The sequence below is a fragment of the Triticum urartu genome, chromosome 2, assembly GCF_003073215.2.
Source record: "Triticum urartu cultivar G1812 chromosome 2, Tu2.1, whole genome shotgun sequence".
In the NCBI taxonomy this organism is placed as follows: domain Eukaryota; kingdom Viridiplantae; phylum Streptophyta; class Magnoliopsida; order Poales; family Poaceae; genus Triticum; species Triticum urartu.
The window spans coordinates 552,822,542-552,894,630 of record NC_053023.1 but is presented as its reverse complement, the minus strand read 5'-3'; the positions used below and the strand labels follow the sequence as shown (position 1 = coordinate 552,894,630).

The window sequence follows — 72,089 nt, the reverse complement described above, 5'->3', positions numbered from 1 at the left end:
CCTTGGCCGAACCATGTTCGGCTAGAATGGGATGCGGACGACGAAGAAATTCGCTGCCCACCCACCACCCACTTGGTAGCCACTGTCGACGACTTAACCGACATGCTTAACTTCGACTCCGAAGACATCGACGGCATGAACGAAGATGCAGGAGACGAACAGGAATCAGCGCCCATAGGGCGCCGGACAGCCACTTCATCACATGACATATACATGGTGGATACACCCAAAGAGGGCAATGGCGAAGAGACAGTGGAGGATGCCCCCTCCAAGCAACCCAAGCGCCGACGTCAGCGGCGCCGCTCTAAGTCCCGCCATAGCAAAAACAATGATAACAGCGCAAGAGGAAATAACAGTCCAGTCAACTCTAGAAGAAACGATGACTGCACCGCCCCGGCGGCAGGGCGCGATCAACATGCAAACGGCGAACATAGTGCGGATCCGGCATCCGAACACGGCGACGCCAAGGATAAACCTCATCAAACCCCGTCTGGGGAAGAAAACAGTCTGGACGAAGATGCACACATCATCCCGGAAATGCACTTGGAGCAAGAGAACCTCTGCAGAAGGCTTATTGCCACAGCGAGGATCCTAAAGAAGCATAAGCAAAGGCTTAAGGCCGCACAAGATACGCTCAAAAGCAGGTGGAACAAAGTGCTCGACAACGAAACAAAGTATGGTGGAAGTTACCACACAAATAGCTATCCAAAGCGCAGGCTATTACCTGAATTCGACGATGAGGCCTTAGAGCCCACACAGCCGAAAAATGATACGGCCAACCGGCCGGATCCACCACCTTGTGATCGCGATAGAGCGGCTAACAAAGTCACACATAAGTCAACGCACGATCTATGTGAGAACTTGCGCCAAAAATCCGGCGCGACCAGATCCATCTATGGATCTAGGAAGCGCGCTCCGGCACAAAATCAAAACCGAATACTACAACCATCCGAACACCATGGCATATCCCAATACAGGGGTGCCGCACACCCCCTATGTTTCACCGATGAGGTGCTGGATCATGAATTCCCAGAAGGATTCAAACTAGTGAATATAGAGGCGTACGACGGGACATCAGACCCTAGAGTCTGGATCGAGGACTTTATCCTCCATATTCATATGGCTCGCGGAGACGATATCCATGCCATTAAATACTTGCCCCTCAAGCTTAAAGGGCCAGCTCAGCACTGGCTGAAAAGCCTCCCTGAAAACTCAATTGGAAGTTGGGAGGAGCTCGAGGACACTTTTCGGGCTAATTTTCAAGGGACTTATGTCCGACCTCCGGATGCAGACAATTTAAGTCATATAATCCAACAGTCCGGAGAGTCTGCCCGAAAGCTTTGGAACAGGTTCCTCACCAAGAAGAACCAAATCATCGACTGTTCGGACACCGAAGCCTTAGCAGCTTTTAAACACAGTGTCCGAGACGAATGGCTCGCCAGACACCTCGGCCAAGAAAAATTGAGAACAATGGCAGCCCTAACAAGCCTCATGACCCGCTTTTGCGCGGGCGAAGACAGCTGGTTGGCCCATAGCAGCACCAGCGACCCAAGCACATCCGAAGTCAGGGATGGCAATGGAAAACCACGACGCAACAAAAACAAGCGTCGAAATAAATAAGGTAGCCCAGATAATATGGCAGTAAACGCCGGATTCAGGGGCTCTCGACCAGGTCAGCGGAAAAAGCCTTTCAAAGGCAGCAGAGAAGGACCATCTCGCCTAAACAAGATTCTTGACAAGCTCTGTCAGATTCACAGCACCCCCGACAAACCTGCAAATCACACCCACAGAGAATGTTGGGTCTTCAAGCAGGCCAGTAAGTTAAAAGCCGAACAGAAAGGGGAAGAGACACCAAGCAAAGACGAGGATGAACCTCGCCAGTAAAGCACCGGAGGCTAGAAAAAGTTCCCACCAGAGGTTAAAACAGTAAATGTGATCCATGTGACAAAGAGGAGAAGCAAGCATGCACTCCGGGACACACGGGCCATAGAGCCCGTCACCCCTAGGTTCAACCCCTGGTTGGCCTTCCCGATCACTTTTGATCGTAGGGTTCACGCAACAAGTATCCGGCACGAAGGACTGGCGGCCTTGGTGTTAGACCCAATAATAAACGGGTACCATTTCACACAAGTCCTCATGGACGGCGGCAGTGATCTAAATCTGATATATCAGGACACAGTCCGCAAAATGGGGATAGACCCGACACAAATAAGCCACAGTAATACTACCTTCAAGGGAGTAATACCAGGCCAAGAGGCCCGTTGTACGGGCTCTCTACTGCTAGAGGTTGTATTCGGTTCTCCCGATAACTTCCGAAGCGAAAGGTTAACATTCCACGTCGCTCCATTCCGAAGTGGTTATCAAGCACTACCCGGAAGAACGGATTTCGCTCGTTTTAATGCAATACCGCATTATGCTTTTCTCAAGCTTAAGATGCCTGGTCCACATGGCATCATCACAGTTAGCAGAAATACCGGATGTTTTTTACGTGCGGAAGAGGATGCGGCGGCTTTAACAGCCGCGAACTAGATGGCCTCACCAACCAAAAAAAATGACAGGTCATCAAGACCACGGACACAGTTAGACGAGTCCGGCGCTCCACCACATATACATGAGATTGGTTTGATGATCAAACCCTCATAGACAATACCAGGGGCTTCCTGCGTGTAATCAGGGCCAGCCCGGTTCAACTTGACTTCTCTTGAATTTTGATAGTTCATTGATAATAACCAATTCCTTTTTTTGGCACGGCAACTTTCACCTAAGTTCTTTCCTTTTACAGATGACAATCGTGCTACACCCGTCCAGGACACGGCACAACGGAGACACAGGCGCAAACGTGCAGCAGGGACCCGCCCAAAGGTTTCTTTTTAGATTAAGACCCTACATCAACCTTTTTTACTATCTCTTGTTGCTCACATCCTCCGGATACTCCACACAACTGAGAAGGATGCTGATGTTATTGGCATGTGGCCACGTCAGGATATTGCACGTACCTGGACACATGGGGTTTATTATTAAGGGCATTGTTTAGCCAGGTATATGTTATAAAGACCGAACACCTTAGGGAGTGTTCGGCGTCGCGAGTTTGGCCCTATATGCATCAGCTCTGAATCATGTCTTTGGTAAAATGTTGGGTTTGCCCGGCTCCCACGTTTTGGTACATTATGTTCCGTTATATCGGCTAAGGTAGCACTGGGAGAACTACTTGGATTGTGCCCTGGTTCATCCGGATGAGCACCTCAGTAGAGAAAGCCGAAAACTGACTGTCATGATATAGCGAGAGACTAGTCAACCACTCAATGACTCAGCAGAATCTTCGGGATTCCTCCGCATTAACGAAGGATCGTTTCCCGGTCATGTACGTACGTGCCCCGTATTCAGACGAGCGCAGAAGTACCAGGGGCTATATAGTAGCCCCACCATCAAACTCCTATGGCTAAGTAAAAGTGTTAAAGCAATATAGTCTGATTGCCTCATTCGCCGCGCTACCACCTCCTTAATGGACCAAGACGTTGGATCAAGTGTGGATTCGCATTTTCTGCAAACACCCCTGCATTATATGCGTGGGGGCGGAAGCCGACGACTGCAAACTTTCAGGTTATATACATATATACATAAACGGCCGCACAGGAGGCATCATAATACTTTCGGGCAAAAGTATAAATACAGCCTTGATAACTCAATAAAACATTGTTTTTATAATGGAAGTACATGTCACTAGAACATAATATTCTTCGAGCACTGAGCCTCTATCGAACGAGCGCCTTCAAGAACTTCTTCAAAGTAGTGCTCGGTAGCCACTCGGCCTACGGCCGAACCCTATGTCGCAACAGTGGTGGCCTCCATCTCCGCCCAGTATGTCTTGACACGGGCGAAGGCCATCCGCGCACCCTCTATGCACGCCGATCTCTTCATAGCATCGATGTGCGGCACAGCATCAAGGAATTGTTGCACTAAACTAAAATAGCTATTCGGCCTTGGCCCTCCCGGCCACAGATGATCCACAAAAGACCTCATGGCAAGTCCGGACAACCTATGGAGCTCGGCCCACTCGGCCATTCGCTCATTCAACAGCAGCGGACGGACTGGAGCATGAAACTGTGACCAGAACAGCTTTTCCACTTCGTGATCTTTCTGATCCTTGAAGTACTCGGCCGCATCAGCAGCACTTGCATCCAAATCCACGTAGGCGTCCACAGAACTCCATAGTCGGTCAAGAGGAGCATACTTCGGATCTCCGAATTTAGTCCATAACAAGAAGGGCTTCCCAGACACGATATCTGCAGCTTGATGCAGCTCCTCCTTCGTCGCTCTAATTTTGGAGCGGGCTTCCTTGGCAGCTACCAGGGCCTTCTCCAGGTCCGTCGCCCTCGCTCGGCTTTCTTCTTCAAGAAGCTGGTAACGGTCAGCGGCATCTTTTAACTCTACAGCCATTTTGGCCATTCTTTCCTTGCTCTCGCAATGTGCGGCCTGTTCGGCCCTCAACTCTTCGGCCGCCTTTAGAGTGGCCGCATTACTACTCCTTGCTTGTTCCTTGGCTCGGGCAAGCTCCGCCCGAAGGGTCTCCACGGTGGCAGCTCCATCTGCAGTCACAACATATTAAAGATATTGGCATCATGCTCCTCTTATTATGTGATGATCACCAGAGAAATCACTTACCCTGTGCCTCGTCAAGCCGCTGGTTGACAAGCACGATATCGGCATCGGCCGCATCAAGTTGCCGCTTTAGCTCGGTAAACCCATCAGTTCGGCTAGCCACCGAAGCCTCAGCCGCCTGCACATAAAGGCAGTCGGGTTATTACCTGGGAATATGATCCTCGGGTTGCCACCGTTCTCGACGACAACCAGAGTCTCAGGGGCTACTATCTGCATAGGGCACACCTAATGTGTGCGGTACTATCAAAAACATACACTATTTCACGTAGCTCAAAGCCTTTCAGCAAGCTCATAAAGGCTTCATGCAATCCTCTTTCAGCAGATGAAATCCTTTCAATTACCGTACCCATCAGCGTACGATGCGCTTCCGAGACGGCCGCTTGCCCCAGAAGATCCTTCAGTGCCTCCGACCGCACACTGTATGGTTCCGGACTCTTGTTGCCGCTCTCCTTAGGAGCCGGATACTGGGGATTCCGGGTAGCCAAAGGGTTATCCTCTGGCCTCGGTAGATCCGGAGATACCCTCTGCGATGACACTTCTGGGTCGCCCACCTCATGAGGCAGGGTGTCAGGGGGAGGCGTTTCGCTCTCCATCATCTACGAAAGAAGATCCCCCGAAGACAAACTCTATCGAGAAGGGCTACAATCCGGACTATAATTTATAAGCATCGGTTATTGTCTTCGGAAGTAAGGTAGGATATTTTCACTATTAAGTACTTTTTGATTACTTACAGCTCGGTAGAGGGTTGATCCCCGCGCGGACATTGTGCGGCAAGAATACCTTCCGAGGTAGGACCCTCTGGCGAAGATTTCTTCTACCGTTTGGAAACCTTAGTTTCCGGATCTTCAGAGGTAATCCTCTTCCCTTCCCCGGGGAGAGAGAATGTCAGATTCTTCCCCCTAGTTATCCTCCCTCGCGGAGGCGCTCATTCCCCCGGTTGGAATAAGTAGTGAGTGAGGCTCGCTTTCGCCCTCTTTATTCCCCCCTTCATCTTCCTTTGAGGGCACTAGATAAGGCACCGGCTCGAGCATCTTGTCCAGTGCCGGATTGTCCAAGCCCTCAGGAAGGGGGGCCGAACACCTGATCATCTTCGCCTTTGTTATCCAGTCCTGGTCAAAGAGCGACTCTTTAGAATGATGCCATGATAAACAAAAGGACAGCGGGTTCAGCCATGGGATCACTTACTCGGGTAGCAGGGCAGTTGCAGCTCAAACCCACATCCTCAGTGGTGTCCGGGCACTCTATTTGGGGTCCGAAGGATGATTTGTACATCTCTTCAAGCGTCATGCCGAGGAAATGCTGAATATCTCACGGTCCTTCTGGTTGAATTCCCACATACGGAGGGGCCGACGTTTGCAAGGCTGGACTCGACGAACTAGCATAACTTGCGTTACCATAACCAGACTGAGATCTCTCTCAAAGAGATCTCGGATACGGCTCTGCAATATTGGCACGTCCTTTGCTGGACCCCAGCTCAGCCCCCTGCTGATCCATGACATTAGTTGCGATGGGGGCCCGGGCGAAAGGTGGGGGCGGCTACCCACTTGGCACTTCGGGGAGCTGTGATGTCAAACCACTGCCGCTGCCACAATCTGGACACCTCTGGGAAGGAACCCTCTGGCCATGGAGCATCAGCGATTTTGCTTATTAAGGCACCTCTGCACTCTACGTGCCGCCCCTCGATCATCTTCGGCTTCACATCGAAGGTCTTGAGCCACAGGCCGAAGTGAGGGGTAATCCAGAGGAAGGTCTCACATACGACAATAAATGACGAGATGTGAAGAAGGGAATCTGGGGCCAGATCATGGAAATCCAGCCCATAATATAACATAAGACCCCTAACAAAGGGATCCAGAGCGAGGCCTAGTCCTCTGAGGAAGTGGGAGATGAACACGACACTCTCGGTGGGTTTGAGAGTAGGGATGACCTGCCCTCGGGCAGGCAGCCTATGCAAAGTTTCGGCGGTCAGATATATGGCCTCTCTCAGCTTCTTGATGTCCTCCTCTGTGACAGAGGAAGGCATCCACCGTCCTTGAAGGTTGGATCCGGACATAGTTGAAGGTTCGAAGCGCCTGACCTGAGCTTTGGGTGTTAGAACTCGAGGCGGGGGAAGGATTCGATTGAGCACGAGAGGGAAAAAATGACAGGTCTCGCCCTCTTTATAAAAGAGGTGAATACCAAGCATCCTCCTTGTGGCCATTTAGGACTTACTTAAGATCTAGGAGTCATACCAACAGCCACAATTGGATTACCCACGTCCGTATTGATGAGAATCCCGTAATAAGGGGGACACGGTCTCTGCTTTGACGAGACGTGTCAGAAAAACCGCCTCACAATATGCGTAGCGCTGGTTGAGAAAAAATGGTTCAGATAAAGACCAGGCCCTGACATGATGTTGTGCTGTCAAAATGTGACAACAGATTAGATTTATGGAAATATTATTCTCTCTGTGGTGGGGTGTGGAACTTGTTTTGCAGAGCCAGACGCTATCCTTGAGTTCAAAATTTTCTATGGAGTATTCGGAGGAGGAACCCGCCTTGCAATGCCGAAGACAATACTGTGTGCCGGACTCGTCGTCATTGAAGCCTGGTTCAGGGAATACTGAGGGAGTCCTGGATTAGGGGGTCTCCGGACAGCCGGACTGTTGGACTATGAATATACAAGATTGAAGACTTCGTCCCGTGTTCGTATGGGACTCTACTTGGCGCGGAAGGCAAGCTAGGCAATACAGATATGTATATCTCCTCCCTTGTAACCGACCTTGTGTAACCCTAGCCCCCTTCGGTGTCTATATAAACCGGAGGGTTTAGTCCATAGGACAACATACAATCATACCATAGGCTAGCTTCTAGGGTTTAGCCTCTACGATCTCGTGGTAGATCAACTCTTGTAATACTCATATCATCAAGAACAATCAAGCAGGACGTAGGGTATTACCTCCATCAAGAGGGCCCGAACCTGGGTAAAACTGCTTCCTGTTACCATCCGCCTTAGACGCACAGTTCGGGACCCCTTACCCGAGATCCACCGGTTTTGACACCGACAATGCCAATCCACTTTGTTTCACATAAGTGTGGTTAGGATAAGCATAAGAGTAGGCAGAGAAATTCTTCGAGGACTTATGGACATAATGATTTGATGAATAATGCACATATCCATAATCCTTAGATCTTCCCTGCGAAACAGACGGGTTAGCACGATGATGTTCATTTGAGGACTTTTATCCTTGAGAGGAATTTGATCCATGAGAGGAGTTTGGTCCGAATGAGGACTTGGGTCCATATGAAGAATTTGGTCCATATGAAGAATTTGGTCCATATAAAGAATTTGATCTAGGGTTCCTATTCTTCATAGGTGGTGTCATGATGACATTCACCTGAAGATTTTCAAGGCACCTTTTGGGAACCCAGAATTTCTTCATAGGAGGACCGTTCCTGCAGTTAGTGCCAACATATCTAGCAAATACTTCACCATTCTGATTTTTGAACAGTTTATAGTTAGGTTTCCTGTTGAGGATCTGCTTTTTAAGCATGTCACAAAGAGCCTGATTCCCTTTGAGGCTTTTGTACATTCCTGTCATATAAAATTCCTTCAGCCATGCATCATCAGTGATACTAGCAATGTCCTCAGATGAGGAATTAGTGATAGCAGAGGTAGTTGAAGAATTTGCAGCAATAGAAGCATTTGAGCATTCAGGTGAAGAATTAGCAGTTTCACGTTCAATGCACTTCAAACATGGAGGAACAAATTCATCCTGAGTAGCGCTGATCTGTTGAGCAAGTAATGAATCACGCTCCTTCTGAAGATCTTCATAACTCACTCTTAGCTTCTCAAGATCTTGCTTTCTTTGAAGAAATTCATAAGAAAGCTTCTCATGGTCAGATAGGAGAGTGTTATGATGAGCTTGAAGATTGTCAAACTTGGACTGAAGTCTCTGAAGATTTTCAGTCAAGATTTTAGTGCGATCCATTTCCTCGCCCAACATATCATCGCTTTTATCTAGCATATTTTGAACCTTTTCAAGAGCCTTTTGTAGTTTCACAGCAATCTTAGCAAGTTTAGAATAGCTGGGTTTGAGGTTTTCATCAGATTCATCCTCACTAGATTCAGAGGATGCATATTTGAGTACCTTTGAGCCTTCTGCCATGAAGCAATAGGTGGGAGCATAGTCCTCATCGCCGTCATCAGTAGTGTTGGGGAGGTCCTTTTCTTCAGAGTTGAAGATGGACTTGCTGACGAACGTGGTAGCAAGGGCTAGGCTCGCCACACCAGAGTCTGGCTCCTCAAATTCCTCCTCTTCCTCATTTTCCTCAGATTCAGCCTCAGAATCCATTTCCTTGCCAATGAATGCTCGAGCCTTCTTGGAGTTGCTCTTCTTGTGAGATGAGGACCTTGAGGGTCTTGATGACGAGGAATTTGAAGATTTATTCTTCTTCTTTGAATCATCAGAACTGTAATCCTTGTACTTCTTCTTCTTCTCCAATTCCTTTTCCCACTGAGGACAATCTTGAATGTAGTGTCCAGGTTTTTTGCATTTATGGCAGAGTCTCTTCTTGTAATCATGGGATGAGGAATCTGATCTCAAGTCACCACCTCTTGAGGATTTACCAAAACGGCCACGTCTTGAGAACTTTTGAAACTTCCTCACGAGCATTGCTAGCTCCTGGCTCAGTTCTTCAGGGTCACCAAGGCTGCTGTCAGAATCTTCACCATCAGATTCGGATACTGCCTTGGCCTTCAGAGCCCGTGATCTACCATAACTTGGTCCATAGAGATCTCTCTTCTCAGCAAGCTGGAACTCATGAGTGTTTAGTCTCTCGAGGATATCAGTGGGATCAAGTGACTTATAGTCTCCACGTTCTTGTATCATCAATGCCAAGGTATCAAATGAGGAATCAAGAGATATCAGCAATTTCTTCACCACCTCATGGTCGGTGATGTCAGCGGCACCAAGTGCTTGAAGCTCATTTGAGATGTCAGTGAGGTGATCGAAGGTTTGCTGAACATTTTCATTGTCGAGCCTTTTGAAGTGGTTGAAGAGATTTCGAAGAACGTCAACTCGAGATTCACGCTGTGTTGAGACTCCCTCATTGACCTTGGACAGCCTATCCCAAATAAGCTTAGCTATCTCCAGAGCACTCACTGCCATACTGCCCTTTGCTCAGATGGCCACATATGATATTCTTCGCTTGAGAGTCGAGTTGCTTGAATATCTTCACATCAGCAGCATTGATGGTGGGAGTAACAGAGGGAACACCATTCTCCACAATGTACCAGAGATCGTTATCAATTGCCTCAAGATGCATGCGCATCTTATTCTTCCAGTAGGGGTAGTCTGTCCCATCGAAGGTAGGACACCCAGCAGAAACCTTGATCATACCTACGGTCGATAACTAAAACTCCAGGTGGTTAAACCAAAATCACACATAACAAGGGAGTACCTTGCTCTGATACCAATTGAAAGTGTGTTATATCGACTAGAGGGGGGTGAATAGGCAATTTTTATGAATTCTTCACTGAGGAATTTGCGAGGAAATTCCGGAGTGAAGAACTACTTGCAGCGGAATAAGTACTCAGAAGTAAACATAGCAGTGCATGAGCATGGTCTCCATGATGAAATGAAAACAAGTACAGAATACAGAAAGCGTAAACACAGGATAACACAGGATAAGACAAACAGATTGAAGAAATTGAACTTAGGAAATAGAGGAAGTCTTCAGTCAAAATATTCAAATAGATATGAACAAGCACTCAACACATAAAAGAGGAAATGAATGAGTTGAGGAAATGGAACCACGTAGCTTGGTGAAGACAATGATTTGGTAGACAAGTTCCAACTGTTGTGACAGTTGTACGTCTGGTTAGGGCGGCTAGGTATTTAAACCTGAGGACACACAGTCCCGGACACCCAGTCCTGAACACGCAGCTCAGGACACTTAGTCCTCACCGTATTCCCCTTGAGCTAAGGTCACACAGACCTCACCCAATCACTCGTGGTAAGTATTCAGGTGACTTCCAAAACTTCACAGACTTGGTCACTCAGCGATCCACAATTTCCTCTTGGATGCTCTAGACCATGACGCCTAACCGTCTGGAAGATGCACGGTCTTCAAAGGTAACAAGCATCGGATCCATGCAGGATCAATCTCTTCAGTGATGCTCAATCAGTTGGGGTTTGTAGGTGTTTGGGTTTGGGTTTTCCTCACTTGATGATTTTCACTCAAAGTCCTCGGAGGATGGGATGCTCTCAAATGACAAGTGTCAGTTTCTCTCGGAGCACCCAACTAGCTAGTGGTTGTAGGGGGCGGCTATTTATAGCCAAGGGAGCAGCCCGACATGATAAGACATAAATGCCCTTCAATGATATGACCGTTAGGTGGGTAGATATTTTGGGATAGCTGGCGCATAGCACAGCAACGGTCGGAATTTTGGGTAGCAAAATCATCAGGGCTATCATGTTCCTCACTATGTAGGCAATCCGCACTGGCGAATTCCTAACTCCTCAGTCAGAACAAATTCCTCAGAGACCAGAAGAACTTCGTCTCTATCACTGAAGAAATTGACTGAGCTGTATGAGATTTCCAATAGCTTCACTCGAAGGGATTGGTAGGTGTAGGATTTGAGTTGAGCATCACTTGGAAATTTTTCCTTAGTATTTCCTCGACCCCCTTTAACAGTATGGTGTTTCCTATGACTCAAGAAAGAGAAAATGAAACTACGAAAACAAAAGTTTTCATGCTTCATGTTCCTCGAATGAATACCAAGTCTTCAGGATTGCACCAATTTCTTCACTTTCAAAGTCTTCAGAAATCCAAAGTCTTCAGTCGAAGAACTTCATTTTTAGGGGTCAACTTTCTCTGTAAATATCAAACTCTTGATAGACTTATAGACATGTGTACACTCATAAACACATTAGTCCCTTAACCTATAAGTCTTCAATACACCAAAATCACTAAGGGGCACTAGATGCACTTACACTTATATACTCCTCCGGGGTTACGGTTTCAATAACATTAGTTTCAACATTTATAGGATTACCTGAGATATAATGTTTGATTCTTTGACCGTTCACCACCCTCGGATTTGTGCCTTTGAAGTTGTTGATTTTTATGGCACCAGAACGATAAACCTCCTCGATAACGTAAGGACCTTCCCATTTAGAGAGAAGTTTTCCTGCAAAAAATCTCAAATGAGAGTTGTATAGCAATACATAATCACCTACATTAAACTCACATTTTTGTATCCTTTTGTCATGCCATCTTTTAAATTTTTATTTAAATGGTTTGGCATTCTCATAGGCCCGGGTTCTCCATTCATCAAGTGAGCTAATGTCAAATAGTCTCTTCTCACCGGCAAGTTTGAAGTCATAGTTGAGCTCTTTAATGGCCCAATATGCCTTATGTTCTAGTTCGAGAGGTAAGTTACATGTTTTTCCATAAACCATTTTATACGGAGACATACCCATAGGATTTTTATATGCAGTTCTATAGGCCCACAATGCATCATCAAGTTTCTTTGACCAATTCTTTCTAGATCTATTAACAGTCTTTTGCAAAATTAATTTAAGCTCTCTATTACTTAGTTCTACTTGACCACTAGACTGTGGGTGATATGGAGATGCAATTCTATGATTAACATCATACTTAGCAAGCATTTTACGAAAAGCACCATGAATAAAATGTGAACCACCATCAGTCATTAAGTATCTAGGGACTCCAAACCTCGGAAAAATAACTTCTTTAAGAATCTTAATAGAGGTGTTATGATCAGCACTACTAGTTGGAATAGCTTCTACCCACTTAGTAACGTAATCAACAACACCTAAAATATGTGTATACCCATTAGAGGAAGGAAACGGTCCCATATAATCAAAGCCCCAAACATCAAATGGTTCAATAACAAGTGAATAATTCATAGGCATTTCTTGATGTCTACTAATATTACCAATTCTTTGACATTCATGACAAGACAAGACAAACTTACGGGCATCTTTGAAGAGAATAGGCCAATAAAAACCAGATTGCAATACCTTGTGTGCAGTTCTATCTCCAGCATGGTGTCCTCCATAAGCCTCGGAGTGACACTTGTGTAGGATCTGTTCCTGATCATGCTCAGGTACACAATGTCTAATAACACCATCTACTCCTTCTTTATAAAGGTGTGGGTCATCCCAGAAGTAATGTCTTAAATCATAGAAAAACTTTTTCTTTTGTTGGTATGTGAAATTAGGTGGTATAAATTTAGCAACAATATAATTGGCATAATCAACATACCATGGAGCAGTACGAGAAGCATTTATGACAGGTAATTGTTCGTCAGGAAAGCTATCGTCTATAGGTAGTGGGTCATCAAGAAAATTCTCTAACCTAGACAAGTTATCTGCGACGGGGTTCTCAGCTCCTTTTCTATCAATAATATGCAAATCAAATTCTTGTAGTAGGAGAACCCATCTAATAAGTCTAGGTTTAGCATCTTTCTTTTCCATAAGATATTTAATAGCAACATGATCAGTGTGAACAGTTACTTTAGAATCAACAATATAAGGTGTGAACTTATCACAAGCAAACACACCTGCTAAAAATTATTTTTCAGTAGTAGCATAATTTCCTTGGGCATTGTATAGAGTGTTACTAGCATATTGGATAACATTTAATTTCTTATCAACTCTTTGTCCTAAAACAGCACCTACAACATAATCACTAGCATCACACATAATTTCAAAGGGTAAATTCCAATCAGGAGGCTGAACAATAGGTGTAGAAATCAACGCTTTCTTAAGTATTTCAAATGTTTCTACACAATCATCATCAAAGACAAAAGGAACATCTTTTTTGTAAGAGATTAGTCAGAGGCCTGGGAATTTTTGAGAAGTCCTTAATGAACCTCCTATAAAAACCGGCATGACCAAGGAAACTTCTTATACCTTTAGTGTCCTTTGGACATCGCATCTTTTCAATAGCATCAACTTTAGCTTTATCAACGTCAATACCTCTTTCAGAAACTTTATGCCCCAAGACAATGCATTAATTAACCATAAAGTGGCACTTCTCCCAATTCAAGACAAGATTAGTTTCTTCACATCTCTGCAAAACTCGATCAAGGTTGCTTAAGCAATCATCAAAAGAAGTTCCATATACGGAGAAATCATCCATGACAACCTCAACAATATTTTCACAAAAGTCAGAGAATATCGCAGTCATACATCTTTGAAAGGTAGCAGGTGCATTACATGAACCAAAAGGCATATGGCTATAAGCAAAGGTACCAAAAGGGCAAGTAAAAGTGGTCTTTTCCTGATCCTCTTTCGACACAGGTATTTGAGAGAAACCAGAATAACGATCTAGAAAGCAAAAATGTGTATGTTTAGATAATCTTTCTAGCATTTTGATCAATGAAAGGTAGAGGGTAATGATCCTTTTAGTAGCTTTATTTTATTTGCGGAAGTCAATTGCCATTCTATAACTTGTAACAATTCTTTGTGGGATCAATTCATCCTTATCATTAGGAACAACAGTAATACCTCCCTTCTTAGGGACACAATGGACATGACTTACCCACTGACTATCAGCAACGGGATAAATCATACCTGCCTCCAGAAGCTTTAGTATTTCTTTTCTTACCACTTCTTTCATCTTAGGATTTAACCGTCGTTGGTGATCGACAACCGGTTTAGCGTCTTTCTCCAATTTTATTTTGTGCTGGCATAGAGTGGGACTAGTTCCCTTAAGATCATCAAGATTATATCCAATAGCAGCAAGGTGCTTCTTCAGAGTTTTCAATAATTTCTCTTCTTCCTGCTCTGAAAGGTTAGCACTAATAATAACAGGATATATCTTCTTTTCATCAAGATAAGCATATTTAAGAGTATCAAGTAATGGTTTAAGCTCAAACACGGGATCACCCTTGGGTGGAGGAGGATCCCCTAGAATTTCAACAGGCAAGTTGTGTTTCAAAATAGGTCCCTGTTTAAAGAATACTTCATCTATTTCCCTTCTTTCATTCATAAACATATCATTTTCATGGTCTAGCAAATATTGTTCTAAAGGATCATTAGGAGGCACGGCAATAGAAGCAAGACCAATAATTTCATCTTTACTAGGAAATTCTTTATCATGGGGTTGTCTATGAAATTTAGCAAAATTAAAATCATGAGACATATCCCCTAAACCAACAGAAACAATATCATTTTGCAGTCTATCTTAGCATTAACAGTATTCAAGAAGGGTCTACCAAATATAATGGGACAAAAGTCATCTTGTGGGGAACCAAGAACAAGAAAACCAGCAAGATATTTAACTTTCCCACACAAGACTTCAACATCTCTAACAATCCCAATCGGTGAAATAGTATCTCTATGGCAAGCTTAATTGTAACATCAATACCTTCTAACTCGGCAAGTGCAATATCATGCATAATTTCTTCATATAAAGAATGGGGTATTGCACTCGCACTAGCACCCATATCACATAAGACATGATAGCAATGCTCTCCTATTTTAATAGAAATAACAGGCATGCCTACAACAAGTCTATGCTTATTTTTAGTATCGGGTCTAGCAATTCTAGCAGCTTCATCACAAAAGTAAATAACATGCTCATCAATATTATTGGCCAAGAGATCTTTAACCATAGCAACACTAGGTTCAACTTTAATTTGCTTAGAGGGTTTGGGTGTCCTAATGTTACTTTTGTTGACCACAGTTGAAGCTTTAGGATGATCCTTTATTCTAGTAGGGAAAGGTGGTTTCTCAATATAAGCGGTAGGAAGAATAGGATCAACATTATAAGTGATAGTCTTTTCTTCAACTTTAATAGGTTCAACTACTTTTACTTCAATGGGAGGATGATATTTAATCCACTTCTCCTTAGGGAGAGCAACATGAGTAGCAAATGATTCACCGAAAGAAGCTACTATCTCATAGTCAAGTCCATATTTATTGCTAAATTCACGAAAAGTATCGATATACATAAAAGATTCAACACAATCAAACTTAGGTGTTATACCTGACTCCTTACCTTCGTCGAGTTCCCAATCTTCAGAGTTGCATTTAATTCTTTCCAATAAATCCCATCAGAATTCAATAGTCTTCATCATAAAAGAACCAGTACAAGACGTATCGAGCATGGAGCGATTATTGAGAGAAAGCCAAGCATAAATTTTTTGAATAATAATTTCTCTTGAGAGATCATGATTGGGGCATGAATATAACATTGACTTAAGCCTCCCCCAAGCTTGAGCGATTCTTTCTCCTTCGCGAGGCCAAAAGTTATATATATAATTACGATCACGATGAACTAGATGCATAGGATAAAACTTCTAATGAAATTCCAATTTCAATTGATTGTAGTTCCATGATCCAATATCATCACATAGCCTAAACCATGTCAATGCCTTTCCCTTCAAAGATAAAGGGAAGACCTTCTTCTTGATAACATCCTCGGGCATACCTGCAAGCTTAAATAATCCACAAACTTCATCCACATAGATTAGGTGCAAATCGGGATGCAATGTTCCATCTCCTGTAAATGGATTAGCTAGCAGTTTATCTATCATACCCGAAGTAATTTCAATGTAACCATTTTTAGTAGGTTGAGGAGCAACTCTTTGCTCTACTGGTCGGGGTGAAGATACCCCGAACAAGCCCCTCAAAGGATTATGTTCCATAGTAACAAGTGACAGTAAATTTCAGCACACTATATAAATTTTTCCTTACCAAATTCCTCTTACCAAAGGCACTTCACTCCCCGGCAACGACGCCAGAAAAGAGTCTTGGTGGCTCACAAGTATAGGGGATCTATCGTAGTCCTTTCGATAAGTAAGAGTGTCGAACCCAACGAGGAGCAGAAGGAAATGATAAGCAGTTTTCAGTAAGGTATTCTTTGCAAGCACTGAAATTATCGGTAACAGATAGTTTTGTGATAAGGTAATTTGTAACGGGTAACAAGTAATAAAAGTAAATAAGGTGCAGCAAGATGTCCCAATACTTTTTGTAGCAAAGGACAAGCCTGGACAAACTCTTATATAAAGGAAAGTGCTCCCGAGGACACATGGGAATTATCGTCAAGCTAGTTTTCATCACGCTCATATGAGTCGCGTTCGGTACTTTGATAATTTGATATGTGGGTGGACCGGTGCTTGGGTACTGCCCTTCCTTGTACAAGCATCCCACTTATGATTAACCCCTCTTGCAAGCATCCGCAACTACAAAAGAATATTAAGGTAAACCTAACCATAGCATGAAACATATGGATCCAAATCAGCCCCTTACGAAGCAACACATAAACTAGGGTTTAAGCTTCTGTCACTCTAGCAACCCATCATCTACTTATTACTTCCCAATGCCTTCCCCCTAGGCCCAAACAATGGTGAAGTGTCAAGTAGTCGACGTTCGCATGACACCACTAGAGGAAAGACAACATACATCTCATCAAAATATCGAACGAATACCAAATTCAGGAACAAACGTAACTACTCACAAATCATATTCATGTTCATAATCATAGGGGTATTAATATGCATAAAGGATCTGAACATATGATCTTCCACCAAGTAAACCAACTAGCATCAACTACAAGGAGTAATCAACACTACTAGCAACCCACAGGTACCAATCTGAGGTTCTGGGACAAAGATTGGATACAAGAGATGAACTAGGGTTTGAGATGAGATGGTGATGGTGAAGATGTTGACGGAGATTGACCCCCTCCCAATGAGAGGGTCGATGGTGATGACGGTGATGATGATTTCCCCTTCCCGGAGGGATGTTTCCCCGGCAGAACAGCTCTGCCGGAGCCCTAGATTGGTTCCGCCTCGTGGCGGTGGAGTTTCGTCCCGAGAGCTTGCTTATGATTTTTTCCAGGGCGAAAGACTTTATATAGCCAAAGATGGGCATCGGAGGCCTGCTATGGGCCCCACGAGGCAGGGGGCGCGCCCAGGGGGTAGGCGCGCCCCCCACCCTCGTGGATGGTGGGTGGCCCCCTCTGGTGCTTTCTTCGCCCAATATTTTTTATATATTCCAAAACTGACTTCCGTGGTGTTTCAAGACTTTTGGAGTTGTGCAAAATAGGTCTCTAATATTTGCTCCTTTTCCAGCCCAGAATTCCAGCTGCCGGCATTCTCCCTCTTCATGTAAGCCTTGTAAAATAAGAGAGAATAGGCATAAGTATTGTGACATAATGTGTAATAACAACCCATAATGCAATAAATATCGATATAAAAGCATGATGCAAAATGGACGTATCAGCATGCAACATGGACTGAGACCTGGGAGAAGGGCTGATTTTGGAAGGAAAACATGGCAATTATCCTTGATCCTACACAAATCTCGCCGATGCTTGTTCTTGATGTTTTGGGGATCCACTATTCCCCTACTGAGAATTTTCAGAACAGAAGTGCACGCCGGGCTCTATTTGATCACAAAATTCAGAAGCTTGAAGGAAATGATATTGGTGCTAGTACAGAGAAGCTACTGCAGCTGTTGGAAATATGCCCTAGAGGAAATACTATTTGTATTATTTATTTCCAAGTTTATAGTTAATGTTTATATTCTATGCTATAACTGCTATGGTTCTTGAATATGTGGTTCAGGGGAAGACTAATAAGCACGTGTAGAAGAATATGTTGGGGAACGCAGTATTTCAAAAAATTTACCTACGATCACGCAAGATCTATTTAGGAGATGCATAGCAACGAGCGGGGAGAGTGTGTCCATGTACCCTCGTAGACCGAAAGCGAAAGCATTTAGTAACACAGTTGATGTATTCGAACGTCTTCTTGATCCAACCGATCCAAGTACTGAACGTACGGCACCTCTGCGATCAGCACACGTTCAGCTCGGTAACGTCCCTCGAACTCTTGATCCAATTGAGACCGAGGGAGAGTTTCGTCAGCACGACGGCGTGGCGACGGTGATGATGAAGCTTACTGGTGCAGGGCTTCGCCTAAGCACTACGACGATATGACCGAGGTGTGTAACTGTGGAGGGGGCACCGCACATGGCTAAGAGAAACTTTGGTGTACCTTTGGGATGCCCCCCTCCCACATAGATAAAGGAGGGGGTAGGAGGAGGCCGGCCAAGGTGTGGCGCGCCAAGGGGGGAGTCCTACTTGGACTCCCGGTCCAAGTAGGATTCCCCCCTTTCCTATTCCAAGAAGAAGAAGGGGGGAAGAGAGGGAGGAGAAGAAGGAAAGGTCCCCCCAACCCTATTCCAATTCGGATTGGGCTTGGGGGGGCGCGCGCCTCCACCTGGCCGCCGCCTCCTCTCTTCACTAGGGCCCATGAAGGCCCATTAACCCCCCGGGGGGTTCTTATAACTCCCCGGTACTCCAAAAAATGTCTGAACCTATCCGAAACCATTCCGGTGTCCAAACATAACCTTCCAATATATAAATCTTTATGTCTCGACCATTTCGAGACTCCTCATCATGTCCGCGATCTCATTTGGGACTCCGAACAAACTTCGGTTCATCAAAACACATAACTCATAATACAAATCGTCATCGAACGTTAAGCGTGCGGACCCTACGGGTTCGAGAACTATGTAGACATGACCGAGACACATCTCTGGTCAATAACCAATAGCGGAACCTGGATGCTCATATTGGCTCCTACATATTCTACGAAGATCTTTATCGGTCAAACCGCATAACAACATACGTTGTTCCCTTTGTCATCGGTATGTTACTTGCCCGAGATTCGATCGTCGATATCATCATACCTAGTTCAATCTCGTCACTGGCAAGTCTCTTTACTCATTCCATAATGCATAATCTCATGACTAACTTATTAGTCACATTGCTTGCAAGGCTTATAGTGATGTGCATTACCGAGAGGGCCCAGAGATACCTCTCCGATACATGTAGTGACAAATCCTAATCTCGATCTATGTCAACTCAACAAACACCATTGGAGACACCTGTAAAGCATCTTTATAATCACCCAGTTACGTTGTGACGTTTGATAGCACACAAAGTGCTCCTCCGGTATTCGGGAGTTGCATAATCTCATAGTCTGAGGAACATGTATAAGTCATGAAGAAAGCAATAGCAGAAAAACTAAACGATCATTATGCTAAGCTAACTGATGGGTCTTGTCCATCACATCATTCTCTAATGATGTGATCCCATTCATCAAATGACAACACATGTCTATGGCTAGGAAACTTAACCTTCTTTAATTAACGAGCTAGTCAAGTAGAGGCATAATAGGGACACTATGTTTGTCTATGTATCCACACATGTACTAAGTTTCCGGTTAATACAATTCTAGCATGAATAATAAACATTTATCATGATATAGGGAAATATAAATAACAACTTTATTATTGCCTCTAGGGCATATTTCCTTCAGTCTTCCACTTGCACCAGAGTCAATAATCTAGATTACATAGTAACGATTCTAACACCCATGGAGTCTTGGTGTTGATCATGTTTTTCTCGTCAGAGAGGCTTAGTCAAAGGGTCTGCAACATTCAGATCCATATGTATCTTGCAAATCTCTATGTCTCCCTCCTTGACTTGATCGCAGATGGAATTGAAGCATCTCTTGATGTGCTTGGTTCTCTTGTGAAATCTGAATTCCTTTGCCAAGGCAATTGCACCAGTATTGTCACAAAAGATTTTCATTGGACCCGATGCACTAGGTATGACACCTAGATCGGATATGAAATCCTTCATCCAGACTCCTTCATTTGCTGCTTCCGAAGCAGCTATATACTCCGCTTCACACATAGATCCTGCCACGACGCTCTGCTTGGAACTGCACCAACTGACAGCTCCACCATTCAATATAAATACGTGTCCAGTTTGCGACTTAGAGTCATCCGGATCAGTGTCAAAGCTTGCATCGACGTAACCGTTTACGTCGAGCTCTTTGTCACCTCCATAAATGAGAAACATATCCTTAGTCCTTTTCGGGTATTTCAGGATGTTGTTGACCGTTGTCTAGTGATCCACTCCTGGATTACTTTGGTACCTCCCTGCTAAACTAATACCAAGGCACACATCAGGTCTGGTACACAACATTGCATACATGATAGAACCTATGGCTGAGGCATAAGGAATGACTTTCATTTTCTCTCTATCTTTTGCGGTGGTCGGGCATTGTGTCTGACTCAACTTCACACCTGGTAACACAGGCAAGAACCCTTTCTTTGACTGATCCATTTTGAACTTCTTCAAAACTTTATCAAGGTATGTGCTTTGTGAAAGTCCAATTAAGCGTCTTGATCTATCTCTATAGATCTTGATGCCCAATATATAAGAAGCTTCACCGAGCTCTTTCATTGAAAAATTCTTATTCAAGTATCCTTTATGCTATTCAGAAATTCAGTATCATTTCCGATCAATAATATGTCATCCACATATAATATCAGAAATGCTACAAAGCCCCCACTCACTTTCTTGTAAATACAGGCTTCTCCAAAAGTCTGTATAAAACCATATGCTTTGATCACACTATCAAAGCGTATATTCCAACCCTCAGAGGCTTGCATCAGTCCATAAATGGATCGCTGGAGCTTGCACACTTTGTTAGCACCTTTTGGATAGACAAAACCTTCTGGTTGCATCATATACAACTCTTCTTTAAGATATCCATTAAGAAATGCAGTTTTGACATCCATTTGCCAAATTTCATAATCATAAAATGTGGGAATTGCTAACATGAATCGGACAGACTTAAGCATTGCTACGGGTGAGAAAGTCTCATCGTAGTCAACTCCTTGAACTTGTCAAAAACCTTTTGCAACAAGTCGAGCTTTGTAGACAGTAACATTACCGTCAGCGTCAGTCTTCTTCTTGAAGATCCGTTTATTCTCTATGGCTTGCCGATCATTGGGCAAGTCAACCAAAGTCCACACTTTGTTCCCATACATGGATCCCATCTCACATTTCATGGCCTCAAGCCATTTCGCGAAATCTGGGCTCATCATCGCTTCCTCATAGTTCATAGGTTCGTCATGGTCAAGTAACATGATTTCCAGAATAGGATTACTATACCACTCTGGTGCGGATCTTACTCTGGTTGACCTACGAGGTTTAGTAGTAACTTGATCCGAAGTTTCATGATCATCATCATTAGATTCCTCACTAATTGGTGTAGGAATCACTAGAACTAATTTCTGTGATGGACTACTTTCCAATTCGGGAGAAGGTACAATTACCTCATCAAGTTCTACTTTCCTCCCGCTCACTTCTTTCGAGAGAAACTCCTTCTCTAGAAAGGATCCATTCTTAGCAACGAATATATTGCCTTCAGATCTGTGATAGAAGGTGTACCCAAAAGTTTCCTTTGGGTATCCTATGAAGACACATTTCTCCGATTTGGGTTCGAGCTTATCAGGTTGAAGCTTTTTTACATAAGCATCGCAGCCCCAAACTTTAAGGAACGACAACTTGGGTTTCTTGCCAAACCACAGTTCATATGGTGTCGTCTCAACGGATTTAGATGGTTCCCTATTTAACGTGAATGCAGCCATCTCTGAAGCATAACCCCAAAACGATTGCGGTAAATCAGTAAGAGACACCATAGATCGCACCATATCTAATAAAGTGCGGTTACGACATTCGGACACACCATTACGCTGTGGTGTTCCAGGTGGCGTGAGTTGCGAAACTATTCCGCATTGTTTCAAATGAAGACCAAACTCATAACTCAAATATTCACCTCCACGATCAGATCGTAGAAACTTTATTTTCTTGTTATGATGATTTTCCACTTCACTCTGAAATTATCTGAACTTTTCAAATGTTTCAGACTTATATTTCATAGGGTAGATATACCCATATCGGCTCAAATCATCTGTAAAGGTTAGAAAATAATGATACCTTCCGCGAGCATCAACACTCATTGGACCACATACATCAGTATGTATTATTTCCAATAAGTATGTTGCTCACTCCATTGTTCCGGAGAACGGAATCTTAGTCATCTTGCCCATGAGGCATGGTCTGCAAGCATCAAGTGATTCCAAAAGCCCATCAGCATGGAGTTTCTTCATGCGGTTCACACCAATATGACCTAAATGGCAGTGCCACAAATATGTTGCACTATCATTATTAAACTTGTATCTTTTGGCTTCAATACTATGAATATGTGTATTACTACTATCGAGATTCAATAAAAATAGACCACTCATCAAGGGTGCATGACCAAAAAAGATATTACTCATATAAATAGAACAATCATTATTCTCTGATTTAAATGAATAACCGTCTCGCATCAAACAAGATCCATATATAATGTTCATGCTTATCGCTGGCACCAAATAACAATTATTCAGGTCTAAAACTAATCTTGAAGGTAGATGTAGAGGTAGCGTGCCGACCGCGATCACTTCAACTTTGGAACCATTTCCCACGCGCATCGTCACCACGTCCTTAGCCAATCTTCGCTTAATTCGTAGCCCCTGTTTTGAGTTGCAAATATGAGCAACAAAACCAGTATCAAATACCCAGACGCTACTATGAGCATTAGTAAGGTACACATAAATAACATGTATATCAAATATACCTTTCACATTGCCATCCTTCTTATCTGCCAAATACTTGGGGTTGTTCCGCTTGCAGTGACCAGTCCCTTTGCAGTAGAAGCACTCAGTCTCAGGCTTAGGTCCAGACTTGGGCTTCTTCACTTGAGAAGCAACTTGCTTGCCATTCTTCTCGAAGTTCCCCTTCTTCCCTTTGCCCTTCTTCTTGAAACTAGTGGTCTTGTTAATGATCAACACTTGATGCTCCATCTTGATTTCTATCTCCGCAGCCTTTAGCATCGCGAAGAGCTCGAGAATTGTCTTATCCATCCCTTGCATATTATATTTCATCACGAAGCTTTTATAGCTTGGTGGCAGTGATTGAAGAACTCTGTCAATGACACTATCATCAGGAAGATTAGCTCCCAGTTGAGTCAAGTGGTTGTGGTACCCCAGACATTCTGAGTATATGTTCACTGACAGAACTATTCTCCTCCATCTTGCAGCTATAGAACTTATTGGAGACTTCATATCTCTCAATCCGGGCATTTGCTTGAAATATTAACTTCAACTCCTGGAACATCTCATATGTTCCATGACGTTCAAAACGTCGTTGAAGTCCTGATTCTAAGCCGTAAAGCATGGCACACTGAACTATCGAGTAGTCATCAGCTTTGCTCTGCTAGACGTTCATAACATCTGGCATTGCTCCTGCAGCGGGCTTTGCACTTAGCGGTGCTTCCAAGACGCTATTCTTCTGTGCAGCAATGAGGATAATCCTCAAGTTACGAAACCAGTCCGTGTAGTTGCTACCATCATCTTTCAACTTAGCTTTCTCTAGGAATGCATTAAAAATCAAAGGAACATTAGCACGTGCCATTTATCTACAACAACATAGACATGCAAAATACTATCATGTACTAAGTTCATGATAAATTAAAGTTCAATTAATCATATTACTTAAGAACTCCCACTTAGATAGACATCCCTCTAGTCATCTAAATGATCACATGATCCATATCAACTAAACCATGTCCGATCATTACGTGAGATAGAGTAGCTTTCAATGGTGAACATCACTATGTTGATCATATCTACTATATGATTCACGCTCGACCTTTCGGTCTCAGTGTTCCGAGGCCATATCTGCATATGCTAGGCTCGTCAAGTTTAACCCGAGTATTCTGTGTGTGCAAAACTGGCTTGCACCCGTTGTATGTGAACATAGAGCTTATCACACCCGATCATCACGTGGTGTCTCGGCACGACGAACTGTAGCAACGGTGCATACTCAGAGAGAACACTTGTACCTTGAAATTTAGTGAGAGATCATCTTATAATGCTACTACCGTACTAAGAAAAATAAGATGCATAAAGGATAAACATCACATGCAATCAAAATAAGTGATATGATATGGCCATCATCATCTTGTGCCTTTGATCTCCATCTCCAAAGCACCGTTATGATCACCATCGTCACCGGCTTGACACCTTGATCTCCATCGTAGCATCGTTGTCGTCTCGCCAACTATTGCTTCTACGACTATCGCTACCGCTTAGTGATAAAGTAAAGCAATTACATGACGATTGCATTTCATACAATAAAGCGAGAACCATATGGCTCCTGCCAGTTGCCGATAACTGTTACAAAACATGATCATCTCATACAACAATTTATATATCATCACGTCTTGACCATATCACATCACAGCAAGCCCTGCAAAAACAAGTTAGACGTCCTCTACTTTGTTGTTGCAAGTTTTACGTGGCTGCTATGGGCTTCTAGCAAGAACCGTTCTTACCTACGCATCAAAACCACAACGATTTTTCGTCAAGTGTGATGTTTTAACCTTCAACAAGGACCGGGCGTAGTCAAACTCGATTCAACTAAAGTTGGAGAAATAGACACCCACTAGCCACCTGTGTGTGAAGCACGTCGGTAGAACCAGTCTCATGAACGCGGTCATGTAATGTCGGTCTGGGCCGCTTCATCCAACAATGTCACTGAATCAAAGTAAGACATTGCTGGTAAGCAGTATGACTATTATCGATCACACCTCATTGTGTTCTACTCGTGCATATAACATCTACGCATAGACCTGGCTCGGATGCCACTGTTGGGGAACGCAGTATTTCAAAAAAAAATTACCTACGATCACGCAAGATATATTTAGGAGATGCATAGCAACGAGCGGGGAGAGTGTGTCCACGTACCCTCGTAGACCGAAGGCGGAAGTGTTTAGTAACACAGTTGATGTAGTCAAACGTCTTCTTGATCCAACCGATCCAAGTACCGAACGTACGACACCTCCGCGATAAGCACACGTTCAGCTCGGTGACGTCCCTCGAACTCTTGATCAAGTTGAGGCCGTGGGAGAGTTTCGTCAACACGACGGTGCGGAGACGGTGATGATGAACTTTACCGGTGCAGGGCTTCGCCTAAGCAATATGATGATATGACCGAGGTGTGTAACTATGGAAGGGGGCACCGCACACGGCTAAGAGAAAGTTTGGTGTGCCTTTGGGGTGCCCCCTCCCACGTATATAAAGGAGGGGGAGGAGGTCGGCCAAGGTGTGGCGCGCCAAGGGGGGGAGTCCTACTTGGACTCCCGGTCCAAGTAGGATTTGCCTCATGAAGGCCCATTAACCCCCAAGGGGGTTCCAGTAACCCCCCCCCCCCCCCGGTACTCCGGAAAATGCCCATACCTATCCGAAACCATTCCGGTGTCCAAACATAACCTTCCAATATATCAATCTTTATGTATCGACCATTTCGAGACTCCTCGTCATGTCCGTGATGTCATCCGGGACTCCGAACAAACTTTGGTTCATCAAAACACATAACTCATAATACAAATCGTCATCGAACGTTAAGCGTGCGGACCCTACGGGTTCGAGAACTATGTAGACATGACTGAGACACATCTCCAGTCAATAACCAATAGCGGAACCTGGATTCTCATATTGGCTCCTACATATTCTACAAAGATCTTTATCGGTCAAACCGCATAACAACATATGTTGTTCCCTTTGTCATCGGTATGTTACTTGCCCGAGGTTCGATCGTCGGTATCATCATACCTAGTTCAATCTCGTCATCGGCAAGTCTCTTTACTCGTTCCGTAATGCATCATCTCGTGACTAACTTATTAGTCACATTGCTCGCAAGGCTTATAGTGACGTGCATTACCGAGAGGGCCCAGACATACCTCTCAATACACGGGTATTTAATGATTATACTAGTCAAAGAATAATGAACATTTTATATTATATTTTTCTCTTTATTATTAGTGGTATTATTACCATTTTGGGTCTTTTATTTCTTTACTATGAGTTATAATATCGAGTCTTTTATTAGTCTTAGTCTTTTTTTTATTTGGGTTATATTAGCTATGGCCTTGCGTTTTAGGTCCACGCCAACACTAGCCCACCCGAGTTAACTGCCCACCTTAGTAAAAGACCTAGCTAGTCGACGCTCTCATTTCACCCACACACACTCCCCCTCAACCAGCCACCGTTGCCACCTCTGGACCTTGCCGCCCTTCGCCGCACCGTTGGTAGCAAGGTTCCATCATGTCCTTCCCCTCCCATCGCATCTCCTTCCTCTCCACTCGAACATCCCCAATCCACGGACGCCACACGAAATCCATGGGATTCCTCCATATATAAGTTGATTCGTGTAGAATTTAAGTAGTGTTGAATCAACATTTGTAGTGATGTAGAATCCAAAGTTAGTTCCACAGATTGCTTTGTGTAGAAATTTTACTGGTAATCCGGTTGCTATTGTGCATAATTCGATTTTAATAGTGTATTTTGAGTAGAATTTTTTTGAATGTCTAGAATATTAATGATTCAAGTTCAACTTAATTTGGTAGTGTAGTCTGGAATGTTTGAAATAAATAAGATGAACTCCTATAAATTAGGTTGGCGGTGTAGAATTCGTTTTATTTGTGTCTCCCTCTGCAGATTTTGTTTATTTGTGTATACAATTACTAGTGTAGAATTATATTTAGAACTGTAGTCCGATTATATTTAGTTGAAATTGATTTACTAGTGTCGAAACCGATTATACTCAGTGTTGATTTAGTAGTCTAGAATATGATTATACTTAATTTTCAATATGTTTTGTGTAGAATGACGTGCGCAACCAGCCTTGCAACTAACACGCTGTTCGTCATCTACTTCTAGCCTAGTTTTGTTCCTGCAACGGTAATAAGTCATATGAACCTTCTAACAGTTAATTCGTTTGTTTCTGTTGCTATTTTCACTAATGCATTGTGTTTTTTTTGTTTTTTCTTACACACAACGTCGCATGCAATGTGAGATTGGAATTCAATGAGCTCATTACCGGAGGCACTGTGATCTTCGGCGTTCTTCGGGGGAGGGGGGGGCTACATTATGGAGGTCGAGCACGGACAAAAGATATCCCAGATTGGAGAAGATGAATGAGATTGTTTCATCGCCCACATGCATCTCACTGGGGTAAATTGATCAGCTTCTCTTTTAGAGGACAAAGTACAAGGTTGTCTGTTATCTATCTCAATACGGAGGAAGATGATGATGACCAACTTAATGAAGCCCTCTATACCCAAAGAATTAGGCTGAGCAAGGAGGAATCAGACAACCTCTAGTACATACTTTCGCCACGTGAACTTAGTGTAGTAATTTGAAAAATATTCTACTTTCGCCACCCAAAGAATTAGGCTGAGCAAGGAGGAATCGGGATGCCATTCTTGACCCGCCTGACAAGAACAAATGTTAAATGTCATGTCATGGTATGTTACTTAGTGTAGTAATTTGAAAAATATTCTACTTTAAAAATATTTTTGTACTTTTCTTTATTTTTGTTTTTTTTCCTTTTTTGCTTTATTTTTATACTTTTCTGTATACTTTAAAAATATAGGGTTATGCTATTCTAGGCAAGAGTGTAGAATAATTTATTCTACACCCCCAGTAATTCTATGTACATAATCTAGTAAAACACTGAATAAAATATAATAATTCTGAAAAAATACTATCCAAGTTTTAAATTTAGTACATTGTCAAAAAAATCACTATATTTTGTATGCTACGTTACTATATTTTGTATAGAACATTACTAAGGGTGTTAAATAAACTATTCTATACTCATGCTTAGTTTAAATAAGATTTTGAAGAAAAAATGTTGAACAAGTATCTAAAAATTGTTGAATAAGTTTTTAAAAAATTGAACAAGAATTTGAAATTTTTTGAACATATATTTGAAAATGTTGAATAAGTATTAAAAATTTCAAACAAGTATTCTAAAAATGTTGAACAATTATTAAAAAATGTTGAATGAATATATGAAAAATGTTGAAATAGTATTTTAAAATGTTGAACAAGTATTTAAAAAATGTTGAAATAAGTGTTAAAAAATGTTGAACAGAGTATTTAAAAATGTTGAATAACTATTAAAAATGTTGAACAAGTATTTGAAAAATATTGAAAAAGCGTTCGGGCAATGTTGAATGTGTGTACAAAAAATGTGGATCACTTATTAAATAAAATATTTTTGACATATACAAAAATGTAGAGTGAAAACGAAAAAAAAACATAAGGAAAAAAAGGAGAAGAAGAAGAAAACGAAACAAAAAATGGAGAAGAAAAAATAAAGCCAAACAAAAAAGTAAAGAAGAAAAGAAAACAAATAAAAACGTAGAAAAACCTTAAAAAACAAAAAGAACCCCATGAAAAACTATGGAAAACCCGGCTTCGTTCACCTCAAGTAGAAAACACGCTAACAACTTATCGCGTGGAAAGACATGGGCGCATTGGCTCTCCCAATTTCCCCTTCCCTTTTTCATATGGGCGATAAATAGTACTATTCGCACGGCCTGGACTCCAGCTGATGGCTCTACCAGTGAGAACTTGTGTAGCAATGCGTCAGAAACGCTCACGTCGCAAAAATGCGACTGACATAAACCTTCAACATAACATGCGTGCTCATTCTCTTTCATATTTGTTTTCTACCTTTTGCTTCCATTTTTATTTCCTATTCTTTTAAGAAAAATAAAATTATGTTCTAACAAATATATTTTTTCCCGAACATTTTTTTAGATATTTAGGTAAAAACAGGAATATTCTAACATTTTTATAATTTGTAATTTCAGAAATGTTATACAATCAGATTTGGTACATTTGGTACATTTTAAAATAATGTTCTCATAATTTAGAAAATGTTCAACAGGTGTTTAATTTTTTTTATCATGCATTTTTTTAAACCGTGTATTTAAAAAGGTAATGTAATAAAACAGTGTCAGCATGTATTAAAAACGTTCAGTATTTATTCCAAAAACAATTGTCATTTATTGTACAATTTTCCACGTATTTAAAACAAAAATTCACCATGTATTTTAAAGAAAATCTTTGCCATGTATTTAAAAATGTTCATTGTGCACAAATGTTTATCATGTATTCGAATAATGTTCAACAATTATTTAAAAAATGTTCAATGTTCATCTGAAAAATGGTAAGAGTATCTAAAAAATGGTCAACATATCTACAAAATGGTCGACATGTTTTTTAAAATAGAAAAAATAAACAAAAAAGAAGAAGAAAACAAATTAAATGGAAAAGGATATACATAATAAAGAAAACAGGACATAGAAAGCCGATGGAGCAAAATACAAAATTTCTTAATAAGAAAAAAAAACCTGACGAAAGCTGTCGATAATGGGGTGAAAGTTTCCCAAAAGGGAATGGGCCAGCCCTGATAGAGGCGCATGTGGGCTCATCTTTTAGAAAATATTTTGAAAAATGCGCACACTTTTTTGAAAAAATGCGAACATTTTTAAAATTGTTATGAAACATCTTTTTCTTGTATGTCTTCACTTCCTAGTTAAAAATTTGATCATTTCTGCTTTTTGTCATGTTGGAAAGCCAGTGATAGAAGTGATGCCAACCGTGACCTTTGTGGGAAACACGAGGGTTGCTGCATTCTTCTCATACAGAGGCCCCATCTCCACATTTCATTTATTACTACAGGTATATATATAGATAATATGATGCGAAAAATAAATAAGTGTGGTAGTATGCACCCTACTTTATTATTTATATATATATAGGGGAAAATGCATTCTACTACCGGGTGTAGCTACTATCCATTTCTCATATACTATCATGTGGTAGTATGTACTCTACTTTATTATTTTTAGTATGTTCATATATTATATCTAAGATACTCTAAAGTGAGTTATATGAAAAAATTGCAAGTGAGCTTATGGTTTTATTGTATTTGTGAAATACATACATATTTTTACGCGAAATAGAGTATGCACAAAATATGTAGTAATGAATTAGTGAATATAGTAACGAGAGTCCGCGCAGTTGATTTTTACGATGCCACGATCATGCCAATTTTTGCACATGTAGTAATGAATTAGTGAATATAGTAACGAGAGTCAAGGAACATAGTAATGAAAGGATATTCATTAACGGGGACCAATGCAAATATAATAAACCTGTTACTAGATGGATCACGTATGCTTACTAGTTCCTAGTGTTGACTATAACTCACACACTTTTAATATATTACCATGTGTTCACTTCATTTTACAATTGTACAAACTAGGTGTGTTGCACAACAGCCGTAATAGATTTAGTTATATTACCATATATAGAATATTGTTTACCATTGCTAATTAGTGGACCAGCCATAACAAAATTAGTTCTATTACCATATATGAGATATCTATATCTATACATCATATATATATATATATATATATATAGACCTCTCTCTCTCTCTATATATATATATATATCTCTATATATATATCTAAATTTTTATGCCTTTGTTTGCTAAAAAAGAAATTTTCGTACGTGGGCCGCGCGCACTGGCCCAGCAAAACCAGCCCCACTTATTTGTCCGCCCCTGCAGCTGGAAAAACACTATTTCCCGCACAAGGCGACAAATAGTCCAGTTTCACACAGGACAACCAATATTGGGCTGGCCTATTTTCCTTTGTTTCTGTGTTTTATTTATATTATTATTATTGACCTATCTCGTTTTCCCTTCCAATTTTATTTTTATTTATCATTTATTTCGTAAATAAAAAAATTTAAAAAAAGTTCAGAATTAAAAAACAATTTTTTGAAAATGTTCAGAATTCCAATTTTGTTGCTATTCTGTAAAATATTCGAACATGCAAAAAATTTCCCATTTTTGCAAAAAAATATTTTTCAAAATTGTTCGAGATGCCTAAAAAGTAAATGGCATTTCAAAAAATACATCAATTTAAAAATTTTGTTGCTTTAGTTGAATTTTCACAACAAAAATGATGTTCGTGTGTAAAAGATACACATTTATAAAAATCTTATGAAACACATGTTCCTATTTTAAAAAATGTTCACAAATTGAAATAATGTTCATGTTTTTTTGTCAGAGTTTCGCACAGGACAACCAATAGTGGCTAGCCCATTTTTTTGTTTCTGTGTTTTACTTCTATTTTTATTCTCCTTTCCCTATCTCTTTCTTCCCTTCCAAGTTTATTTTTCTTTTCGAATTTATTTCTTAAGTTAAAAATTCTCAAAAAATTGGACTTAAGAAACACAATTTTTTGAAAATGTTAAGAATTCCAAAATTTTGTTGCTATTTCAAAAAATATTCGGAACATGCAAAAAAATCCCCATTTTTTGGAAAACAATTGTCGTTTTTAACAATTGTTCGAGATTTATTAAATGAAAATGGCATTTCAAAAATGCTCCAAATTCAGAAAATATTCCTTTTTAGTGTAATTTGCACAATAAAAATAACGCTTTGTATAAAAGATACACATTTTCTAAAAATCTTATGAATTTTCACAAAGTGTTCCCGTTTTTAAAATCTTAAAAATGTTCCCGTTTTTAATAAGTGTTCACAAAGTCAAATAATGTTAATATTATTATAAAAAAGTTGGTATTTTCATAAAATGTTTGTGAATTTAAAAAGATGTTCCCTTTCATAATTTTTTCGTATTTTTTTAAAGTGTACATAATTAGAAAAACTGTTCCGGATTAAAAAAATATTCATATCTCCTAGAATATTTAGAAATCCCCTCGATCGAAAGGATTGAAAGGAAAAGTAGATTGAATAACTCATGGGCCTTACCTGACGTACGCTGACGTAACAAAACTCTTAAATTTCTTCGATTAATGAATGGAAAAATAACGGATTGATTCTTTCACACACGGCGAAACCAAAAAGCTAAACGTTTTTTTCGTGTGCACATAAAATTTTGCTTGCACATATAATTGTCACTGACTTTAAATGCATCTATTTTATCTCCCGTTATAACGCACGGGCATATGTGCTAGTTGATTACTATTGCTAATTAGTAGGTCACAGTGCGGTGCATGCAATGCATTACTACATTTGCTTGTTGTTTTACTGTCATAAACGGTTACAACTACGGGGCGGAGATCAGATGTGTGGGTTCGGTAACAGGAATTTAATCCATTACTATATTTCGTACTGGCTTTTACCTTCGTTTGCTAAATCGTAGGGGACGTGGGATGAGGGGCGTTGTGTGGTCCAATTACCGACCGGAGCGCACGATTAGAAGTGCGCTCCCGCACATTTTAGCGCCACCATATATCGCACTTCTAATTAGCGTACGCTCCGGCCACAAACACGTGAGCGCCACCTGTCTAAGCCAACCATCCCGATTGCATCGGTACTTCGGTAGTTACAACGTAATTAAGAGAGCAAATATAGTAATGAAACTGAACTCTTACGAGATAGATTTTTTTTAGAGAACGTAGGCATTTATTGATTAAGCAAACAAGTTACAAAGAGTCTCCCGGATACAATCCGGAGCAAAATGAAAAATACATAGACTCGAAGAGTTCAAACTAGATCTAGCTAATACATGAGCTAAAACATTGCGATGCCGACGAACATGCTTGAAAGTCACAGACGAAAGAGCTGCAGTTGTCATCTTAATATCGGCAACAATTGATCCCACAAAGGAGCGGTCACGGGATGAAGAATTCAGCCTTTGCATTACAGAAAGGCAGTCCGAGTGAAAGATCACATCAGTGTAGTTCTCATCTCGAACCAACCTCGCCGCCCGTCGAAGAGCCCAAGCCTCCGCCACTTCAGGATCAGTAACACCATTCAGAAGTTCAGAAGCAGCAGCTATGCATTGACCGGAGTGGTCCAGAACCACCACACCAGCGCAAGATTTACCCAGCTCCCGTGAAACAGCAGCACCCGAAGAAACCAACAGCGTACCTGGCGGCGGCGGAGACCACATAGAGCTGGAAGCAGGGGTCTCACGCCTAGTTGCAGAGGTAGGCTTGTACAGGTGCTGGAAGATCATTTCCAAGTAAGCACGCGCCCTTGCAGCCGTGCGTTGGGGATGAGGAGCTTCAGGTTCATTCCTAGCAGAGTTGCGTGCCTCCCATATATGCCAAAAGATGACAGTCATTATAGTAGCATCACGCTCGGATCCGCGCGAGAGAAAATCAAACAACCACTGCTTCGGCGACGCAAAGGAAGATCGAGACAGCTTGATCCCCATGGACCCTTTGAGAACATCCCAAACTGCTCGAGCGTGTGCACAGAACACCAGTGCATGTTCAACACTCTCCTGCCGGCCGCAGAAACAACAGTCGGTCCGCGTCGGAACCTGGCGTCGAAGCATTTGCTCACCCGAAGGCAAGCAGTTGTGAGCAAATCGCCACGGCACGATCTTCATTTTGTTTGGAGCCTTGACTTTCCACAACTCCTTCCACAATCTCTCCTCTGAATGCCACTCGGAGTGTTGGCCCTTACCATTGCAGCAGCGGGCTGTCAGGAAGCCAGACGTCCTCGCCATGTTGTAGGCAGACTTAACAGAGTACTCGCCCAGTTTGGTAAATGGCCAGCGAGCAAAATCAGAGCCGCCAATGCTGCAGATTGGAACTTGGAGGATTTTGTTGGCCACATCATCCGAGAAGAAGGCCCTCACTGACTCCTCATTCCAAGTCCCACTTTCCTCATCAAGCAAACAGTGGACTTTGGCTGAAGCAGGTATGGGGTAAAGAGGCCGGAGAAGTGCAGGAGGGATGGAGGGGATCCAATAGTCAGTCAAAATGTGAGTACTCCTTCCATCCCCAATACCCCACTGAATCCCCATCTTCAGAAGATCACGACCATGCAGAATCGCACGCCATGTCGCTCAGGCTGTACGAGGAGCCGAAGCGTTCCAGAAATCACCATTTGGAAAATACCTCCCCTTCAAAACCCGCGCACAGAGCGAAAGAGGCGCAGTAAGAAGTCTCCACCCTTGCTTCCCAAGCATCGCCTGATTGAACAACCCCATGTCGCGGAAACCCATGCCCCCAAGGGACTTAGGTGTCGCGAGCCAATCCCATGAACGCCACTGAATTTTCTTTTTCCCATCTTCTCGTCCCCACCATTAATCAGCCACAATCTGGCGGAACTTTTCACACGTAGCTACTGGAAGCCGAAAACAACTAGCGATGAAGGTCGGAATAGCTTGTGTTTTTGACTTTAGCAAAGTTTCAGTTGCTGCTCTAGACATAGGCCGATCAGACCAGCCGTGAATGTTTTGCCAAGCTCTGTCAGGTAGGAACTTGAAAGTGCACGTCGGCAATCTCCCAACCTCGGTGGGCATACCAAGGTAGGAATCCTGAAAAGCCTCGTTGTTGATGCCCAACTGCGATTTAACTCTGTTCTTAACATTAACCGGGCAGTGCCTCCCAAAGAAAACCGATGATTTCTCCTTGTTGATCAATTGGCCCGACCCAGCGCAGTATAAACTGAGGACTGCCTCCAATGAATCCACACTCTGAGAATCGCTCTTAGCAAAGAAGATGCTATCGTCTGCAAATAGGAGGTGTGAGATAGGTGGGCCTTGACGACCATTACGAATCCCATGTAGCGCACCACAACTCTCCCTTTGAAAAAGCAGACAGGACAATCCTTCTGTGCATAAGAGGAATAGGTATGGACTGATTGGATCCCCTTGTCGAATACCTCGGGATGGAACCACAGGATCAGTGAGCTCCCCATTTACCCTGACCGCGTATCGAACATTGGTCACACGTCTCATCACTGCCTCAATCCAAGCAGGAGCAAAACCCAACTTGCTTAAACATCGGTGGAGGTAGCTCCATTCAACCCGATCGTAAGCCTTCATCATGTCAACCTTCAACGCAAAGAACGGCTTCTTCACCCTCTATTGTCGGATGGTATGCAAGCACTCATATGCAATCAAGGTGTTGTCAGTAATCAATCTCCCAGGAACGAAAGCACTCTGACAATCTGAAACCACCACGGGCAGGATCCCTTTCAGTCGATTTGCCAAAACCTTGGAGGCGATCTTATAGAGCATGTTGCACAGGCTAATAGGACGGAAATTCTTCGGGTGCTTCGGTCGTGTCGTCTTCGGAATCAGCACAATAACCGAATCACAGAAGCCTTCAGGAATGGGCCGCCCTTCCAAAAAGCCACGAACAGCCTGACAAATATCCTCGCCAAGGAAATTCCAATGGGTTTGGTAAAAGAGAGCAGGAAAACCATTAGGGCCCGGGGCCTTAGTGGGCCCCATTTGGAACAAAGCAGCACGGATTTCATCATTCGAATATGGCCTGCACAGCTCCTCATTCATCTCGTTAGTGACTTTGTTAGTGATAGCCTGAATAACCTCGTCCTCAGCAGGGCACTGTTCTGATGTGAAGAGCTTGTCATAAAACACCTGGACCATTCCCTTGATCTCCCCTTGGGTGTTGCACACTGAACCATCTTCGCGGGCCAGTGAGTGAATTCTGTTTGTCCTCCTTCTTGCCATCGCCCGAGCGTGGAAGAACTCAGTGTTCCTATCACCCGCCTTAAGCCAGTCAACCCTAGAGCGTTGGCGCTCCATGATCTCCTCCCTTTCGAACAGCTCACACAGCCGCTCCTCAATAGAACGTTCCTCGGAGAGAGGGGAAGGAGAAGGAGGCGCAACCCTAATGGTGGCCAGCCGACGTTCCAACCTCCCAATATTTTTGCGGATACAGCCAAAAGCCTCCTTGCTCCAAGAACAAAGAGAGCCCGCAACGTGCTTCAAAGTATCCCATGTTGATTGCAACGACAAGCTGCCATTCCTACCAGCAGACCAGGCATTCTCTAGGGTTTCCTTGTAATCAGCCGCACGAAGCCACATCTCCTCAAACCTGAAACCATGCTGAACTGGAGAGGCCTGCCGCTGTAGAGAAGGACGGTCCAGCCTAATCAGGATGGGGTAATGATCCGAAGTTGTAGCGATTACATTTTCCACACTGCAGTCTTCAAATAATCCGGAGAAGGCTCCATTCGCCACTGCCCTATCGAGACGGCACTTGACATGGCTGTCGGGATCCTGCTTGTTCGACCATGTAAACTTGGGTCCCAAGAAGCCCAAATCTGCAAGCCCACAATCCATCAAGCAATCTCTAAAAGTAGCGATCTGAGAATCAGAATGGTCCCTAGGACCACAGTGTTCGTCCTGAGAGAGGACCTCGTTGAAATCTCCGCAACAGATCCATGGGCCCTCCCAGGCCGGTTTCAAGCGTCTTAGGAGCTCCCAGAACTGGTGCCTGTCCTGCCGTCTTGGTTCCCCATAGATGAAAGACGCCCGCCAGGGTACACCATCCTCCAATCTCACACAAACATCAATACACCGTTTGTTGGCCGCTTTCACATCAACAGTAGTAGTTGACGACCAGAAAAGCACAAGCCCCCGCTGAGACCCTTGCTGCCCACGGCAAAGCAGCCCGTAAACCCCAGAGACCACATAAAATTCCTCACACGAGAGTCCCTCATCTTCGTCTCCGAAAGAAAGAGGAGGGAGGGGCGGTAAAGCTTCACAAGCCAGCGAAGCTCGCCAACTGTCGAGTCCGACCCCAAGCCTCGACAGTTCCAGCAAATAATACTCATTGCGTCTGGCGGGGCTGCCCTGCAGCCTCCGCCGGATCCGCCGATCGAGAGATTGAGACACGTTGTTTCTTGTTAGATTCCACATCGGTGACCTGAACTTCGGAAGTACAAGCCACGTTGGACACCGGAGCCACTACCAGGGCCAACACATTAGCATCCGCCTGCTTCGGCTCAGATGTCGAGGACGAAGGAAGTGCTTTGGCAGATTTCCTCTTCTGACCCGTAGTTGTCATTTTCTCATTTGATTCCAGAAACAGCTCCTTATCAACAGAACCTCTTCCCCTCCCGCGACCACGGGAGGAAGGACCACGGCCATGGCCCCTGGACCCTCGCTTAGGAGGGGAGGAAACCTCACCATCCACTTCTGCAACGTTAGCTTGGCCTTTAGGATTGGCACGGCTCGATGAAGACAACCTTGCACCACCTGCCCTGCCATCACCCCCAGCTGACGTTGATGAACTACTAGATTGTGATCCACCCGATTTCCTGGAGGTGACATCGGCCACACACAGTTTCTTAGCAGCATAAGGGAGCTCCCTATTGTCATCTCTGATACCAGGACTTGGACATAAGATTGAAGAGTGCCCCAGGCGCCCACATGAGAAGCAGTAAAAAGGAAGACGCTCGTACACCACCGAGTAGGTATCTGTGGATTTGAGCCTGGCCGAGGTCACAGTCACATACCGAACAATCGGTTCTTGTACCGCAATCTCCACTCTGACCCTCATATAGCCTCCCCAGCACCGGCCATCAGAATCAGCCTCCACTTTGGAGACATGGCCAATTGTCTTGGCAAACTCCATTCCCAGCTTTGATTTCATCAACCTTGGTGGCAAATTCATGATCCGAGCCCAGATGGCAAGGCTGTCAAACTGAACCTGAAGGGGTGGGGTGTTCTGATCAAACACTTTGAGAATAACAGCATGTTTGCCCACCATCCACGGCGAGCCCTCGATCACCCGAGCTCTATCTGCCTGGGTGCCAAATTCAGCAACAAACACATTGTTCCCGGAAGGGTGGAACAGCAAACCTTTCGGGTTGCCCCACGCCGGCCTCATCGCCGACGAGATCGTCTGAATATGGAGAGTGTTGGGGGAAAGCACCTTCCCCACCAGCGCGCAATCTGGGTGCACCAAATCGGCGTCATCCTCGTCATCCAGAACCACCGGGAGCGCCTCCACCGCAGTGAGACGCAGACGCTCCATCATAGTTTCCACGCGATCCGCAGAGCATGAACCACCCGTCGATGGTGATGGAACAGCAACCGCCGCCGCCTTCCCATCGCTCGGCAGCGCCCGGACAGGGGAGTTGCAGCCTCCGCCCGGCGCAAAGAAATCAGCCCCAAGGGCATCATGCTCCAGCCCCGCACTTACCCCCTCCATGCGAGCGCCGGCAGCCCCCAATCGCATTGCTGCCAAGGGTGGGTAGCGTTGCCAGGAACGCCCCTGAGTCACCCCGAACAGCGGCGAGAAGGAGAAGACCACGGGTGCCCCGATGAGGCGGGGGATTAGCAGGATTGGGGGTGGAGAGAATTGGATCGGCAATCAGAATCGCGGATCCAGACTACGATCAACCCTAGGAAACCGCCAATCGCCCTAGCGATGCGAGAGCCTGGGGGAACATGGCCGTGTCCATAAGCAACTGACGCTATTACTCTTACGAGATAGATTTTGCTGCGGTTTGATAGTAATCCAGTAGTAATGCAATTACTACCTAGCAAGCATATAATAGCTTGTAGTAGTAGTTTAGTTAGGTAGTAAAAATAGAGAAGTTGGTAGTAAAGCAATTACTATGTACTCTAGTTTTCTTTACATAAATTACTATGTAGCTAGCACTTAATAAAAATTGGCTCGTTCCAAGTCGTAACACAATTACCATCTAGTAGTACTTTTGGCAAGAGTTTTATAGTAGTAACACAATTACCAGTTTTGCACGTACTATTACAAGTAGGCCAGTAGTAACGCGGTTACTATTTTACATGTAGTTTTACTAGTAGACTGGTGGTGTCGAAGAGCAGTGCGTGCAGGGTTAACCTTTTAATCTCGTTACGATCTTTTGCCTTGGGTTTTACTAATAGTGGGCATGGTAGGAGGCCAGTACTGAGCAGTAACCATTTTATTTTTGTTATCCTTTCTGTCATGTTGTTTTACGACTAGACTTAGGTGTGATGTGCGGTAGTCGGTGACGAGTGGCTTGCGAGCGGGCGGAGCGGGCGGGCGGTGACAAGTTATTCTTCACCCGAGGTAATCTTACGATCATTTCATAATTAAATTATGTTTAGAATTCAAATAGTTATATTTCTATTGATTCACTACGTAAAATTTGACATAATAAAATAAAAATATAGATCATAAGACAAGAAAATTTATAGTTTATGTGTATTTTAGACTATGTTTTTACGTTTGTAATTTTACATAATATAAAATATTTTTTACGGCGATTATATATTTTCTTACGGTCTCTTTTTACGTCGGAAATAAGACAAAACTTACGGAACGTAAAATTACGGTGCATTGTTGGTAAAATAGAGGGGGGTGAAGAATAACTATTCCTCACCCAGGGTGACGAATAGCGCGACCCTATATATATAGATATATAGATATATATATATATATATATATATATATATATATTCTTCACCCGAGGTAACCTTACTATCATTTCATAAATAAATTACATTTGAAATACAAATAGTTACATTCATATTGATTCACTGCAAAAAAATTGGCATAAGAAAAAAATATGGGTCATAACACCAGAAAAATTGCATTTTATGTACATTTTACACTATGTTTTTTACATTTGTAATTTTACATAACATAAAATATTTTTTACGGTGATTATATATATTTTTACGTTCTTTTTTTACGTCTGAAATAAGAAAAAAATTATAGAACGTAAAATTACGAGCATTGATGTAAAAATAGAGTGGGTAAATGACATTGGCACTGGGCATATGATAAACTATAGCCATATTTGCACCGAGCATCGTCTTTGACTCCCTCCGATGCATAACAACTGTTGCAGTTTTGAAGTAGTTTCAACTAACTTTAGTTCAAAACTATGCCTTCTTTGGGGATCGGAGTGAGTACAAAATTTAAGACGCCAATAAATGTCACATATGTGGGCGTTAGGGAGTCTGCCCACATATTTTGTGTGGTGTATAAGAAAAATAGCCCACACACCTACGTGTGGGCAAAACAAGTAATGCACACACATCTTTTTTCCCCACCCGATCCTTCTCACACGTCCACACGCCCCGTACGTCAGACCTCGTACCTCGTGGTCCCGCACACCCCACGTGACAGTCACCGTGCGTCCCGCAGTTGCCATGGTCCAGACCCTCGTTCATGTTCGTTTAACTGTAGTTGCCATGTCGCTGAACTTCGGTTGCCATGTCGGACAACTAAAGTTGCCATGATTGCTCAACTGCAGTTGCCATGTATGGTCTGGTCTACTGCAGTTGCCATGATTTCAAAATTTTAGGAGTTGCCACCCACTAACACTAGGCAGTTGCCGTGTAGCACTAAAAAAGCATGGCAAAAAAGCATGTTCGGGTAAAAGAGAGAGTTGCCGTGTGCTCACAAGCATGCTAGGGCAGTTGCCATGTAAAGAGAAAGAGTTGCCATCTGCTTACGTGCATGCTAGGGTAGTTGTCATGTACCATGCAAAAACACATGACAACTCGGTTAAAAGAGAGTTGACATCTGCTTACAAGCAAAGCTAGGGCAGTTGCCATGTACCCTACAGAAATACATGGCAACTGCCAGCTTTGGGTGTGGACGAAGTGATAAACGCCCACACACCAGCCCTCTCTGCGTGTGTGAAAACTGGTGTGTGGGGCGAATTGCTAAACGCCCACACACCAGCCCTCGTGTGGTGAAAAAGGACGTGTGGGCGACCGGATGAATGCCCACACACCAGGTTAGTCCTACGTGGACACAAAAACTGTTAGAACGCGCCAAAATTCGTGCAGAATTGGTTGGACGAGAATCCATACATGTGGGCGAGTTGACAGACGCCCACATGTGTGGGCGTTAGTGTTTTTGCAAAATTTAAATAGTGCATGTATGTTTGAACAGGCTGACGTAGCTGGAGCCAGCATCTTGGCACGCTCGGCAGACTCCTATGAGTCGCTACGCCATGACCCAGCCATCTGATTAAGCACTATACTAGTACAGCCACGAGAAATGCCCGTGTCCGTGTGTATTGGCTGATGCGGTAGCTAGCCGCGTGCTGACGATCCAGCTGCAGCTAGAGTCAGTCAGAGCGCGCGCGCATGGTACACGAGCAGCACAGCCCACCGATCTGCAGCAGTTCTCTTCCTTCATGCGAGCAATTCCAAAAAATCAACACATCCCGAGCCTGTGTCGTCCCCATCACTCTGATCGCCACTCAGAGACAGCAGTTCCAAAAATGAACACATGCGAGCATGTGTTCTTGGTCTCTAGCACATAAAAAACACTACACATGGTTCCCTGCCATCTCATCTCAGAAGAAGAAATTATTGGGCCAGATTGGTTTTTCTGCTAGATACCGGCCTATATAGGTGGTGCCAAGGGAAGCCTTTGACGCTGCAACATAGCCTCTGTCATTACTCCATATGGCTGCAAGAGCAGTGGCGGCGGCTGTCCTCCCGCTTCTCCTTCTTGTTGTCGCCACCAGCGCCTACGGCGGCGCCCATGGTCGGCGGCCGATAAGCCGGAGGAGCTTCCCCAAGGGCTTCCTCTTTGGGACGGCCACCTCGTCCTATCAGGTTTCCGCTCGCTGTTCCTTCGTTGATCCATGGGTAGAGTAGGTCGTTGGTTTCATTTGTTAGTTCAGCACAATTTGTTAGCATGAAAGCTGTAGCATAACCTGATGCTGCGTGGCCGGACTCTTAGGAATACAATCAAAAGTTAAAACAGGGTATGTTCTTGGAAATGCATGGACGGAGCAGGAAAAAATGGTCTGGAATTATGGATGATAGTAACAAGTTGGAGAAAACTAACTGTACTCAAGTTCAGCATATATGAGTTGAGTTAGAAAGATTGTTTTGCCGTGGTGATTACCTCCGGCCTCTTCTCTATTTATATTCACGTACATGGTACAGAATAGATACAGGTAGTTAGGATTACAACGTGTGCTGGGATTAGATAAGAATGACCCGCACAACAAACTTAATCTAATCCTAACTATACAACTTGACGTACACGTTTAACAAGTTGATCCTTGATCTGGACCCAGCAGTGATTGGCCAATTGTCTCTCTACATTATGAAATCTTCGGTTCTGGATCTGGTCTCCTCTTAGAATTATTTAACGATATCTACATTATTGGACATTCACATGCATGCAGTATGAGGGTGGTGCAATGGAGGGGGGCAGGGGACCAAGCATCTGGGACAACTTCACTCACCAGCACCCAGGCATGTATATACATCTTCTACACGCAGCGTCTATATCTTTTTATAGAAAAATGTTCAGCACTCAGGAACATTATCAAAGGCCTTTTTAGGGAGTGAGAGCAACAGAAATTAGATTTTTATTTATTTCACAGCATGAAATTTTCATAAAGTCTTACCAAATTTCCATGTCCAAATTTTTAGTTTTGTTGACAACCAGGCCATTCTATTGACCAATGGTGTGATAACCAGGAAAGTAATTTTCATTTCAAACTGAAGTTCAGAGTAGCCTTTTTCTCATAAAGGTTAAAAACTTTGGCAGATAAAATCGCCGATAGAAGCAATGGGGATGTGGCAGTGGACTCCTACCATCTTTATAAGGTAGGGATAGTTTATATGTACTGCTTTTTAATTAGATCTTTAAGATTTGTCATAAATCATGTGCTCAAAGTTGTTGATTAAGATCATACTGTGACAAGATCTTTGAATATCAGTTCCAATCCAACAAGAAGAAACTAGGTAGTACTGATCCTAATTTGCCAAAACGCAGGAAGATGTGCGCCTCATGAAGGATATGGGAATGGACGCATACAGGTTCTCCATCTCATGGACAAGAATTCTTCCAGGTATGATATTTTCAGACTCAATACTTACCACTCTCATTTTTGTTCTCAACTAGAATATTCTGCACTATCTTGCCATTTCCTAATTTATATAATTTATATATTATGTTCACATTGATCATATAATGTCTTAATGCATGACAGATGGAACTCTGAAAGGTGGAGTCAACCGAGAAGGCATCAAGTATTACAATAACTTGATCGATGAGCTGCTGTCCAAAGGTAGGCCGTCTAACTGTCAGTATTTAATTAGGTTATCCAATTTATCAAACTGCATGGGGCATCAGGTCCTTTATTTCATCATACAATTTTTAAGATTTTAAATCTTTATATACCTGCAGGGGTGCAACCATTTGTGACCCTTTTCCACTGGGACTCTCCACAGGGATTGGAAGACAAATATGGAGGATTTCTTAGCCCTAATATCATGTAAGTCAACCACTATTTATCTTCTAAAAATCTGTATACATTAACTTGCAAAATAACCAACTGACACTGGTGCAGAAATGACTACAAAGATTATGCTGAAGTCTGCTTCAGAGAATTCGGAGATCGGGTGAAGCACTGGATCACGTTCAACGAGCCCTGGTCCTTCTGTGTCACAGGTTATGAAAGGGGCGTATTTGCACCGGGCCGGTGTTCGCCCTGGGAGAAGGCAAACTGCAGCGCCGGAGATTCAGGAAGGGAGCCCTACACTGCAGCCCACCATCAGATACTCGCTCATGCAGCAGCCGCTAGATTGTATAAACAGAAATATAAGGTGACTGACCCAGCCCTTCATCATATATATCATGCAGTTGCGGTTCATCCATGAACGTGTTGATTGATATGATGCACATCGATGAAATGCAGGCCGTGCAGAAGGGGAAGATCGGAATAAGTTTGGTGTCAAACTGGTTCACTCCCTTGTCTCGTTCAAAATCAAGTGTCATCGCGACGAGACGCGCCATAGAATTCATGCTTGGATGGTAAACTCTCTACGTGTGATTCCTGTGTAATTTCATTTTAGAAGTTTAGAAAAGAATGCAGATTGACCTCACCAAGAATAAAACCCCTGTAGGTTTTTGGACCCGCTCGCCAGAGGAGACTACCCTGGGAGCATGAAAGAATTGGTCGGAAACCGTCTGCCGCGGTTCACCAAAAAACAGTCTAAATTGGTGAAGGGTTCATTCGACTTCATTGGAATCAACTACTATACTACAAACTACGCGGATAGCCTTCCTCTATCAAATGGCCTGAGGAACAGCTACTCTACGGATGCTCAAGCTAATCTGACCGGTGAGTTGATCTTTCTTTTCTTTTCTTGAAAGAAAGACAGGTGAGTTGATCACTCTCAGTCAATGATCAATCTGTCTCTGTTCTTGTTTGCCAGCCTAACAATGTTAAGCAAATGACCCCGTTTTAGCAAAACATGCTAACATTGCCCAATTATATCAGGTGTCCGAAATGGTGTCCCCATAGGTCCTCAGGTAACTTGCAACTTACCCACATAAACAAGCAAATCTTCCGTCAGTTTTCTCCCCACTTTCTTTGTCTGGTGGTTCAGTTGACCGAGTAAGTGACATGCATTTAGGCTGCTTCACCTTGGCTCTACGTCTACCCTAAAGGGTTCCATGATCTTCTACTTTATCTCAAGGAGAAGTACCGCAATCCGCTCGTCTACATCACTGAAAATGGCAAGTACATTTTCCTCCCCTGGAAAATGGTGAGGAACCAGGTTGAAACTTATCTGAAAAATTATGTGTCTTCTCTCTATATTATAGGCGTCGATGAAGCCAACAACAAGAGCCTACCACTCGAGGAAGCTCTCAAGGACGATGCCAGGATAGAGTACCACCACATGCACCTTGATGCCCTGCTGAGTGCGATCAGGTCAGAGCTAGCACCTTGACTTTTAGAATCCAACTATGTCAAGACATCAACTGAGAGTTCATTGTGCTGACTTTACTACAGGGATGGGGCGAACGTGAAGGGGTACTTCGCTTGGTCGCTGTTAGACAATTTTGAGTGGGCGAGCGGGTACACGGTGCGCTTCGGGTTACACTTTGTGGACTACAACCATGGTCGGAAGCGGTACCCCAAGCGCTCCGCCGGATGGTTCAAAAGGTTCCTCAAGAGATGATTTCACAAATCAACTAGAAACCAGCAAGAAATTATGGATGCATTGTATTTGGGGTTTACTTCAGCACCCCTTTTAATTGAATCATTGGTGGAGATTAAAACATACTCCTTCGTATGGTGAGAGGCCCATTTGGAATAAAGGAATTTTGTTGGAATTTCATAGGAATGAAATCATATAGGAAATGTTTCCTATGGGCCCATTGGATTGTAGTATTGACTTTGAAAATTTCTATGGGAGTTCTTCCTCCCCTTCACATTTTGGAGGATTCTTAACATTTTTTCAAACCTCATGTGCTCACTTCCATTGAGAAGTCCATGGGAGCCGTTCTCTTCTTGAAGGCACCGTCGCGGTAGCCCTTTGTCTTTCGTGGTGCTCCGGATGTAGACCCCGATCCTTTGAATTGAACGGTGGCGGCGCTTTGGTGTTGTGCCCTTCGTCTCTTCGCGGTGGCACAGCCAAGTTTGAGAGCTCTGTCGACTCTTAATGATGCTCTATTTGTCCAATTGTTGTTTGCTCTGAGTTGTCTGGGATGGTGTTTTTGTTCGTCGACTCCTTTGTATCTTGTCTTGGTTGTGTGTTTGTGGTGGCGTGTTGTATACGAGTGTCAGTATGTTGATCGTAGCTTTATATAAACCGGGCCACAAGTTCGGTAGAAGGGAAAGAAGCCCACTGGTCGATTAACATGGCACACCCCTGTCACCAAGAAAAAACTGCCACGAGAAGAATAAACTGTTTTGCTAAATAGAAGTCGCATGAGATTATTTTTTACCAATATTATTCGATGTGGGACCAGGCACTATGCCGTTCTTCGTTAGTTCAGCATACCAGGCACTATGCTGTTCTCCATTAGTTCAGCATACCAGGCACTATGCCGCGCAGGGCGAAAGCCTAGTTCGGAAGAGTTCTTCGTTAGTTCAGCAGAGCTGCAAACGAGTCGAGTTTGAACGAGTTGGACTTGGCTCAGCTCAACTCATATTAAAATTGGAGCGAGCTCATATTGAGTGAAGCTCAAGGTCGAGTTATAGAATATGACTCATGCTCAACTTGTAACAATCTCGAGCTAGTTTCTAGCTAAATGAGACGATAAAAATTGTAAAATCTACAATTATTATTCCAAATAGATAAGGCACAACATGACATAAAAAGGCACTACAAAAAATTATTCCAATCAAAATATTATTCAGATATCCTTCATTTATTTATAAACTATAGTACCAACTAGATGACGTGAAAGTGAAAAAAAGGCTAACTCCAACTGAAGGTACGTCCGTCTCATCATGCTCGGGAGAGCTCATCTTCGTTGATGAAAGAAAAGAAAAATGAAGGTGCATATGCTTGAGAACTTTTGCCAAAAATAACAGGATGTTTAACATACGGCCGACCACGTACCATAATAAGGTCTAAATTTTCTCTAGACTTAATTAAGCTTCCATGTTGCTAGTAAATAGATAAAATAGAAAGAAAGAAAAAAAATTCTAGATGACCTATATGGTAATAAATTATCCTATTTCCTTTTAATATATGACATGATCATTTAACATAATGATATTATACCGAGCTATCAAGCTAAAATCGAGCAAGTCAGTATTGGCTCAAGATCGGCTCGTTTCTCGACCGATCTACAGAAAGTGTTCGTACTCAGCTCGTTTTTTTAAGTCGATCTCGAGTCGAGTCAAAAAAACGAGTCGATCTCGAGCGGCTCACGAGCCTTGAGCTTTTCTTGCCGCCCTATATACGAGGCATTATGTCGTTTGCCGACCATATAGTGGCTATATCCACTCTGCAAGGCGCCCGTTGAAGGAAATATGCCCTAGAGGCAATAATAAAGTTATTATTCATTTCCTTATATCATGATAAATGTTTATTATTCATGCAAGAATTGTATTAACCGGAAACATAATACATGTGTGAATACATAGACAAACAGAGTGTCACTAGTATGCCTCTACTTGACTAGCTCGTTGATCAAAGATGGTTATATTTCCTAACCATAGACATGAGTTGTCATTTGATTAACGGGATCACATCATTAGGAGAATGATGTGATTGACTTGACCCATTCCGTTAGCTTAGCACTCGATCGTTTAGTATGTTGCTATTGCTTTCTTCATGACTTATACATGTTCCTATGACTATGAGATTATGCAACTCCCGTTTACCGGAGGAACACTTTGTGTGCTACCAAATGTCACAACGTAACTGTGTGATTATAAAAGTGCTCTACAGGTGTCTCTGAAGGTACTTGTTGGGTTGACGTATTTCGAGATTAGGATTTGTCACTCTGATTGTCGGAGAGGTATCTTCGGGCCCTCTCGGTAATGCACATGACCTAAGCCTTGCAAGCATTGCAACTAATGAGTTAGTTGCGAGATGATGTATTACGGAACGAGTAAACAGACTTGCCAGTAACGAGATTGAACTAGGTATTGAGATGCCGACGATCGAATCTCGGGCAAGTAACATACCGATGACAAAGGGAACAACGTATGTTGTTATGCGGTCTGACCGATAAAGATCTTCGTAGAATATGTAGGAGTCAATATGAGCATTCAGGTTCCGCTATTGGTTATTGACCGGAAACGTTTCTCGGTCATGTCTACATAGTTCTCGAACCCGTAGGGTCCGCACGCTTAACGCTACGATGACAGTTATATTATGAGTTTATGTGTTTTGATGTACCGAAGGAGTTCGGAGTCCCGGATGAGATCGGGGAAATGACGAGGAGTCTTGAAATGGTCGAGACGTAAAGATCGATATATTGGACGACTATATTCGGACTTCGGAAAGGTTCTGAGTGATTCGGGTATTTTTCGAAGTACCGGAGAGTTACGGGAATTCGCCGAGGAGTATATGGGCCTTATTGGGCCATACGGGAATAGAGGAGAGAGGCCAAAAGGAAGGAGGTCTGCGCCCCCCTCTGCTCCGAATTGGACAAGGGGTGCATCCCCCTTTTCCGTCTCCCTCTCCTCCTCTTTCCTTCTCTCCTACTCCAACAAGGAAAGGAGGAGCCCTACTCCCGGTAGGAGTAGGACTCCCCCCTTGGCGCGCCCTCCTCCTAGGCCGGCCGCCTCCCCCCTTGCTTTTTTATATACATGGGCAGGGGGCACCTCTAGACACACAAGCTGATCATCTCTTAGCCGTGTGCGGTGCCCCCTCCACCATAGTCCACCTTGATAATACTGTAGCGGTGCTTAGGTGAAGCCCTGCGTCGGTAGAACATCAACATCGTCACCACGCCGTCGTGCTGACGAAACTCTCCCTCAACACTCGGCTGGATCGTGAAGGAAATATGCCCTAGAGGCAATAATAAAGTTATTATTTTATTTCCTTATATCATGATAAATGTTTATTATTCATGCTAGAATTGTATTATCCGGAAACATAATACTTGTGTGAATACATAGACAAACTAAACGTCACTAGTGTGCCTCTACTTGACTAGCTCGTTAATCAAAGATGGTTATGTTTCCTAACCATAGACATGTGTTGTCATTTGATTAACGGGATCACATCATTAGGAGAATGATGTGATTGACATGACCCATTCCATTAGCTTAGCACCCGATCGTTTAGTATGTTGCTATTGCTTTCTTCATGACTTATACATGTTCCTATGACTATGAGATTATGCAACTCCCGTTTACCGGAGGAATACTTTGTGTGCTACCAAACGTCACAACATAACTGGGTGATTATAAAGGTGCTCTACAGGTGTCTCCAAAGGTACATGTTGGGTTGACGTATTTCGAGATTAGGATTTGTCGCTCCGATTGTCGGAGAGGTATCTCAGGGCCCTCTCGGTAATGCACATCACATAAGCCTTGCAAGCATTGCAACTAATGAGTTAGTTGCGAGATGATGTATTACGAAACGAGTAAAGAGACTTGCCGGTAACGAGATTGAACTAGGTATTGAGATACCGACGATCGAATCTCGGGCAAGTAACATACCGATGACAAAGGGAACAAAGTATGTTATTATGCGGTCTGACCGATAAAAGACCTTATTAGAATATATGGGAGCCAATATGAGCATCCAGGTTCCGCTATTGGTTATTGACCGGAGACATGTCTCGGTCATGTCTACATTGTTCTTGAACCCGTAGGGTCCGCACGCTTAACGTTACGATGACAGTTTCATTATGAGTTTATATATTTTGATGTACCTAAGTTTGTTCAGAGTCCCGGATGTGATCACGGACATGACGAGGAGTCTCGAAATGGTCGAGACATAAAGATTGATATATTGGAAGCCTATGTTTGGACATCGGAAGTGTTCCGGGTGAAATCGGCATTTTACCGGAGTACCGGGAGGTTACCGGAACCCCCCCGGTAACCTAATGGGCCTTAATGGGCCTAGTGGAGGAAGAGGAGAGGAGGCCTAGGGGCTGCCGCGCGCCCCTCCCCCCCAAGTCCGAATTGGACAAGGAGGGGGGGGGCAGCGCCTCCCCCTTTCCTTTCTTCCCTCTCCTCCTTCCCCCCAAGTCCTAATCCAACTAGGGAAAGGGGGGGAGTCCTACTCCCGGTAGGAGTAGGACTCCTCCGGCGCGCCTCCTCCTAGGGCCGGCCGCACCCCTCCTTTGCTCCTTTATATACGATGGTAGGGGGCACCTCTAGACACACAATTTGATCCTCGTGATCGTTTTCTTAGCCGTGTGCAGTGCCCCCTTCCACCATACTCCTTGATAATATTGTAGCGGTGCTTAGGCGAAGCCCTGCGACAGTAGAACATCAAGATCGTCACCACGCCGTCGTGCTGACGGAACTCTTCCCCGACACTTTGCTGGATTGGAGTCCGGGGATCGTCATCGAGCTGAACGTGTGCTAAAACTCGGAGGTGCCGTAGTTTCGGTGCTTGATCGGTCAGGCCGTGAAGACGTACGACTACATCAACCGCGTTGTCATAACGCTTCCACTATCGGTCTACGAGGGTACGTAGACAACACTCTCCCCTCTCATTGCTATGCATCACCATGATCTTGCGTGTGCGTAGGATTTTTTTTGAAATTACTACGTTCCCCAACAGTGGCATCCGAGCCTAGGTTTTATGTGTTGATGTTATATGCACGAGTAGAACACAAGTGAGTTGTGGGCGATATAAGTCATACTGCTTACCAGCATGTCATACTTTGGTTCGGCGGTATTGTTGGATGAAGCGGCCCGGACCGACATTACGCGTACGCTTACGCGAGATTGGTTCTACCGACGTGCTTTGCACACAGGTGGCTCGCGGGTGTTAGTTTCTCCAACTTTAGTTGAACCGAGTGTGGCTACGCCCGGTCCTTGCGAAGGTTAAAACAGCACCAACTTGACAAACTATCGTTGTGGTTTTTGATGCGTAGGTAAGATTGGTTCTTTCTAAGCCCATAGCAGCCACGTAAAACTTGCAACAAACAAAGTAGATGACGTCTAACTTGTTTTTGCAGGGCATGTTGTGATGTGATATGGTCAAGGCATGATGCTAAATTTTATTGTATGAGATGATCATGTTTTGTAACCAAGTTATCGGCAACTGGCAGGAGCCATATGGTTGTCGCTTTATTGTATGCAATACAATTGCGCTGTAATGCTTTACTTTATCACTAAGCGGTAGCGATAGTCGTGGAAGCATAAGATTGGCGAGACGACAACGATGCTACGATGGTGATCAAGGTGCCACGCCGGTGTCGATGGTGATCATGACGGTGCTTCGAAGATGGAGATCACAAGCACAAGATGATGATGGCCATATCATATCACTTATCTTGATTGCATGTGATGTTTATCTTTTATGCATCTTATCTTGCTTTGATTGACGGTAGCATTTTAAGATGATCTCTCACTAATTATCAAGAAGTGTTCTCCCTGAGTATGCACCGTTGCAAAAGTTCTTCGTGCTGAGACACCACGTGATGATCAGGTGTGATAGGCTCTACGTTCAAATACAACGGGTGCAAAACAGTTGCACACGCGGAATACTCAGGTTATACTTGACGAGCCAATCATATACAGATATGGCCTCGGAACATGGAGACCGAAAGGTCGAGCGTGAATCATATAGTAGATATGATCAATATAGTGATGTTCACCATTGAAAACTACTCCATTTCACGTGATGATCAGTTATGGTTTAGTTGATTTGGATCACGTGATCACTTAGAAGATTAGAGGGATGTGTTTCTAAGTGGGAGTTCTTAAGTAATATGATTAATTGAACTTAAGTTTATCATGAACTTAGTACCTGATAGTATCTTGCTTGTTTATAGATAGATGGCCCGTGCTGTTGTTCCATTGAATTTTAATGCATTCCTTGAGAAAGCAATGTTGAAAGATGATGGTAGCAATTATACGAACTGGGTCCGTAACTTGAGGATTATCCTCATTGCTGCACAGAAGAATTACGTCCTGGAAGCACTGCTGGGTGCCAAGCCCACTGCTGATGCAACTGACGACGTTAAGAACGTCTGGCAGAGCAAAGCTGATGACTACTCGATAGTTCAATGTGCCATTCTTTACGGCTTAGAACCGTGTCTTCAACGATGTTTTGAACGTCATGGAGCATATGAGATGTTCCAGGAGTTGAAGCTAATATTTCAAGCAAATGCCCGAATTGAGAGATATGAAGTCTCCAATAAGTTCTATAGCTGCAAGATGGAGGAGAACAGTTCTGTCAGTGAGCATATACTCAACATGTCTGGGTATAATTATCACTTGATTCAACTGGGAGTTAATCTTCCGGATGATTGCGTCATTGACAGAATTCTCCAATCACTTCCACCTACCTACAAGAGCTTCGTGATGAACTATAATATGCAAGGGATGGATAAGACAATTCCCGAGCTCTTCGCAATGCTAAAAGCTGCGGAGGTAGAAATCAAGAAGGAGCATCAAGTGTTGATGGTCAACAAGACCACTAGTTTCAAGAAAAGGGGCAAGGGGAAGAAGAAGGGGAACTTCAAGAAGAACAACAAGCAAGTTGCTGCTCAGGAGAAGAAACCCAAGTCTGGACCTAAGCCTGAAACTGAGTGCTTCTACTGCAAGCAAACTAGTCACTGGAAGCGGAACTGCCCCAAGTATTTGGCGGATAAGAAGGATGGCAAGATGAACAAAGGTATATACGATATACATGTTATTGATGTGTACCTTACTAATGCTCGCAGTAGCACCTGGGTATTTGATACTGGTTCTGTTGCTAATATTTGCAACTCAAAACAAGGACTACGGATTAAGCGAAGATTGGCTAAGGACGAGGTGACGATGCGCGTGGGAAATGGTTCCAAAGTCGATGTGATCGCGGTCGGCACACTACCTCTACATCTACCTTCGGGATTAGTATTAGACCTAAATAATTGTTATTTGGTGCCAGCGTTAAGCATGAACATTATATCTGGATCTTGTTTGATGCGAGACGGTTATTCATTTAAATCAGAGAATAATGGTTGTTCTATTTATATGAGTAATATCTTTTATGGTCATGCACCCTTGAAGATTGGTGTATTTTTGATGAATCTCGATAGTAGTGATACACATATTCATAATGTTGAAGCCAAAAGATGTAGAGTTGATAATGATAGTGCAGCTTATTTGTGGCACTGCCGTTTAGGTCATATCGGTGTAAAGCGCATGAAGAAACTCCATACTGATGGACTTTTGGAACCACTTGATTATGAATCACTTGGTACTTGCGAACCGTGCCTTATGGGCAAGATGACCAAAACACCGTTCTCCGGTACTGTGGAGAGAGCAACAGATTTGTTGGAAATCATACATACAGATGTATGTGGTCCGATGAATGTTGAGGCTCGTGGCGGATATCGTTATTTTCTCACCTTCACAGATGACTTAAGCAGATATGGGTATATCTACTTAATGAAACATAAGTCTGAAACATTTGAAAAGTTCAAAGAATTTCAGAGTGAAGTTGAAAATCATCGTAACAAGAAAATAAAATTCCTACGATCTGATCATGGAGGAGAATATTTGAGTTACGAGTTTGGTGTACATTTGAAACAATGCGGAATAGTTTCGCAACTCACGCCACCCGGAACACCACAACGTAATGGTGTGTCCGAACGTCGTAATCATACTTTACTAGATATGGTGCGATCTATGATGTCTCTTACTGGTTTACCGCTATCGTTTTGGGGTTATGCTTTAGAGACGGCCGCATTCACGTTAAATAGGGCACCATCAAAATCCGTTGAGACGACGCCTTATGAACTGTGGTTTGGCAAGAAACCAAAGTTGTCGTTTCTGAAAGTTTGGGGCTGCGATGCTAATGTGAAAAAGCTTCAACCTGATAAGCTCGAACCCAAATCGGAGAAATGTGTCTTCATAGGATATCCAAAGGAAACTATTGGATACACCTTCTATCACTGATCCGAAGGCAAGACTTTCATTGCTAAATTCAGAAACTTTCGAGAGAAGGAGTTTCTCTCGAAAGAAGTGAATGGGAGGAAAGTAGAACTTGATGAGGTAACTGTACCTTCTCCCTTATTGGAAAGTAGTACATCACAGAAACCGGTTTCTATGACACCTACACCAATTAGTGAGGAAGCTAATGATGATGATCATGAAACTTCAGAACAAGATACTACTAAACCTCGTAGATCAACCAGAGTAAGATCCGCACTAGGGTGGTACAGTAATCCTGTTCTGGAAGTCATGCTACTAGATCATGATGAACCTACGAACTATGGAGAAGCGATGGTGAGCCCAGATTCCGCAAAATGGCTTGAAGCCATGAAATATGAGATGGGATCCATGTATGAGAACAAAGTGTGTACTTTGATTGACTTGCCCAAAGATCGGCAAGCAATTGAGAATAAATGGATCTTCAAGAAGAAGACTGACGCTGACGGTAATGTTACTGTCTACAAAGCTCGACTTGTCGCAAAAGGTTTTCGACAAGTTCAAGGGATTGACTACAATGAGACCTTCTCACCCGTAGCGATGCTTAAGTCTGTCTGAATCATGTTAGCAATTGCCGCATTTTATAATTATGAAATTTGGCAGATGGATGTAAAAACTGCATTCCTGAATGGATTTCTGGAAGAAGAGTTGTATATGATGCAGCCGGAAGGTTTTGTCGATCCAAAGGGAGCTAACAAAGTGTGCAAGATCCAGCGATCCATTTATGGACTGGTGCAAGCCTCTCGGAGTTGGAATAAACGCTTTGATAGTGTGATCAAAGCATTTGGTTTTGTACAGACTTTTGGAGAAGCCTGTATTTACAAGAAAGTGAGTGGGAGCTCTGTAGCATTTCTGATATTATATGTAGATGACATATTACTAATCGGAAATGATATAGAATTTCTGGATAGCATAAAGGGATACTTGAATAAGAGTTTTTCAATGAAAGACCTCGGTGAAGCTGCTTACACATTGGGCATTAAGATCTATAGAGATAGATCAAGACGCTTAATTGGACTTTCACAAAGCACATACCTTGACAAAGTTTTGAAGAAGTTCAAAATGGATCAAGAAAAGAAAGGATTCTTGCCTGTGTTACAAGGTGTGAAATTGAGTAAGACTCAATGCCCGACCAATGCAGAAGATAGAGAGAACATGAAAGATGTTCCCTATGCTTCAGCCATAGGCTCTATCATGTATGCAATGCTGTGTACCAGACCTGATGTGTGTCTTGCTATAAGTCTAGCAGGGAGGTACCAAAGTAATCCAGGAGTGGATCACTGGACAGCAGTCAAAAACATCCTGAAATATCTGAAAAGGACTAAGGATATGTTTCTTGTATATGGAGGTGACAAAGAGCTCATCGTAAATGGTTACGTTGATGCAAGCTTTGACACTGATCCAGACGATTCTAAATCGCAAACCGGATACGTGTTTACATTCAACGGTGGAGTTGTCAGTTGGTGCAGTTCTAAACAAAGCGTTGTGGCAGGATCTACATGTGAAGCAGAGTACATAGCTGCTTTGGAAGCAGCAAACGAAGGAGTCTGGATGAAGGAGTTCATATCCGATCTAGGTGTCATACCTAGTGCATCGGGTCCAATGAAAATCTTTTGTGACAATACTGGTGCAATTGCCTTGGCAAAGTAATCCAGATTTCACAAGAGAACCAAGCACATCAAGAGACACTTCAATTCCATCCGGGATCTAGTCCAGGTGGGAGACATAGAGATTTCCAAGATACATACGGATCTGAATGTAGCAGACCCATTGACTAAGCCTGTTCCACGAGCAAAACATGATCAGCACCAAAGCTCCATGGGTGTTGGAATCATTACTGTGTAATCTAGATTATTGACTCTAGTGCAAGTGGGAGACTGAAGGAAATATGCCCTAGAGGCAATAATAAAGTTATTATTTTATTTCCTTATATCATGATAAATGTTTCTTATTCATGCTAGAATTGTATTATCCGGAAACATAATACTTGTGTGAATACATAGACAAACTAAACGTCACTAGTGTGCCTCTACTTGACTAGCTCGTTAATCAAAGATGGTTATGTTTCCTAACCATATACATGTGTTGTCATTTGATTAACGGGATCACATCATTAGGAGAATGATGTGATTGACATGACCCATTCCATTAGCTTAGCACCCGATCGTTTAGTATGTTGCTATTGCTTTCTTCATGACTTATACATGTTCCTATGACTATGAGATTATGCAACTCCCGTTTACCGGAGGAACACTTTGTGTGCTACCAAACGTCACAACGTAACTGGGTGATTATAAAGGTGCTCTACAGGTGTCTCCAAAGGTACATGTTGGGTTGGCGTATTTCAAGATTAGGATTTGTCGCTCTGATTGTCGGAGAGGTATCTCAGGGCCCTCTCGGTAATGCACATCACATAAGCCTTGCAAGCATTGCAACTAATGAGTTAGTTGTGAGATGATGTATTACGAAACGAGTAAAGATACTTGCCGGTAACGAGATTGAACTAGGTATTGAGATACCGACGATCGAATCTCGGGCAAGTAACATACCGATGACAAAGGGAACAAAGTATGTTGTTATGCGGTCTGACCGATAAAAGATCTTCATAGAATATGTGGGAGCCAATATGAGCATCCAGGTTCCGCTATTGGTTATTGGCCGGAGACATGTCTCGGTCATGTCTACATTGTTCTCGAACCCGTAGGGTCCGCACGCTTAACGTTACGATGACAGTTTCATTATGAGTTTATATATTTTGATGTACCGAAGTTTGTTCGGAGTCTCGGATGTGTGATCACGGACATGACGAGGAGTCTCGAAATGGTCGAGACATAAAGATTGATATATTGGAAGCCTATGTTTGGACATCGGAAGTGTTCCGGGTGAAATCGGCATTTTACCGGAGTACCGGGAGGTTACCGGAACCCCCCGGTAACCTAATGGGCCTTAATGGGCCTAGTGGAGGAAGAGGAGAGGAGCCCTAGGGGCTGCCGCGTGCCCCTTCCCCCCAAGTCCGAATTGGACAAGGAGGGGGGCGACACCCCCCTTTCCTTTCTTCCCTCTCCTCCGGCGCGCCTCCTCCTAGGGCCGGCCGCACCCCCCTTTGCGCCTTTATATACGGGGGCAGGGGGCAACTATAGACACACAATTTGATCCTCGTGATCGTTTTCTTAGCCGTGTGCGGTGCCCCCTTCCACCATACTCCTCGATAATATTGTAGCGGTGCTTAGGCGAAGCCCTGCGACGGTAGAACATCAAGATCGTCACCACGCCATCGTGCTGACGGAATTCGTCCCCGACACTTTGCTGGATCGGAGTCTGGGGATCGTCATCGAGCTGAACGTGTGCTAAAACTCGGAGGTGCCGTAGTTTCGGTGCTTGATCAGTCGGGCCGTGAAGACGTACGACTACATCAACCGCGTTGTCATAACGCTTCCGCTATCGGTCTACGAGGGTACGTAGACAACACTCTCCCCTCTCGTTGCTATGCATCACCATGATCTTGCGTGTGCGTAGGAATTTTTTTGAAATTACTACGTTCCCCAATAGATCGGAGTTAGAGGGACGTCATCGGGCTGAACGTGTGCTGAACTCGGAGGTGCCGTGCGTTCGGTACTTAATCGGTCGGATCGTGAAGACGTACGACTACATCAACCACGTTGTGCTAACGCTTCCGCTTTCGGTCTACGAGGGTACGTGGACAACACTCTCCCCTCTCGTTGCTATGCATCACCATGATCTTGCGTGTGCATAGGAATTTTTTTGAAATTACTACATTCCCCAACAGTGGCATCTAAGCCAGGTTTTATGCGTTGATGTTATGCACGAGTAGAGCACAAGTGATTCTTGGGCGATATAAGTCATACTGCTTACCAGCATGTCATACTTTGATTCGGCAGTATTGTTGGATGAAGCGGCCCAGACCGACATTACGCGTACGCTTACGCGAGATTGGTTCTACCGACGTGCTTTGCACACATGTGGCTGGCGGGTGTCAGTTTCTCCAACTTTAGTTGAACCCAGTGTGGCTACGCCCGGTCCTTGCGAAGGTTAAAACAACACCAACTTGACAAACTATCGTTGTGGTTTTGATGCGTAGGTAAGAACGGTTCTTGCTCAGCCCGTAGCAGCCACGTAAAACTTGCAACAACAAAGTAGAGGACGTCTAACTTGTTTTTGCAGGGCATGTTGTGATGTGATATGGTCAAGACATGATGAGATATAAGTTGTTGTATGAGATGATCATGTTTTGTTGAAGTTATCGGCAACTGGCAAAAGCCTTATGGTTATCTCTCTATTGCATAAGATGCAAGCACCAAATAATTGCTTTACTTTATCGCTATGCGATAGCAATAGTTGCAAGAACAATTGTTGGGGAGACAACCATGTGATGACACATTGATATAGATCAAGATGATGGAGATCATGGTGTCATGCCGGTGACGATGGAGATCACGACGATGCTTTGGAGATGGAGATCAAAGGCACAAGATGATGATGGCCATATCATGTCACATATTTTGATTGCATGTGATGTTTATCTTTTATACATCTTATTTTACTTAGTTCGACGGTAGCTTTATAAGATGATCTCTCACTAATTATCAAGGTGCAAGTGTTCTCCCTGAGTATGCACCGTTGCGAAAGTTCTTTGTGCTGAGACACCACGTGATGATCGGGTGTGATAGGCTCTACGTTCAAATACAACGGGTGCAAAACAGTTGCACACGCGGAATACTCAGGTTAAACTTGATGAGCCTAGCATATAACAGATATGGCCTTGGAACACGGAGACCGAAAGGTCGAGCGTGAATCATATAGTAGATATGATCAACATAGTGATGTTCACCATTGAAACTACTCCATCTCACGTGATGATCGGACATGGTTTAGTTGATATGGATCACGTGATCACTTAGAAGATTAGAGGGATGTCTGTCTAAGTGGGAGTTCTTAAGTAATATGATTAATTGAACTTTAATTTATCATGAACTTAGTCCTGGTAGTATTAGCATATCTATGTTGTAGATCAATAGCTCACGTTTAGCTCCCCTATTTTATTTTTGATATGTTCCTAGAGAAAACTAAGTTGAAAGATGTTAGTAGCAATGATGCGGATTGGATCCGTGATATGAGGATTATCCTCATTGCTGCACAGAAGAATTATGTCCTTAATGCACCGCTAGATGACAGACCTATTGCAGGAGCAGATGAAGACGTTATGAATGTTTGGCTAGCTCAATATGACGACTACTTGATAGTTTAGTGCACCATGCTTAAACGGCTTAGAATAGGGACTTCAAAGACGTTTTGAACGTCATGGACCATATGAGATGTTCCAGGAGTTGAAGTTAATATTTCAAGCAAATACCCAAGTTGAGAGATATGAAGTCTCCAACAAGTTCTATAGCTAAAAGATGGAGGAGAATAGCTCAAGTAGTGAGCATGTGCTCAGATTGTCTGGGTACTACAATCACTTGAATCAAGTGGGAGTTAATCTTCCAGATAAGATAGTGATTGACAGAATTCTCTAGTCACCATCACCAAATTAGTAGAACTTCGTGATGAACTATGATATGCAAGGGATAACGGAAATGATTCCCAAGCTCTTCGTGATGCTGAAATCAACGAAGGTAGAAATCAAGAACAATATCAAGTGTTGATGGTAGATAAGACCACTAGTTTCAAGAAAAGGGCAAAGGGAAGAAGGGGAACTTTAAGAAGAATGGCAAGCAAGTTGCTGGTCAAGTGATGAAGCCCAAGTCTGGTTCTAAGCCTGAGACTAAGTGCTTCTACTGCAAAGGGACTAGTCACTGGAAGCGGAACTGCCCCAAGTATTTGGCGGATAAGAAGGATGGCAAAGTGAACAAAGGTATATTTGATATACGGATTATTGATGTGTATTTTACTAGTGTTCGTAGAAACCCCCCGGTATTTGATACTGGTTCAGTTGCTAAGAGTAGTAACTCAAAACGGGAGTTGCAGAATGAACAGAGACTAGTTAAGGGTGAAGTGACGATGTGTGTTGGAAGTGGTTCCAAAATTGATATGATCATCATCGCACACTCCCTATACTTTCGGGATTAGTGTTGAACCTAAATAAGTGTTATTTGGTGTTTGCATTGAGCATGAATATGATTTGATCATGTTTATTGCAATACGGTTATTCATTTAAGTAAGAGAATAAATTGTTGTTCTGTTTACATATATGGTTACACACCCAATTAAAATGGTTCGTTGGATCTCGATCGTAGTGATACACATATTCATAATATTGAAACCAAAAGATGCAAAGTTAATAATGATATCAACTTATTTGTGGCACTGCCGTTTAGGTCATATTTGTTGGGGAACGTAGCAGAAATTCAAAATTTTCTACGCATCACCAAGATCAATCTATGGAGTAATCTAGCAACGAGGGGAAGGAGAGTGCATCTACATACCCTTGTAGATCACTAAGCGGAAGCGTTCAAGTGAACAGGGTTGATGGAGTCGTACTCGTCGTGATCCAAATCACCGATAATCCTAGTGCCGAACGGACGGCACCTCCGTGTTCAACACACGTACAGCCCGGTGACGTCTCCTACGCCTTGATCCAGCAAGGGGAGAAGGAGAGGTTGGGAAGACTCCATCCAGCAGCAGCACGACGGTGTGGTGGTGGTGGAGGAGCATGGTACTCCAGCAGGGCTTCGCCAAGCACCGCAAGAGACGAGGAGGGAGAGGGGTAGGGCTGCGCCAAGAAGGAGATTGAATCGTCATGTGTTGGGCAGCCCCAAACCTCAAGTATATATAGGGGAAGGGGAGGGGCTGCGCCCCCACCTAGGGTTCCCTCCCTAGGGGTGGCGGCAGCCCCCAGATCCCATCTGGGAGGCGGCCAAGGGGGAGAGAGAGGGGGGCGCACCTAGGGTGGGCCTTAGGGCCCATCTGCGCCTAGGGTTTGCCCCCTCTCCTCTTGAGGACGCCTTGGGCCTTGGTGGGAGGCGCCCCAGCCCACATAGGGGCTGGTCCCTTCCCACTATTGGACCATGTAGGCCTCCGGGGCTGGTGGCCCCACCTGGTGGACCCCCGGACCCCTCCGGTGGTCCCGGTACACTACCGATGATGCCCGGAACACTTTCGGTGGCCAAGACCATACTTCCTATATATCAATATTTACCTCCGGACCATTATGGAACTCCTCATGACATCCGGGATCTCATCCGGGACTCCGAACAACATTCGGTAACCGCGTACATACTTTCCCTATAACCCTAGCGTCATCGAATCTTAAGTGTGTAGACCCTACGGGTTCGGGAAACATGCAGACATGACCGAGACACCTCTCTGGTCAATAACCAACAGCGGGATCTGGATACCCATGTTGGCTCCCACATGCTCCACGATGATCTCATCGGATGAACCATGATGTCAAGGACTTAATCAATCCTGTATACAATTCCCTTTGTCTAGCTGTACGATACTTGCCCGAGATTCGATCGTCGGTATCCCGATACCTTGTTCAATCTCGTTACCGGCAAGTCTCTTTACTCGTTCCATAACACATCATCCCGTGATCAACTCCTTGATCACATTCTGCACATTATGATGATGTCCTACCGAGTGGGCCCAGAGATACCTCTCCGTTTACACGGAGTGACAAATCCCAGTCTCGATTCATGCCAACCCAACAGACACTTTCGGAGATACCTGTAGTGTACCTTTATAGCCACCCAGTTACGTTGTGACGTTTGGCACACCCAAAGCACTCCTACGGTATCCGGTTGTTGCACAATCTCATGATCTAAGGAAATGATACTTGACATTAGAAAAGCTTTAGCATACGAACTACATGATCTTGTGCTAGGCTTAGGATTGGGTCTTGTCCATCACATCATTCTCCTAATGATGTGATCCCGTTATCAACGACATCCAATGTCCATGGTCAGGAAACCGTAACCATCTATTGATCAACGAGCTAGTCAACTAGAGGCTTACTAGGGACATGGTGTTGTCTATGTATCCACACATGTATCTGAGTTTCCTATCAATACAATTCTAGCATGGATAATAAACGATTATCATGAACAAGGAAATATAATAATAACCAATTTATTATTGCCTCTAGGGCATATTTCCAACAGTCTCCCACTTGCACTAGAGTCAATAATCCAGTTCACATCGATATGTGATTAACACTCAAGGTCACATCCCCATGTGACTAACACCCAAGAGTTCTGGGTTTGATCATGTTATGCTTGTGAGAGAGGTTTCAGTCAACGGGTCTGTAGCATTCAGATCCGTATGTACTTCGCAAATTTCTATGTCATCTTGTAGATGCAACTACTACGCTACATTTGGAGCCATTTTAAATAACTGTTCTACTTGGAGCTATTCTAAATTGTTGATCCATTATACGTATCCGGTATCTATACTCAGAGCTATCCGGATAGGTGTTAAGCTTGCATCGACGTAACTCTTTACGTCGAACTCTTTATCACTTCCATAACCGAGAAACATATCCTTATTCCTCTAAGGATAATTTAGACCGCTATCTGGTGATCTACTCCTAGATCACCTTTGTACCCTCTTGCCAAATATGTGGCAAGGCACACATCAGGTGTGGTACTCAGCATGGCATACCATATGGAGCCTATGACAAAAGCATAGGGGACGACCTTCGTCCTTCCTCTTTCTTCTGCCGTGGTCGAGCTTTAAGTCTTAAATTCATACCTTACAACTCAGGCAAGAACTCCTTCTTTGACTGATCCATCTTGAACACCTTCAAGATCATGTCAAGGTATGTGCTCATTTGAAAGTACCATTAAGCGTTTTGATCTATCCTTATAGATCTTGATGCTCAATGTTCAAGTAGCTTAAACCAGGCTTTCCATTGAAAAACACTTTCCAAATAACCCTATACGCTTTCCAGAAATTCTACGTCATTTCTGATCAACAACATATACTCATCAGAAATTCTATAGTGCTCCCACTCACTTCTTTGGAAATACAAGTTTCTCATAAACTTTGTATACACCCAAAAACTTTGATCATCTCATCAAAGCATACATTCCAACTCTGAGATGCTTACTCCAGTCCTTAGAAGGATTGCTGGAGCTTTGCATACTTGTTAGCATCTTTCAGGATTGACAAAACCTTCCGGTTGTATCACATACAACCTTTCCTCAAGAAAATCGTCGAGGAAACAATGTTTTGACATCCTATCTGCAAGATTTCATAAATAATGCAGTAATCGCTAATATAATTCCAACAGACTCTTAGCATCGCTACGAGTGAGAAAGTCTCATCATAGTCAACTCCTTGAACTTGTCGGAAAACATCTTAACGAAAAGTTGAGCTTTCTTAATGGTGATACTTACCATCATTGTCCGTCTTCCTTTTAAAATCCATATGTACCTAACAGCCTTACGACCATCAAGTAGTTCTTCCAAAGTCTACACTTTGTTTTCATATATGGATCCTCTCTCGGATTATATGGCCTCGAGCCATTTTGGAATCCAGGCCCACCATCGCTTCTCCATAGCTCGTAGGTTCATTGTTGTCTAGCAACATGACTTCCAAGACAGGATTACGTACCATTCTGAAGTAGTACGCATCCTTGTCATCCCACGAGGTTTGGTAGTGACTTGATCTGAAGTTTCATGATCACTATCATAAGCTTCCACTTCAATTGGTGTAGGTGCCGCAGGAACAACTCCCTGTGCCCTGCCACACACTAGTTGAAGAGACGGTTCAATAACCTCATCAAGTCTCCACCATCCTCCCACTCAATTCTTTCGAGAGAAACTTTTCCTCGGGAAAGGACCCGATTCTAGAAACAATCCCTTATTGCTTTCGGATCTGAGACAGGAGGTACACCCAACTGTTTTGGGTGTCCTATGAAGATGCATTTATCCGCTTCGGGTTCGAGCTTGTCAGCCTGAAACTTTTCACATAAGTGTCGCATCCCCAAACCTTTTAACAAATGACAGCTTAGGTTTCTCTAAACCATAGTTCACACGGTGTCATCTCATCGGAATTACGTGGTGCCCTATTTAAAGTGAATGTGGTTGTCTCTAATGCCTAACCCATAAACTATCGTGATAATTCGATAAGAGACATCATGGTATGCATCATATCCAATAGGGTGCAGTTATGATGTTCGGACACACCATCATACTATGGTGTTTCAGGCTGTATTAGTTGTGAAACAATTTCCACAATGTCTTAATTCTATGCCAAACTCGTAATTCAGATATTCATCTCTATGATCATATCATAGATATTTTATCCTCTTGCCACGACGATCTCTCACCTTCACCCTGAAATTACTTGAACCTTTCAATAATTCAGACTCGTGATTCATCAAGTAAATATACTCAACATCTACTCAAATCATCTATGAAGTAAGAACATAACGATATCCACTACACGCCTCAGCACTCATTGGACTGCACACATCAAAATGTATTACTTCCAACAAGTTGCTTTCTAGTTCCATTTTACTAAAAACGAGGCTTTCAGTCATCTTGCACATGTGGTATGATTTGCATGTCTCAAGTGATTCAAAATCAAGTGAGTCCAAATGGTCCATTTGCATGGAGTTTCTTCATGCATATACACCAATAGACATGGTTCGCATGTCTCAAACTTTTCAAAACCGAGTGAGCCCAAAGATCCATCAACATGGAGCTTCTTCATGCATTTTATACCGATATGACTTACGTGGCAGTGCCACAAGTAGGTGGTACTATCATTACTATCTTATATCTTTTGGCATGAACATGTGTATCACTACGATCGAGATTCAATAAACCATTCATTTTAGGTGCAAGACCATTGAAGGTATTATTCAAATAAACAGAGTAACCATTATTCTCCTTAAATGAATAACCGTATTGCGATAGACATAATCCAATCATGTCTATGCTCAATGCAAACACCAATTTCGATGGTAGAGGGAGCATGCGATGCTTGATCACATCAAGCTTGGGAAAAACTTTCAACACATATCGCCAGCTCACCTTTAGCTAGTCTCCGTTTACTCCGCAGCCTTTTATTTCGAGTTTACTAACACTTAGCAACCGAACCGGTATCTAATACCATGGTGCTACTAGGAGTACTAGTAAAGTACACATTAACACAATGTATATCTAATATACTTCTATCGACCTTGCCAGCCTTCTCATCTACCAAGTATCTAGGGTAATTCTGCTCCAGTGGCTGTTCCCCTTATTACAGAAGCACTTAGTCTCGGGTTTGGGTTCAACCTTGGGTTTCTTCACTAGAGCAGCAGCTGATTTGCCATTTCATGAAGTATCCCTTCTTTCCCTTGCCCTTCTTGAAACTAGTTGTTTCACCAACCATCAACAATTGATGCTCCTTCTTGATTTCTACTTTTGTGGTGTCAAACATCGCGAATATCTCAAGGATCATCATATATGTCCCTGATATATTATAGTTCATCACGAAGCTCTAGCAGCTTGGTGGCAATGAGTTCGGAGAAACATCACTATCTCATCTGGAAGATCAACTCCCACTCGATTCAAATGATTGTTGTACTCAGACAATCTGAGCACAAGCTCAACAATTGAGCTTTTCTCCCTTAGTTTGCAGGCTAAGAAAATCGTCGGAGGTCTTATACCTCTTGACGTGGGCACGAGCCTGAAATCCCAATTTCAGCCCTCGAAACATCTCATATGTTTCGTGACGTTTCAAAACGTCTTCGGTGCCTCAACTCTAAACTGTTTAACTGAACTATCATGTAGTTATCAAAATGTGTATGTCAGATGTTCGCAACATCCACAGACGACGTTCGAGGTTCAGCACACTGAGCGGTGCATTAAGGACACAAGCCTTCTATGAAGCAATGAGGACAATCCTCAGTTTACGGACCTAGTCCGCATAATTGCTACTATCAACTTTCAACTAAATTTTCTCCAGGAACATATCTAAACAGTAGAACTGAAGTGCGAGCCACGACATAATTTGCGAAGACCTTTTGACTATGTTCAGGATAATTAAGTTCATCTTATGAACTCCCACTCAGATAGACATCCCTCTAGTCATCTAAGTGATTACATGATCCGAGTCAACTAGGCCGTGTCCGATCATCACGTGAGACGGACTAGTCAACATCGGTGAACATCTTCATGTTGATCGTATCTTCTATACGACTCATGTTCGACCTTTCGGTCTTCTGTGTTCCGAGGCCATGTCTGTACATGCTAGGCTCGTCAAGTCAACCTAAGTGTTTGCATGTGTAAATCTGTCTTACACCCGTTGTATGTGAACGTTGGAATCTATCACACCCGATCATCACGTGGTGCTTCGAAACAACGAACTGTCGCAACGGTGCACAGTTAGGGGGAACACTTTCTTGAAATTATTATGAGGGATCATCTTATTTACTACCGTCGTTCTAAGTAAACAAGATGCAAAAACATGATAAACATCACATGCAATCAAATAATAGTGACATGATATGGCCAATATCATATAGCTCCTTTGATCTCCATCTTGGGGCTCCATGATCATCTTGTCACCGGCATGACACCATGATCTCCATCATCATGATCTCCATCATCGTGTCTCCATGAAGTTGCTCGCCAACTATTACTTCTACTACTATGGCTAACACGTTTAGCAATAAAGTAAAGTAATTTACATGGCGTTTCTCAATGACACGCAGGTCATACAAAAAATAAAGACAACTCCTATGGCTCCTGCCGGTTGTCATACTCATCGACATGCAAGTCGTGATTCCTATTACAAGAACATGATCTCATACATCACATATATATCATTCATCACATCCTTTGGCCATATCACATCACAAAACACTTGCTGCAAAAACAAGTTAGACGTCCTCTAATTGTTGTTGCAAGTTTTTACGTGGCTGCCATAGGTTTCTAGCAAGAACGTTTCTTACCTACGCCAAAACCACAACGTGAATTGCCAATTTCTATTTACCCTTCATAAGGACCCTGTTCATCGAATCCGATCCGACTAAAGTGGGAGAGACAGACACCCGCCAGCCACCTTATGCAACTAGTGCATGTCAGTCGGTGGAACCGGTCTCACGTAAGCGTACGTGTAAGGTTGGTCCGGGCCGCTTCATCCCACGATGCCGCCGAATCAAGATAAGACTAGTAACGGTAAGATAATTGACAATATCGACGCCCACAACTACTTTGTGATCTACTCGTGCATAGTAACTACGCATAGACCTAGCTCATGATGCCACTGTTGGGGAACGTAGAGAAATTCAAAATTTTCTACCCATCACCAAGATCAATCTATGGAGTAATCTAGCAACGAGGGGAAGGAGAGTACATCTACATACCCTTGTAGATCGCTAAGCGGAAGCGTTCATGTGAACGGGGTTGACGGAGTCGTACTCGTCGTGATCCAAATCACCGATGATCCTAGTGCCGAACGGACAGCACCTCCGTGTTCAACACACGTACAGCCCGGTGACGTCTCCTATGCCTTGATCCAGCAAGGGGAGAAGGAGAGGTTGGGAAGACTCCATCCAGCAGCAGCACGACGGTGTGGTGGTGGTGGAGGAGCATGGTACTCCAGCAGGGCTTCGCCAAGCACCGCAAGAGACGAGGAGGGAGAGGGGTAGGGTTGCGCCAAGAAGGAGATTGAATCGTCATGTGTTGGGCAGCCCCAAACCACAAGTATATATAGGGGAAGGGGAGGGGCTGCGCCCCCACCTAGGGTTCCCTCCCTAGGGGTGGCGGCAGCCCACAGATCCCATCTGGGAGGCGGCCAAGGGGGAGAGAGAGGGGGGCGCACCTAGGGTGGGCCTTAGGGCCCATCTGCGCCTAGGGTTTGCCCCCTCTCCTCTTGAGGACGCCTTGGGCCTTGGTGGGAGGCGGCCCAGCCCACGTAGGGGCTGGTCCCTTCCCACTATTGGACCATGTAGGCCTCCGGGGCTGGTGGCCCCACCTGGTGGACCCCCGGACCCCTCCGGTGGTCCCAGTACACTACTGGTGATGCCCGGAACACTTCCGGTGGCCAAAACCATACTTCCTATATATCAATCTTTACCTCCGGACCATTCCGGAACTCCTCGTGACGTCCGGGATCTCATCCGGGACTCCGAACAACATTCGGTAACCGCGTACATACTTTCCCTATAACCCTAGCGTCATCGAACCTTAAGTGTGTAGACCCTACGGGTTCGGGAAACATGCAGACATGACCGAGAAACCTCTCCAGTCAATAACCAACAGCGGGATCTGGATACCCATGTTGGCTGCCACATGCTCCACGATGATCTCATCGGATGAACCACGATGTCAAGGACTTAATCAATCCCGTATATAATTCCCTTTGTCTAGCGGTACGATACTTGCCCGAGATTCGATCGTCGGTATCCCGATACCTTGTTCAATCTCGTTACCGGCAAGTCTCTTTACTCGTTCCGTAACACATCATCCCGTGATCAACTCCTTGATCACATTGTGCACATTATGATGATGTCCTACCGAGTGGGCCCAGAGATACCTCTCCGTTTACACGGAGTGACAAATCCCAGTCTCGATTCGTGCCAACCCAACAAACACTTTCGGAGATACCTGTAGTGTACCTTTATAGCCACCCAGTTACGTTGTGATGTTTGGCACACCCAAAGCACTCCTACGGTATCCGGGAGTTGCACAATCTCATGGTCTAAGGAAATGATACTTGACATTAGAAAAGCTTTAGCATACGAACTACATGATCTTGTCCTAGGCTTAGGATTGGGTCTTGTCCATCACATCATTCTCCTAATGATGTGATCCCGTTATCAACGACATCCAATGTCCATGGTCAGGAAACCGTAACCATCTATTGATCAACGAGCTAGTCAACCAGAGGCTTACTAGGGACATGGTGTTGTCTATGTATCCACACATGTATCTGAGTTTCCTATCAATACAATTCTAGCATGGATAACAAACGATTATCATGAACAAGGAAATATAATAATAACCAATTTATTATTGCCTCTAGGGCATATTTCCAACAATATTGGTGTAAAGCGCATGAAGAAACTCCATGCTGATGGACTATTGGAATCACCTGATTATGAATCAGTTGATGCTTGCGAACCATGCCTCATGGGCAAGATGACTAAGACTCCGTTCTCTGGAACAATGCAGCAAGCAACAGATTTGTTGGAAATCATGCATACGGATGTATGTGGTCCGATGAATATTGAAGCTCGCGGCAGGTATCATTATTTTCTGATCTTCACAGATGATTTGAGCAGATATGAGTACATCTACTTGATGAAACACAAGTCTGAAACATTTGAAAAGTTCAAAGAATTTCAGAGTGAAGTGGAGAATCATCGTAACAAAATAAAAGTTTCTATGATATGATCGCCGAAGTAAAATATTTGAGTTACGAGTTTGGCCTTCAGTTAAAACAATGTGAAATAGTTTCACTACTCACGCCACCTAGAACACCACAGTGTAATGGTGTGTCCGAACGTCATAACCATGATTTATTAGATATGGTGCAATCTATGACGTCTCTTACTGATTTACCGCTATCGTTTTGGGGTTATGCATTAGATACAGCTACATTCACGTTAAATAGGGCACCATCTAAATCCGTTGAGACGACACCGTTTGAACTATGGTTTGGCAAGAAACCTAAGCTGTCGTTTCTTAAAGTTTGAGGTTGCAATGCTTATGTGAAAAAGTTTCAACCTGATAAGCTCAAACCCAAATCGGAGAAGTGCGTCTTCATAGGATACCCAAAAGAAAATGTTGGGTACACCTTCTATCACAGATCCGAAGGCAAGATATTCGTTGCTGAGAGTGGATCCTTTCTAGAGAAGGAGTTTCTCTCGAAAGAAGTGAGTGGAAGGAAAGTAGAACTTGATGAGGTAACTGTACCTGCTCCCTTATTGGAAAGTAGTTCATCACAGAAATCTATTCCTATGACTACTACACCAATTAGTGAGGAAGCTAATGATGATGATCATGTAACTTCAGATCAAGTTACTACCGAACCTCGTAGGTAAACCAGAGTGATATCCGCACCATAGTGGTATGGTAATCTTGTTCTAGAGGTCATGTTACTTGACCATGACGAGCCTACGAACTATGAGGAAGCGATGATGAGCCCAGATTCCGCGAAATGGCTTGAGGCCATGAAATCTGAGATGAGATCCATGTATGAGAACAAAGTATGGACTTTGATTGACTTGCCCATTGATCGGCGAGCCATTGATATTAAATGGATCTTCAAGAGGAAGACGGACGCTGATAGTAGTGTCACTATCTACAAAGCTAGAATTGTCGCAAAAAGGTTTTCGACAAGTTTAAGGTGTTGACTACGATGAGAGTTTCTCACTCGTATCTATGCTTAAGTCTGTCCGAATCATGTTAGCAATTGCCGCATTTTATGAAATCTGGCAAGTGGATAAACAAAACTGCATTCCTTAATGGATTTATTAAAGAAGAGTTGTATATGATGCAACCAGAAGGTTTTGTCAATCCTAAAGGTACTAACAAAATATGCAAGCTCCAGCGATCCATCTATGGACTGGTGCAAGCATCTCGGAGTTGGGATATACACTTTGATAAGTTGATCAAAGCTGTCGGGGGTTGGGTGCAACATATGCCAAAGGATGGCTTATCATGGTGGGGGCGAGTAGAACGTCGCCGGTGCCTGGAAATGGGATGAGGCGAAGACATGCACGCCGGCGAATCTTACCCAGCTTCAGGGCTCTCCGGGGAGATAATACCCCTACTGCTGCTCTGCGTGGTCTCCGCATGATCACTATGGCAAAGTGTTTACACGATTGCTCCTAGAGCTGTTTCCTGAAGGTAGGAGAAGGCAAGGCTAGCTCTCTCCTTCCTGTATGGTCTAGTCTAGTGCTAATGGATTCCAACCCTTTGCATGGGTGCACTGGGGGTTTATATAGGCCTACCCCCCAGGGGTACAATGGTAATCCGGCTGGACGCGGGCCCAGCCGTCAGTGCCTCCAGCCTCCGTCTTCTCCGCCGACTGGTGGGCCCCGCCAACTGGTGGGCCCCGCCGACTGGCCCGGTACGGAGCCGACAGGCCGCGTCCGCCGCGGGCGGGTCTTGCCGGCTGCTGATTACTGTAGTCGTGCTTCTAATGACGCGGGCTTCGTCATGGAGTCGTGGCAACAGCCCCGCCGCCTGGCGGGCGTTCACTATTGCCACTCTCCGTCACATCTGGTTAATGGCGCATGGGCCCCGGGGGAGGAGTCGGCCGACTCTCGGGGGCCGACTCCCGACGGATCCGACTTGTGGTGCACTTGCCGTCTTTTGGGATCCAGCTGGCCGGTGGGACCCGCCACCCAAAGGTCGTATAGACAAGCCGTCGTGGGCACAGGATTCGGTCCACCGGTGCTGATGTCAGGGCCAGCATGGCAACAGTGCCACGCCGCACGGAGATCTCCGCGAGTATGGCGTACTGTGACCATGCTTGCCTTTGGAAAGGGGTGGGAGCAGTCTTCACTGTAGCCACTCCCCTGTCCTGTCCATCTTGATGAGGACATGGGGTTTTGCTGGAGCCGCGGGCCGACTCCCCAAGGCCGGCTTCTTGGGAAGTCGTCAGTCAGGAGTCGGTTTGTCCTGAAGTCGTCCCTGGGACTCGGCCACGAGTGGCTAGTCGGTGGCCTTGCCGCTGACTCCTCAGAAGGCGGCTCTTTGTCCTGGGGTCTTGAGGGGCGCAGCCTGCCCCGATGCCTTGAAAGGTTCTGGGACTCGGGTTAGCCTACCCGTGGCCCATTACTCCGACAGTAGTCCCCGAAGCTGATGAGGCGCCGCGGACGATCGGCCGAGGAGCCTCAGCAGTTTCTCTTTCTGGGTGCCCGAGACATGGATCTTGCTTGACTTCCACCGGGCCGGCTGGAAGGAGTTGGACTCGCCCAACTCTGACTCGCACAATATTTCGAACGTCACGGCGGGATCCAAGTAGCGTGCTGGCTAAGCCTCCAGGCCGCCGCCCGTTCCGGGCCTGTCATGTGATAACACGTGGCTGGGCCAGTCTGCTAGCCTACACGCGTGATGGGACAGTCCCGTAGGCGGGGCCCGCCACTACCGCGCCTCGGCGCCCGGGCGGATCCGCTGTGGCCCAGGCGGATGGTTCGGATTCCTGTGGAGTTACTGCGCACAGTAACTTTGTCGCGGAAACGTGGGGGTCGTGGGGTTGTGGGCGCAGTAAATCCCAGGACCGCCCCCTCGGCTTCGCAGCCCATGAGGCTATAAGTAGGGGGACGAGGGGGCGCGGCAGAGCACGCGCGCCCCTCCTTCCCACTACTCCTTGCTCTTCTCCTTCTTCTTCTTCTTCTTCTTCTTCGCTCCGCCGCGCGCCCGAGCTTTGCCGAACGCCGCGGTGATCAGCTCGCGATGAGTTCTTCTTCTGCCGCCGCGCCTCCCTCGGTGCATTCCGGCACCTAGGACGGCTCAGAAGTTCACGACAACGACATCGAGTTCCTCCACAAGACTCGTCGGCTCCCCGGCGAAGATTACATGCGGGTGCGTCTTGCGCCGAGGGGGGAGATTTCCCCAGCACCGGAGGAGG

The 72,089-nt window shown here is 43.9% G+C and overlaps 1 protein-coding gene across 1 annotated transcript; it reads left to right on the top strand.

Annotated features, from left to right (window-relative positions):
- The first annotated feature begins 41,593 nt into the window (after window positions 1–41,593).
- LOC125538703 (beta-glucosidase 12-like) lies at window positions 41,594–45,368 on the top strand. Its single transcript, XM_048701978.1, has 13 exons — window positions 41,594–41,787; window positions 42,369–42,438; window positions 42,737–42,795; window positions 42,965–43,040; window positions 43,182–43,259; window positions 43,379–43,466; window positions 43,542–43,797; window positions 43,890–44,005; window positions 44,098–44,315; window positions 44,475–44,506; window positions 44,611–44,713; window positions 44,801–44,909; window positions 44,991–45,368. The coding sequence occupies exons 1-13, from the start codon at window positions 41,635–41,637 to the stop codon at window positions 45,157–45,159; spliced, it is 1,527 nt and encodes a 508-aa protein (XP_048557935.1). The 5' UTR covers window positions 41,594–41,634; the 3' UTR covers window positions 45,160–45,368.
- Window positions 45,369–72,089: the final 26,721 nt, after the last annotated feature.

What these genes read in the sequence shown, in the direction of transcription:
- LOC125538703 (XM_048701978.1), top strand. Translation starts at nt 41,635, where the DNA reads ATGGCTGCAAGAGCAGTGGCGGCGGCTGTCCTCCCGCTTCTCCTTCTT. An exon ending in TGCTCAAGCTAATCTGACCG is followed by an intron (nt 44,316 to 44,474) that starts GTGAGTTGATCT and finishes CAATTATATCAG; the next exon opens with GTGTCCGAAATGGTGTCCCC. An exon ending in GTGTCCCCATAGGTCCTCAG is followed by an intron (nt 44,507 to 44,610) that starts GTAACTTGCAAC and finishes ACATGCATTTAG; the next exon opens with GCTGCTTCACCTTGGCTCTA.